At 37.0% G+C, this 72,089-nt stretch overlaps 2 protein-coding genes across 5 annotated transcripts; both read right to left on the bottom strand.

Annotated features, from left to right (window-relative positions):
• Positions 1 to 43,158: 43,158 nt before the first annotated feature.
• Positions 43,159 to 71,470, bottom strand: LOC107858441. Of its 4 annotated transcripts, XR_007051636.1 has the most exons (3): positions 70,311 to 71,461; positions 44,800 to 45,005; positions 43,431 to 43,624 (listed from the first exon to the last, which is right to left on the bottom strand). XR_007051636.1 is itself a non-coding variant. In XM_016703100.2 (2 exons), the coding sequence occupies exon 1, from the start codon at positions 71,282 to 71,284 to the stop codon at positions 70,313 to 70,315; it is 972 nt and encodes a 323-aa protein (XP_016558586.1). In that variant the 5' UTR covers positions 71,285 to 71,461; the 3' UTR covers positions 43,159 to 43,378; positions 70,311 to 70,312. The 4 variants fall into 4 exon arrangements, 3 of the variants coding, with proteins under 3 accessions (XP_016558586.1, XP_016558584.1, XP_016558585.1); XM_016703100.2 differs by lacking the exons at positions 43,431 to 43,624; positions 44,800 to 45,005 and adding an exon at positions 43,159 to 43,378; XM_016703098.2 differs by lacking the exon at positions 44,800 to 45,005 and having other exon boundaries at positions 70,311 to 71,470.
• Positions 49,764 to 50,354, bottom strand: LOC107857713. The gene has a single exon (XM_016702558.1). The coding sequence runs from the start codon at positions 50,352 to 50,354 to the stop codon at positions 49,764 to 49,766; it is 591 nt and encodes a 196-aa protein (XP_016558044.1).
• Positions 71,471 to 72,089: the final 619 nt, after the last annotated feature.

The following is a 72,089-nucleotide window of genomic DNA, read 5'->3' as shown; positions in this document are numbered from 1 at the left end:
TTTGGATAAGGATTCAGATTACTTCAAAACGAAGGTGTTAAGAAGCCCCTCTTGGAGTCCACAAATATGGATCCCAACTGAATTGATATGTTACGTGGGAAATTCTATGTGATAAATAAAAGTTAATTATTTTTATTAACTTAATATTAATTAAGTATTTAAATAATTATTTATCTGATTAATATTGACTAAGTGATAAAGGATTAGGGAAAAGAGCATATATGAAAAGAAAAATATAAATAAAATATTAGATAAGCTAGAAGATAGAAGATAGAAAGGACACAATTTATATAGCGAAAAGATTCACTTAAATAATAAATTTAAACTAACCCAAATAATTAAAACACTCAAAACAAAAAAAAAAGCTGACTCAAAAGATTTGGACAAAGGTTAGTTTTATCCTATTTGGATCGGCGTCCGACTGACTAACGGATTACAATGTCGTATGCCGTATATTCATATTCTGCTCGGGTCAACACTCATCATTTCCAACTATCTACCCACCTAGTTTGGTTATTAGGTTATTAAGCCTAGAAACGCACTAAAGAAAATGATAAAAGCTAACGTTTCCTAAGATGCCTACCTGTCCCAACTTAACATTCAAAAGTGATTGGGTGATCTATTTTAGATAAGAGTCTAGACATAAAGAAAACTTAGGTTGTCATACACTCGGGATTAGCGTCGGAAAAAAACAACCAAGACTTGATCAATAATACATTATGATTTCCTGAAAAGAATCTTGATTAATTAAAGTTAATTAGGTGATAGGCATGCTGAAAATGCTTATTCATTTTTATATGATTTTAAAATTATAATCATGATATCTAGGTAACAAATAATTGATTATAAATAACGATGAGTAAACAGACTGATAGTTTATTTCAAACTTGCTGTAGAAAATTGATTATAGTGTGCAAAAAATTGATTAAAGCGTGTATAAAATTATTTTAAAAGTATAAAAAATAATTCTAAAAGTGCATAAAATTATTTTAAAAGTACAAAAAAATATTTTTAAAATGCAAAAAATTATCTTTAAAATGCAAAAAATTATCTTTAAAATGCAAAAAATTATTTTAAAATGCAAAAAATTATTTTTAAAATGCAAAAAATTATTTTAAAATATAGAAAATTATTTAAAATATGAAACTTGATTTAGAAATGCTGGGAAAAAACTTATTATGCTAAATATTAGTTCTAGTGTTGAAAAATATATTTAAATGCTGAAAATCAATTTAGATATGCTGGAAAATATTTTAATATGATGAAGAAATGTTAAAACATTAACATGCTAAAATTAAAATAAATGATGACAATTAGCTATAACATGCCGAAAATTTTTGTTAAACATGTTGTAAATTAAGCGGATATGTTCGAATTTAGTTTAGTCTATTGAAAACTAATTAACAATTATAAACATGATTTCAATGTGATAAAATTTATTTAATTATCCTAGAATGTATTGCCTAAGTGATAAACGAATTTAACTAATATTTTAAAATTTATTAAATAATCCTATAGGTGTGGTATCTAAGTGATAATATATTCAAGTTACAAAATCCCCGCCCCCATAAGAAGCCCCATAATATTTTATGATACATAGTAACAAAGTTTGTACAACATATTATTACAGTCCAAAGATGAATGAAATAAAAATCAAGAAAAGGGCTAGGGGGGAGAATCCTTAAATAAATCCCCTAACAACTCTTCAAGTCCCTCAAAACACCTACATTTTGGTCCAACCTGTTAGACAAAAGACAAAGGCACCAAAGCCAACCCCAAAATTCAAAATGTACCTTTTAAAGCCCATAATAAATCGTTAGTGTTGTCGAGATCATAAGGATCTCAAGGATCCCAGGTGGTCTCATACCAAATAGGTTATGAGATGCGCAAAGGCTAGTTGAGATTCTCATATAATAACACTCTAGTAGGAAGACATTCAAATACAAATAGAGATGAAAAAATATATCACTTTTATATCATACTAACATAGGCAAGTTGTAATACCCCGAAGATACCCCATGAACGTCACATGGTGCTTAAGGGTACGAATAGCCCAGAGCTAACCCATGATATTTACTCAGCACTAAACTGCCATAAATATAAACTTAAAACATGAGCAAAAACTAAGAACATAGATGAATAATCTCAACCAATACACTGTAATTCAAAAACTTTTAGATCTATGAAAAAACTAAAAGAAACACATGGTTTGACTAGTCTTAACAAGCCTCTAACTAAACTAAAGAGCCACTGGGACAGACCCCAGCTGACTCAAACTAAAAATTAAATAACTGAAATAACCTACAATAAATATCTGGAACCATCATACACTTGGCCCTCAAATTATAGGGACTAACTTCTTGAATATAGGAAGTGATGCCCGCGGTCAATTGTGCTACTGGGAATAAACATCAGAACCTACATTATGAAATAATGTACACACACAGATATATATATATTATCAGTACTTCTAGAATGTACTGAGTATGAGGGGGTGAATGCAATGAGTAAATATGGAGTTAAACATATTCTCAAATCATACATACAAGTGTAAAAGGATTCACCTTGATAGTAAATAAAATTGAAAGCTAAAATAATATAAGCATAAATCTAAAACAACATCTGAATAAAGATTGTGAGTCATTACACATAGTTTCTAAAATCTTTACTTCTGCGGAAGATTCTTGTAACCGACAAAAATCATGCGAGGAAATAGAGTTCGATGAGTCAAGCCCTCGTTAAAATGGCATAGTGACTCATACCCTCATTGCAATGGACCAATATATCTTGACAGGGTCTAGAGGAAAACTGTATTGATCACCTTAACAAGTCTGATTGGACAAGCTAAATAATATAACTGAACTAACCTATGATGGCACATAAGTTCTAGGAAATATGATGTACTAAACCCACATTCCCCTCTTAGTGCTAGATACTACTATTGCTCGTACTATCTCTATTAAGTTTACCTCAAAATTGGCATATAAGCTAATAAGTCTGAAAACATAACATGCCATCATTTTTATCTCAAATTCTTGGTTTCTTATGCTAACTTCATAGATTGTCTTAAATCTCATATAAAACTAGAACTGTGATTATATCGCAATGCTTTTTAAAACTCAAACTAGTAAACTTGAACTTCTTGAAAGCTGAATACTCAATGCTCAAATTGAAATCTTTTATCAAGTAAATTATCTCATAATACCAATCATGTAAGTAAAAATATGAGTAAAGGTAAATTCTTATGCAAATTGAACTTTAAATACATGATAATGCCATATACCAAAAACATGAAAAATGGGTATGACCCCTAACTGAAACCTCATAAATTAAATTATAAAATCAAAGTTTTTCGTCATAAGTATAAAAGGTTATTAAAAACCCCTGGGTTTTGGCCCTTGTAAATTTCCTGCATTTTTATATTTTTGTTGATATACGACTCATCATACGAGTCGTGTGGTGAGGGTACAGGTCAGGTGACCCAAATCGTAATATATCCAGTGTTTGGTGGTATGTTTCTATTGTGGTTATGATTTAGTGGTATGGGTCATATGGTTGGAGACCAGTCATTGGGTTGATCCTTCACTTAATCTGTAACTTAGTAACTTGACTTGGCTTTGAGTATGAGTGGTTCATGATGAGCCATGAGGATAAGGTACGAATGGTATAGTGTAATCATACGTTATCAGTGTCAAACCCTCTTTTATTCTATCTTGGATATAACTTATGGGTATTAGTCATATGTTATGGGTATAAGTGGGGAAAGAGAAGTCGTATGGTGGAAAGTGTGTGAATATCCAACCTTTTGTTCTGGGTACCACTAAATGGTACCATTCATGTGTTGTGGGTATGAGTGAAGGGGTCCAATCATACCCACCTGCAAGAATGTTTACAGTTTACGTTAGGGGTATTCTGTACATTTCTCCACTTAACTTTTTTTAACCCCCCACCCCCCGACTTAAAACATGCTTGGGAATTCATTAATCTACTATTTCTAAATTAAATATTTTCAAATCTCTCTCAAGCTTTTGGTTCAAAAAGAGGCTAGAGTTTTTTCAAGGTGGTCAATTAAAGCTTTCAAGGTTAGTTTCTCTCCCTCTACCTGGTTATCTAAGGCATGTTACTCCTCTCCCATTCTTATTTCAAACTAAAAGGATGTTTTGCTTAATGTTTTTCATTTTATAATTGTGATATTATTTTGGGTTTTGAAATATGTGTTGGGGATTTTGGCTGTTCTTTGTTGGATAATATTTTCCCATATTTTTCTTATAGTTTTCATGTTATAATATTAGTTTGAACATATGGTTGCATAGGAATGGTTAATTGGTTCTGGGTTTTGGTTTTTGAAACTATATGCCTTTAAATTATTTGATAAAATGTCTATGAGAATGGTTTTGTCTCATAGTTGACTTTTATTGAAAACCTTGCATTGCATAATATGGTAATGGAACCCAAATTGGTTTAAATAATTTTAAATAGATTAGAAAGGACTTGGTAGCCATAGATTTGGTTTTTAAAACCTTATGGGGTACACGGGAATCCCCCAAGTAATTTTTATAATGGAGTCCATGGGGTAAATGGGAATCCCCTAAGTATTGGGTAATGACATTGCTTGAAAGCTATAGTCGGTATAATGATACCACTTCATAATGCCTTGGTAATTAAATCTTAGAATTGGTGGTTTGGTTATGTTCTAAAGGTTTTAATTGGGCAATAATGGCGGGGTATGATAGCTGACCGTGAAGGTGTGAGTTCGATGGACAGACACTGGAAACTCATATTTGCCGACATAAGGGTTGGTCATGGTTACCTTATACTTGTGGGGTACATGGGAATCCTCTAATTTATACTTTTATAAATGTATCATAGAAGGCTAAGGGTACACAAGAATCCCTGGCCCCTATAATATCTCCAGCTCATTCAGTTACATACATCGGGGCACGTTCAGGGGGTAACACTGGACCCATATAGCCTTGGGTGGATTTAGAACAGTCAAGCTACACATCCCAAGTTAAGATTTTAAATACATGCTAAACCTGATTCCCTTATCCGGCATGGAATATCTATATGTATGAATATAATTACACTTGGTTATTTACTTGGTTTTAAATATTGGCATTATTTTGTCTTTATTTTTTAGTACATGGTAGCATTTACCCACTAACCTATCTTTGGGCGTTGTATCCCCACGCAATGCAGGAACCAGCCGTACTACTCCTCCTGTTCAGTGATTAGATTCAAGGAAAGTTTTATGCCAGACTGAAGTGGTGAGCTTCCATACTCTAAAAGGATCTATTTCATGCTATGGATATCTTTCATACTTTTATTTCTTTCTTGAAGTTTGGTTTTTTCTATGCTCGAGGAAATCTCCTGACCAAATATTCTTTATTTTCGATTAGAGGTTTTGTTGTGACTACTTTGGGCATGGGCGATGTTGGTATTGGTGTTAGCCTTGGCATTGGTATTGTTATTGGGGCCAATAGCGATTGAATGTTTGGTCGGATTATTGGTTGGTTATGGTTATGGATTCTATTATTGTCTTTGAGTATTTATTATTCTATTTTATTATATGTTCAAAATTCATCCAGCATAGGTTGTAGGGCGATTATGATTGGGTATTGGGGGTGGTCTCCAGTCTCGATTGGAATTGAGGCACCTAAAATGACTAGGCCCCAGTTTGAGTTATGTCAGATTAGTATCATAGCCTAAGGTTCATGGTCACTTAGCAGTCCACAAAGTCATATCGAGTAGAGTCTCTTTTAAGGGTATGTAGCACACCAAACTCATAAGGAAGAAGCTACAAAGCACTTAGGAATATTTCTCTTTCTTGTATTCTATTCTTGTGTTGTGGAGTTGTAGTCTTGGATTTTTCTCTAATTCCCATTTGTTCGGTTTTTAGACCATGCCTCAATGATCTAAAGTTCACAGAAGATCCTTCGTCCTAACTGGGGATAATGTTGATGAGCTAAGATCTTCTTAGGGGATCCATACCCGGTCTAGGGGTCGAGTTCCTTATTGTCCTCCTAGAGTTCCACCGGTTTCCTCTAGTCCTTCTCAAACTTCTCAGGCTGAAGTGATGAATGCTGATTTTTGTTAGTCCATTTATATGTTTGCATAGTTGGTATCTACTCAATCTGAGCATGGCATTCCTATTATCCATCTTATGAGGCCATAAGGGTTGGCCAGTTCATGAGGTTTAACCCTCTGACCTTTATGGGTGATAAGGTTGAGGAGGATCCTCAAGGTTTTTAAGATGTGATGGAAAAGATCTTTTATGTTATGCATGCCACTAATATAAAGGGTAAGGAGTTTGTCGCCTATCAGCTGAAAGTTATGACGTACCAATGGTATGAGGAATGGGATCAGGCAAGGGGTGACTTTATTGAGTCATCTTTATAGGAAGATTTTTCTAATGTTTTTATAGACCGCTTCTTTCCTCAGGAGTTAAAAGAAGCAAAAGTGTAAGATTTTGTTAATCTAAAGTAGGGTAAGATGTCAGTAAAGGAATATGCCTTGAAGTTTCACTAGTTCTTATAATATGCTCTGGATTTGGTTTCTAGTATGAGGGAAAGGATGAGGAAGTTTGCTTTCAGTTCATCCCAAGATTTAATTTTAGAAAGTAAAGCTGCCTTATTGATCAAAGGCATGGATATATCCAGGCTGGTTGTGTACATACAATAGGTAGAGAAAGAGAAGAAGAAATAGGTTGAGATAGAGGAGAGGCAGTGAAAGAAGTTTAGATTCTCTAAGCAGGATGGTGGAAAGTGGCCCAAGAAGAAGTGGAGAAATTTTGGATCTTACTCGGTGGCTAGTGATCCCTACCCAAAGACATCGAGTGATAGGCGTTTCTACGGTGGAGACAACTTCAGGTCACAGGGTGCCCAATCTCAGGCTAGTGGGACTCATTCAGCTCCATCATATACTCCATAGAGGTTTTATGGTAAATTGCATTAGGGTTTCTATGATGAGGGAAGGGACAAGTGCTTAAACCACGATCAGCTAGGGCATATGCTTAGAAACTTTCCTATTGGTAAGGTTGCCTCTAGGGAAAACTAAGTTCCTATTGCCTATTCTTCATCTCCAGCACCAAAGGGTGTACCATCTAGCTCCAGGACTAGTTAAAACTATCTAGATGCTCTCATGACTCGACAAGAGTCTGAGGCATCGCCTGATGTCGTAACTGGTTCATTTAAACTCTTTTGTCGAGATATGTACTATTTATTTAATTCAAGGTATACTCTCTCTTATATGACCCTATTTATAGTTGTGTATTTTTGTTTTGGTTCAGAGTATATTTCAGACCCTTTTTTTATTTTTACCTTGGTAGGTGACTCTGTGATTGCTAGAAGAGTCTATAGGGGTGTGTGGTATCTATTGGTAGTATAAAAGCTTTGGTGGATCTATTTGAATTAGATATGGTGGATTTTGATGTCATATAGAGGATAGATTAGTTGCACTCATGCTATGCTTCTCTAGACTGTCAAATCCATAAGGTTGACATTAAATTCCCTAATGAGTCAGTTATTAAGTGTAAGGGTGGTTCCCTAGCTTCTAAGGGGAAGTTTATATCGTATATTAGAGCTTGAAGATTGATCTCTAAGGTAGTCTCTATCATCTAGTCTGGGTTAAAGACTCTACCTTGGAGGGTCCTTCTTTGCATTTTATCTCGGTGGTAAATGAATATCCTGAGGTCTTCCCAGATGACTTTCTTGGTGTTCCTCCCGATAGATAGATTAAGCTTAGGATTGATCTTGTTCTAGACAGTTGTCCAATTCTTATTTCTCCATATAAAATAGCTCCAGCTTAGTTGAAGAAGCTTAAGGAATAATTAAAGGATCTTTTAGTTAAGGGTGTAATTTGCCCTAGTATGTCCCCGAGTAGGTACACCAGTGTTATTCGTGAATAAAAAGGATGGTTCCCTTTGGATGTGTATTGATTACCGGCAGTTGAATAAGGTAATGGTAAAGAATAAGTATCCGCTTCTGAGGATAGATAATTTGTTTGATCAATTGTAGGGTGGTAAGTTTTTCTCCAAGATGGATCTTCGATCCGAGTACCATCAGTTAAAGATTAGGGAGGAGGATATCCCTAAGAATGTTTTTCGTACCTAGTATGGGCACTTTGAGTTTTTGGTTATGTGTTTTGTGTTGACCAATGCCCCGATGGCATTCATGAATTTGATGAATAGAGTCTTTTATCAGTTTCTGTATCTATTTTTCATTATATTTATAGATGATAACTTAGTGTACTCTTACAGTGAGGTAGATCATGCTGATCACCATCGTGTGGTGTTGCCGACCATAAAAAAGCAGCAGTTGTATGCCAAATTTTTGAAATATGAATTCTGGTTGAATGCTGTCACTTTTCTGGGCCATATTATTTCTAGTGAAGGGACCATGGTAGATCCGCAGAAGGTTGCAGTGGTTAAGAAGTTGCCTAGACCCACGACTCCAACTAATATTCAGAGCTTCTTAGGTATAGTTGGTTACTACATGAGGTTTGTGGAGAGTTTTTCTTCTATAGTTGTCCCGTTGTCTAAGTTGACTCAGAAGAAGGTGAGATTTTTATGGTCTGATGCTTGTGAGGGCATTTTTGAGAAGCTAAAGGATAAGCTAACTTCGGCTTTGATTTTGACTTTCCCTGAAGGCACTGATTGGTTTGTGGTCTACTATGATGCGTTCCATAGAGGGATTAGGTGCATTTTGATACAAAATGGTAAGGTGATAGCTTATGATTCCTGACAGTTGAAGGTGCATGAGAGAAACTATCCAACCCATGATTTGGACTATTAGTTGCGGTGTTTGCATTAAAAATTTGGCATCACTATTTTTATGGAGTGCGTGTTATATCTTTTTCAATTATAAGAGCCTGCAGTATGTGTTTACTCAGATAGATCTTAACCTCAAGAAAAGGAGATAGTTTGAGTTGCTCAAGGATTATGACATGAGTCTTTACTACCAAACCTTAGAATTCATCTCTTGGACTCTTAGAATGGTAATATGTTCATTCAGAAAGTGGCACAGTCATCTCTTGTGTTGAAATTAAGGGAAAGCAAGTGTTAGATCCTATGTTGATGAGGATCAAGCATGATGTTGGTGGGAAGAAGGTGATGGCCTTTGAGATTAGTGGTGATGGAACTTTCTGGTACTAAGAAAGGTTATGTGTCTCGATGTAAATGGTTTGCGAGAAATAATCTTGGCTGAGAAGCATGGTCACGCTATGTTGTTCATCCTGGTTTGACAAAAATATATCATGAACTCAAGGAAATATATTGGTGGAACAATATGAAGAGGGGTGTGGCTAATTTTATGGCCAAGTGCATGGTGTGTCAATGAGTGAAAGTTGAGTACGTGAGGCTCGAAGGATTGTATTAAGAAATTGAATTTTCATAGTGAAAGTAGGAAGTGATCATATGGATTTTGTTACGGATCTTCCTCGATCTCAAAATCAATTTGATTTAATTTATTTCATCATTTATAGGATGACAAAGTCGGCTCACTTTTTGACAGTGAGGACTAACTTCTCGACTGAGGATTATTCAAGGTTGTATCTCTATGAGATTGTTAAGTTGCATATGGTACCAGTTTCTATCATCTTAGATCATGGTATGCAATTTTCATCTTACTTTTGGCAGTCATTTTGGAAAGTTTTGGGAACGAAGGTGAGTCTTAGTACTACTTTTCACTAATAGTCAAATGGGCAAGCTTAAAGGACTATTCATATATTGGAGGATATGCTTATAACTTACGTGATTGATTACGGTGGTAGTTTAGTTGAGAGTTTGCCTCTTATAGAGTTTACTTACAATAATAGCTATCACTCTAGCATTGGGATGGCTCCGTTTGAAGCGTTGTATGATAGGAGATGTAGGTCTCCTACTGGGTGGTTCGAGCTTGGTAAGGTGGATATGTTTGGCACAAATTTGGTTCACCAAGCTATGGACAAGGTGAAGGTAATTTGGGATAGACTTAAGGCTACCTAAAGTTTCCAAAATTCCTATACGGATGTGAGGCTAAGGGAGCTAGAGTTTGAGGTTGGAGATAAGGTGTTCTTGAAGGTGTCTCCCATGAAGGGAGTGATGCAGTTTGGGAAGAAAGGAAAGCTCCATTCCCGGTATATTTGTCCGTACTTGTATTTTAGGAGGGTTAGAAATGTTGCTTATGAGTTGGAATTTGCTTCAAACATGAGCTCCATTCACCCGGTATTCCATATCTCTATGTTGAGGAAGTGTATGGGTGATCCATCTCAAATTGTGCATATGAAGGATATTGGCATTTTTTATTTTTGTCTTATGAAGAGGTCCCGATTGAAATCTTAGATCGGAAGGTTTGTTGGTGTGAATCAAGGATATGGTCTCGGTAAAGGTTCTATGGAGAAACCACAAGGTCGAAGAGGCTACATAGAAAGTGGAAAAATACGTGAAGTCAAAGTATTTGTTCCTATTTTATGCTCTAGAAATTCGTGTGGAAGGTATGTGTTTTTCATAGCATTTTTGTTTTCAAACTTTGTTAAAGGAAAGAATGACTTTCTTTGCATTTTTGTTTGCTAACTTAGTTAAAGGTCAGAGTCAAGGTGTTAGGGTATAAATCGTGATTGTACTACCTTTTTCCATCATTCGGGGGTTAATGATCCAAGTGGGGGAGAATTGAAAAACCTTAGGTTTTATCCCTTTGAAATTTCTTGAGTTTTTAACTTTCTGTTGATCATACGAATCACCATACAAGTTGTATGGTAAGGGTAAAGGTCAGGTGACCCAACTTGTAGGATGTCTAGTATTTGGTGGTCAATTTTCTGTTACAGTTATGATTTGGTGGTAAGGGTCGTATGGTTGGTAATGGGTCATTGGGTTGATCCTTTACTTAATCTAGAACTTAGTAACTTAACTTGGCCCTGATTATAAGTGTCTCACTATAAGCCATGAGGATAGGGTATGAGTGGTATAGTGGAATTGTACGTTGTCCAGTGTCCAACCCCTTTTATTCTATCTTGGATATGACTTATGGGTACTAATCGTATGTTATGGGTATGAGTGGGGCAAGGGGAGTCGTATGGTGGATAGTGTGTGAATGTCTAACCCTCTATTCTAGGTAAGACTGGATGGTACCACTCGTATGTTATGGTTATGAGTGGAGAGAACTAACCTTACCCACCTGAGGGGATTTTAATAATTTAAGGTGGGGGTATTTTGGACATTTTCCCTCTTAACTTTTTTTGACCCCACGACTTAAAGCACTCTTGGGACTTCATTAACCTACTATTCCCAAATCAAACACTCTCAAATCTCTCTCAAGCTATTGGTTCAAAAAACGGCTAGGATTTTCTCAAGGTGGTCAATTAAAGCTTTCAAGGGTGGTTTCTCTACATCTTCCTTGTTGTCTAAGGCATGTTACTCCTCCCTCATTGCTAGCTCAAACTAAAAGAATGTTTTACTTAATAGTTTTCATGGAATAATTGTGATATTGTTTTGGGTTTTGAAATGTGTTAGGGGTTTTGGTTGTTCTTTGTTGGATAATGTTTTCCCATATTTTTCTTAATGTTTTCATGTTATAATGATGGTTTGAACATGTGGTTTCATAGGAATGGTTAATTGGTTCTGGGTTTTGGTTTTTGAAACTATATGCCCTCAAATTAATTGATAAAATGCTTATGAGAATGGTTTTGTCACATAGTTTGACTTTTATTGAAAACCTTGCATTGCATAATATGGTAATGGAACCCAAATTGGTTTAAATTACTTTAAATGGATTAGAAAGGCCTTGGTGGCCATGGCTTTGGTTTTGAAAACCTTATGGGGTACAGGGAATCCACCAAGTGATTTTTATAATAGAGTCTACAGAGTACATGGGAATCCCCTAAGTGTTAGCTAATGACATTACCTGCAAGCTATAGTCGGTATGACAATACCACTTTATAATTCCTAGGTAATTAACTCTTGGAATTGGTAGTTTGGTCATGTGCTAAAGGATTTAATTGGGCAATAATGGCGAGGTGTGATAGTTGACCGTAAAGGTGTGAGTTCGATGGACGGACACTGGAAACTCATGTTTGCCGATATAGGGGTTCATCATGGTGACCTTATACTTGTGGGGTACAGAGGAATCCCCTATATTAGACTTGCATATATGTATCATGGACGGTGAAGGGTACACAGGAATCCCCAGCACCTATGATATCTCCAGTTTGTGCGGCTACACACAACGGGGCTCATTCAGTGGGTAACACTGACCCATATAGCCTGTGGGTGGTTTTAGAATGGTCAAGATACACAGCCCTGGTTAAGATTTTAAATACATGATAAACTCGGTTCCCTTTCCCGGCGTAGAATATATATATATATGTATGAATGTGATTGGACTTGGTTATTTACTTGGTTTTAAATGTTGGCATTATTTCATCCTTATTCTTGAGTACATACTAGCATTCACCCGCTAACCCATCTTTGGGAGTTGTATCCCCACGTGATACAGGAACCAGTGATACTACTCTTACTGCTTAGTGATTAGATTTGGGGATAGTCTTGTGCCAGACTGAAGTGGTGAGCTTCCATACTTCGGAAGGCTCCATTTCATTCTATGGATATCTTTTCATACTTTTGTTTATTTTTGGAACTTTGGTTTTGGCTAAGGTTGAGAGCATGTCCTGATTGGATGTTCATTATTTTCAGTTAGAGTCTTTGTATGTGACTACTTTGGGCATGGGCGGTGTCGGTATTAGTGTCATCCTTGGCATTAGTATTGGTATTGGGGCTGACACCAATTGGTATTTGGTTGGGTTGTTGGTTTGTTATGGTTTTGGATTCTGCTATTGTCTTTGAGTATTTATTGTTCTGTCTTGTTATATGTTTGGAATTCATCCGACATAAGTTGCATGGCAGTTATGGTTGGGTATTGGGGGTGGTCTCCGATCCCGATTAGACTTGAGGCACCGACACGATTAGACCCCAATTTGGGTCGTGTCAGTTATCCTTGTTCAAACACCACATACCTAGACTTAGCAAATTTCTTGAGGTAAACTCAAATTGGAACCTTGGAAGCTTGAATTCTGGTGAAAAGCTCATATTTTATTTTCTTGAGGGTTTTGGGAGAAGAGAGATCATTTAATTCTGAGTTATGAGTATAGGTTTTGTGTCTAATATGGTTTGGAAGATAGGTAAAAGACCAAAAATACCTCGAAGAAAATTGAAAAAAATAAATTTGGCATTTTTGCGCCCTTGAGCATGGCACGCCCTTATCGTACCACACCAAGGGCGTGACATGCCTTTATCGTGCATGGCATTCTCTTTACCTAAACCTTCTCTGGTTTTCGTGTAAGGGTGTGCCTCCTTACGTGGCACGTCCTTAATACGGACCCTTACTATTAAAGGGCCTTAAAATGTCCAAAAATGCATTCCAAAATTTCCAAAACACTTCCTAATGGTCCCGTTCTTAATGCTTATCATAATTCAACTCAGCAATCACCATTAAACATGAAGGAAGTACCAAAATGAATTCATTGAAATTTTGATGTCTATATTATTCCCCTCTTTGGATCATTCGTCTTTGATTGAAGGTCAAGAATAAATAACAACTATCGTATGGGCTAGCTAAGCTAAGATTTGAATCTTGTTTTACCCTAAGATTGAAATCTTTCAACTCAAGCATTTACTTATAACTGAAACAACTCCTTAAACAAGAATTGCCTAAGTTAAGTGTAAGGACACTTGTGAATGGAATAGACTTGGAAGAATTCCGTACCTTGTACTAACTCTGTGTTACAAGTGAATAGGTGAGGATACATCATGTCTGCCTCAGTTTCCCAAGTCTCTCCCTCAACTTTTTGATTTCTCCAAAGTTCACTAAAGCAACTTTTTTATTCCTTAACCTTCGAACTTGTCGTTCAAGGGTTTGAACTATAATTTCTTTATAGGATAAGCTATCTTCACCCTAATACTCTTTACGGGCACTACTAATGACGGATCTCCAATGCACTTCTTCAATATCGATACATGAAAAAATAGATGGACATCGGCTAACTCTAAAGAAAGGTCCAACTCATAAGCAACTTTTCCAATGAACCTCACAATTTCATAAGTACCATTATATCAGGGACTACGTTTTCCTTTTCTTCCAAATCTCATTAACCCTTTCATGGGTGATGCTTTAAACCCAATCACCCACTTCAAACTTTAGTTCTCTCCTCTTTATATCTACATATGATTTCTGCCAACTTTAAGCAATTTTCAACCTCTCACAAATCAACTGAACTTTCTCCATTACTTCAAGAGCGGAATCCAGCCCAACCAAAGCTACTTTACCAACTTCTAATCAACCTATAGGTAACCTACATCTACACTCGTACAGTGCTTCAAATGGATCCACATGAATACTAGCATGATAACTGTTGTCATAGGAAAACTCAATCAAGGGTAAACAATCATCCCAATTTCCTTTAAAGTCCATCACATAATCTCTCAATATATGCTCCAATGTTTGAATCGTACCCACAACCTGATCATCTATCTATGGATGAAAATGTAAACTAAGAATCACCTTTGTACCAAGGCCCTTCTAAAATAATTGCCAAAACTGAGAAGTGAATTGTGTACCTCATCTTGAAAAAATAGACAAGGAAATGCCATAGAGCCTTACTAACTCGCAAATATACATCTTAGCATAATCTTCCACTATATCTGATGTTTTAACAGGTAATAAATAGTCTGATTTAGTCATTCCAACCACTATGACCCTAATCAAATCATGATAATGTTTGGTGCAAGAAATTCTATTAAAGAAATTCATATTAATGACCTCCCATTTCCAGGTAGGAATGCCAATATCCTATAGTGTACCTCCTGTCCTTTGATTCTCAATCGTTACTTGCTAACAATTGGGACACTTTCCACAAACTATACTATGTCCCTCTTTATACTATTCCACTAATAAATTTTCTGCAGGTCGAGGTACCTCTTGGTAGAACCAGGATGAATCGAATACTTAAAACTATGGGCTTCTGCTAATATTCTTTTTCTCAACCCATCAATATTAGGAAAGCGAAGTACACCATCTCCTCCTTGGGAGAAAACCTCAACCCGCTACTACCGAACTGCATCCATTATCTGGCTAAGTATTGGATAACTATGTTGCCTTTATTTTACTTCCACCACTAAGGTTGATTTTGAACCAGTAATCCCCCATCATCCATATCAAGCAGACATACACCTAAATGGGTTTGTCTATGTACTTGGCTAGTTCCTGCTCTCTTTTTTTCACATGAGACACACTACTTATAGGCAGTCTACTTAATGTGTCTGCTACCACATTCGCCTTAATCGGATGGTAAAATACATTCATGTCATAGTCTTTTAATAGCTATAACCACCTTCTCTGACTAAGAATCAATTCCTTTTATGTAAATACATTATGTAGACTCTTATGATCATTGAAAATATCAACTGCACACCATATAAGTAGTGTTTCTAACCTAACCCTACATCAAAAGGCAACCTAACCCAACTCTGGAGGCGTCACAATAAACCACAAATTCATCTAACCCCTCTGGTAAGGACAATACAGGGCTAAGTTAATCTATCCTTCATATCTTGAAGGCTCTTCTCACATTTATCTAACCATATAAACTTCACCTTCTTTTGTGTCAACTTTGTCAATGGTTCAGATATTGAGGAAATACCCTCAACAAACCTCCTATAGTAACCGACTAAACCCATAAAGCATTGAATATCAGATGGAGTAATGAGCATAGGCTAGTGATTCACTGCATCAGTTTTTGGAGGGTTTACATGAATACTGACACCCGAAATCACTTTCCCTAAAAAGGCAATAGACTCCAACCAAAATTCACACTTACTAAACTTTGCATAAAGATGATGATCCTTAAGGTCTGCAACATTGTTCTCAAATGGTCTGCAGTCTCCTTCTCACTCCAAAAATATACAAGTATGTCATCTATGAATACAATGACAAACATGTTCAAGTACTGCTTGAAGACCCTGTTCATTAATACATAAAGGCTGCAGGAGCATTTTTTAGTCCAAAGGATATAATCACAAAATCAAAGTGATCATACCAAGTTCTAAAAGTAGTCTTTGGGATGTCACACTCCCTGACCTTTAAATAGTGATATCCTAACGTGAGATAGATCTTTGAAAACCAATGGGTGCCCTGAAGCTGATCAAATAAGTCAGTATTTATAGGGATGGATTACTTATTTTTTATGATAACCTTATTCAACAGTCTATAATCTATATGCATTCTAAGAGTACCATCCTTCTTGCGCATGAATAGAATTGGAGCACCTCACGAATAAATACTAGGACTAATGAACTCCTTATCTAAAAGTTCCTTGAGTTGCTCTTTCAACTCTTTAAGCTCAAATGGTTCCATACAATAAAGAGTAATGGATATAAAATGGATATCAAGAAGGGGATCAATCTTGAACTTTTTATTTATCGGCAGTTACCCTAGAAAGATCCTTTGGAAAGACCTATGAAAACTCAATAACTACACAGACTGACTAAATGGTTTGGGCTTCAGACTTAGTATCTTTAACTCAAACTAAGTGGTAGATACACCCTTTTGATATTAACTTCCTGGATTTAAGGTAAAAGATGAAACGATCTTTGGAAGATAGTGAACTACCCTCTCACTCGAGGACTGGCTCATTAGGAAATGCAAAAGTCACTACTCGGGTGTGACAATTGACTAATACATAGCATGAATAGAGCCAATCCATGCCCAAAATAATAGCAAAATCTATTATCTCTAGATTTATTAAATCTTCTAAAGTAACCCAATGAAGGATTATAATAGGGCACTTTCTGTATACTTGTCTAGCGATAACTGACTCACCCACTGGAGTAGAAAGTTAGAATGGTTAACAAAGACTCTTGAAACTTACACAAAAATTCACAGCAACAAGTGGGGTCACAAATGAGAGGTTTGACCTGGATCTAATAATATATAAACATCAATATGAAAGACCCAAAGAATAACAATAACTATATTTGGGGAGCTCTCTTGATCCTAGTGTGATAGTATAGCATAAAATTAGTTTTGATGCTAACCACCACTGGTACTAGATGATACGCTATGCTGTGGAGCTGGGCATCCTGACAGAGCTACCAAAGTAGTGGGTTGAGCCTGAGTGCTAAGATCCCTATTTTCCATCTTTGCGAAAGGGAAGTCCCTCAATCTGTGGGCTTTTTTCCACATCCATCCCACCCGTTCTTTTAGCCAAATACTCACCCCGATGATTTCTACCACATTTCTTGCTAGATGAATAAATAGATTCCTAGTAACGCTACACTAGTATTTAAAAGTCGGTGCTCTGCCCACTGCTCTTACTTAATTCTAGGTGCAGCGACAATATCTAAGGATGGAGTAGGTGATGACCAATGGACCTTGAACTATGAATGATTTCCCCCTCTTGATCTCTGTTGACTATACTCAAGTTGACCAGTCCTAGCCCTTTTATTCTCCCTTTCCTTTAATTTTTCAGCCTTAATCAATTGAGCATGGGTCATTAAATGGGCAATATCCATATCACCAATAAACATAGCTATCCTACGCTCTTTGACTACCAAATCAAATAAATCAGTGACAAATTTACGTGTATGAGCTCTAGAATCTGGCAACAGTGCTGGTGCAAACTTATCTACCTAAGTGAACTTAAGACAATATTACTTCATTGACATAGAGTCCTACCTCAAGTTCATAAACTATTCTACCTTATCCTCTCTTATCTCCCAAATAAAGAACCTATCTAGAAAAGTAGTCTGAAATACATCGCAACTTATAGGAGTTGCATCCTTACCCTTACCTTCCTTCCACATAGTAACCTAGTCGTAAGCAACATCCTTTAATTGATAAGAAGCCAACTCCATAATTTCCTCTTTAGTAACATACATAATCTGGGTAATCATCTTCACCTCATCAATAAAAAATCGAGGATGATCCACCTTCGATCCAAATAATTCAGGAGGGTTCATTCTCACAAAATCCCAAACTTTGGCTATAACTAAGTTAACATTCTGTTAAGGTGGGACTGTTATTGTCTAATTACCCTGAGCACTTACATTCACAGCCTGAGTTAACACTCAGAAAGAAACTCGAAACTCAGTATAAGAGACACTTTAATTTAGATGGTTTGTAGGTGGTGGTAAGGCTGGCCGATCCTCATTCTTACAGTTTAAGCTCCATGACAAGGCATTCTTTATCACTTGAAAGAAAAAATTAAAAAATATATAGATAATTTCAAAGCACAATAGAGATTATGAAAGAAGGGATGGCTCTTAATATATTTTATAGCCTCTTACTCATTAGTGTGGTGCATTTCATACCCATGATCAAGACTCTGCATAACGTGATTTGTCAGACTCCTTAGGATTATTTAAAACCTTAGGCTTTGATACCAAGTTTGTAGAACCGCGAAGATACCCCCTGGATCTTACATAGTGCTTAAGGAATGAATAGCCCCATGCTAACCCATGATATTTACTTAGCACTAAATTCTCATAAATGTAAACTTAACACATTAGCAAAAACTTATGAAATATAAAACTGAGTTCAAATAGATGAAAAATCTCAACTTGAACAATGTAACTCAATAACTTTAAAATCTATGAAAAAACTAAAAGAAACACATAGTCTGACTAGTCTTGACAAGCCTCTAACTAAACTGAAGAGCCACTGGGATAGACCCCTGTTGACCCGAACTAAAATCTGAATAACTACAATAAATATCTAGAACCATTATAAATGTGGACCTCTAACTATGAGGACTCACCAATTGACTGAATATAGGAAGAGGTTCCCAGTGTTGGTAGGTATAAACACTGATACCAATATTATGAAATATTGTAGCCACACAGACATATATATGGTCAGTACTTCAGGAATGTACTGAGTATATGGGGTAGAATGCAATGAGTAAAAATAGAGTTGAACATAATTTAAAATCCTGCATACTAAGTGTAAAAACACTCACCTTGATCATGAATAAAACTGAAAGCTTAAATACATAAGCAAAAATCTAAAACAACATCTGAATAATTCTTGTGAGTTATTAGATTTAGTTTCTAAAATTTTTACTTCTGCGGGAAATTCTTATAATCGATAGAGACCATGTCAACAATGTGGAGTTCGGTGACTCAATCCCTTATTGAAATGACCCGATGATATATACTTTTATTGCAACAACCCAATATACTTTGCCAGGGTATAGAGAAAAATTATGGTGATCACCTAAACATATTTGAATGGACATGATTAATCATATAGCTGAAATAACCTATAGTGGAACAAGGTTTCTGAGAAATAGGATGTGATAAACCCACATCCCCCTATTGGTGCTAGATGTTAATCCCAAAATCATACTATTGCTCGTGTTGTCTCAATAAATTTTATCTCAAAATAGACGTATAAGCTGATAAGTTTGAAAAAATAATATGCTACTGTTTCTATCTTAAATTATTGGTTTTTTTTGTGAACTTCATAGCTTCTTTGAAAATCATATAAAATCGAAACTGTGATTATACTACAATGTTTTTTAAAACTCAATCTAGTAAACTTAAACTTTTTGTAAACTGAATGCTCAATGCTCCAATTGAAATCTTATATCAACTCATGAGACTTCATGTCAAAATAATGAAATTCATCTCATAATAGCAATCATGTAAGTAAAAACATGAGTAAAGGTAAATTCTTGAGCAAATTGAACTTTAAATCACATGATAATACCATAATATCAAAAATATGAAATATTATGGACCCTAACAGAAATATCACAAATTCAATTGTAAAATTAAAGATTTTGGGAACAAGGATGAATGGTTATCCTTGTTCAAATACCACATACCTGGACTTAGCAAATTTATTGAGGAGAACTCGAATTAGAACCTTGCAAGCTAGAACTTTAGTGAAAAACTCTTTTGTTTTCTTGGGTTTTGGGAGAAGAGAGGTCATTTAATTATGAGTTATGGGGTATTTTTTTGTTTAATATAGTTGGAAGTCATTTAATAGGTATAATATGAAAAATCCCTCAAAGAAAACTAGAAAAAAAATTAGTGTTTAATGCCCTTGAGTATGGTATGCCCTTATTGACCAATCCAATGGCGTGGCACGCTCTTATTGCGGTACGACAAAAGCATGGCACACTCTTATCACGGACCTTCACAGGCGACACGACTAGAAATTGGGCCATGTCGTATAGGAACTTCAAGCCCACATGAATCGGAGGTTGCCTTGATAACCTAACCTAATCATCAATACAAATCACAAGGGTCGGATGAATCCCAACCATAAGATATGATAGCGAAAACATACTATAAGCAATAACTTAAACGTGTCTAAAACTTCATTAGATTGATCAAACTATCCATTACACCCAAGTCCACAGTCATCCACAATACCTCTATACAAACTAACGTTTAGAAATGTATATGCCAGGATAAGCCCCGACAATAGCCTAAATAAAACTATGTCTAAAGATAAGAGACTAAGAATGAATGTCCTCCGAAGTAAGAAAGCTCACCACTCCAAAGTCAATGCACGAACCACTTCGATCACCTAATCATTGCATAGGAATAGAAGATGATGCTTTGTCCCCTAAGTCGTGTAGGGACATAGCGTCCGGAGATGGTTAGCGGTTGGAGCGCTAGCATGTAACTTAAGGATAAGGATAAAATGGCATCATTATTGAATAATCAGTGAGTATATCATATTCGACCACATTCATAAACTTATCCATACATATAGGTATATCACATGCCAAGCAATAGATCAAGGCTTAACAACATTCTCAAGGCATTCAATCATGAGACAAAAAGTAAAGGAATCCGGCCTTCCATACTTAGATTCGAACAATTCTTATTAGGCATTGGACTTTAACCACATTCACATAAATTAGACAAAGGACTTCAACTATGTTCACACTCCTTAAGTAAGGGACTCTAACCACATACATATCCATTTAAGAAAGGGACTCTAACCACATGCTCACACATTAGGAAAGGGACTCTAACCTCATTCTGTATAATATAGGGTACTCTAACCCAAGCCATTTCATTCGACAGGGTACTTTATCTTCAAGAGATCTCATTGCACAAGGGACTTTAACCGTAAGTGATTTTATTAGGCAAGGGACTTTAACCACAAGACATTTCACTATGCAAGGGACTTTAACCTCAAGACATTACGACTATCATTAATCGACATAGAGACTCTAACCCTTTTTCCATACATCATCATCTATTCAATTGACACTTAAGGACTTTAACCCATTTAGCTAATTCAACATTATATATGACCACATGGTCCTCATTGGAGACTTTGTTTCTCAACCATTTCAATAGGCCAATGCCTTAATTCAATTCATCATACAATTCAATTTATGGTCATCAAGACCCTCACAAATTATTCAATTTCACTAGCAATCTTATCCCACATTCTTACCACACTTTAGTTTAACACACAATTCAAGTTCTTTTCATATCTAGGTAACCCCTCATTAGCCATAAACTAATAAGATAATCACCTTTACAATACATGTCTCATAATACCATTAAAAAATCATTTATCAACTATTCATGCTTATTGGTCCATTGCACTTGTTCAAAACATCATCAACATGTGACTGCACAATTCACTTATCCATTTTCACAAACACCTTGTGTGCATGCCTTTATCAAGGCTAATTTAAAAGTAGCAATCATTATCATTAGAGTTACTCAAGACCCACATGTTAAACCACAAACAACAAGCATCTACATGTGCAAACATCACCAATATAAAGCATCAACACAAGTCTAAACAAGGGTAAACATTATCTATCACAGGCATCAAAACCCTTATCATTTGATTTTAAAATCTCCATGTACACTTACTAATCCAAGTGTAAAATACATGGTTTTTGAGTTATTTATCAAGGGAGAGAGTTAATTGCCTTAGACAACATAATTCACCATGAATATTGACTTCACTTTGCACCTAGATGCACACCCTTGAAACCCTAGCCTCCAATTCTTCACAAATGAGTTAGAGAGAGTAGTTTGGATGTTTAGGATCCTACAAACACTTATATAGTAAGGGAAATTAGAGTTTTGGGTGGGGTAAATAACCATAAGGTCCTCAACTAAAAGCTGGAAAATGAGCCCGTCCTTGGGTATAACTTACTTAAGGGAACCGTACCCTAGGCTTCTCCTAGGTCATCAATAATAGTTAGGGTATGAATACCCACCATTGAGTCATATCCAAAGGTTACGACTCATGCATTAACTCGTGTACTTCACTCGTACCAAAAATAGTCCACTTTTTGATCAAGACACACAATATACGATTAGAAAGTGTACGACTCATACACTTAGGTATGATTGGAGGGTGTCTCACTCATAGCTAGGACAGTAGTAACCCTCATCATACTGCCTAGGGTATGAAAGGGGTGGGGAAGGAGGATACGACTCATATCCAAAGGGTAAAACCTATGCCCCTATTCGTACCTAGCCAAGTGACATCAAATGAGGAAATTTTCCTTATTGTTCAATGCCTAGCTGTTTTAATTCTCCCCCACTTGGATTATTTATCTGCGAATGATGGGTAAGAAAAGCATAAACACAAGTTAACACATTATCAGACGTCAAACCAACCTTTAAACAAGTTAGAACAAAGCATACAATAAGTATACAACACACGTCATGATCATCATCGATCGACTATTCATTTCATTGGCTTTGGGACTCAAACCCACTACCTATCAAAACACTTGCTCAATTCAAGGACTAGGGACTCAAACCCCTCATCTATTAAAGACATGAATCAACTCAAGGTAATAAGTACTTAAACCTATTACAACAAGGACTCATAATTTTAAGGCATTAGGGACTTGAAACCATAGTCTAACGAGACCTAAATCAATTCAAAGATTGGGGACTTTAACCCATTATCTAAACAAGGCATAACTCAATTCAAGACATTGGGGACTTTAACCCATTGTCTATCAAAGACATAAACAAGGTAACGAGATTAACACTTACCTCCATCATAAGTTTTCAAAACAAGAAACAAATGTGGATACTTGAACTTTATTTCCTCTTCTATCTCCCAAGTAGCTTCCTCGGACTTTCAGTTCCTCCATATAACCTTCACTGAAGCTAATTCTTTCGTTCGCAATCAGAGAACTTGCCGATCCAAAATCCTCACTAGGATTTCCTCATAGGACAAAGAGTCCGAGATGCCAACATACCCCAAGTAAACAACTAATGAAGGATCACCCACATATTTTTGCAACATAAAGATATAAAAAATTAGGTGAATAGCGTTTATGCTAGAAGGTAACTCCAACTTATAGGCAATATTTCCAACCCTCTTCGTAATCAAGTAGGGACCAACATACCAAGGACTAAGCTTCCCCTTTTTACCAAACCTCATCACTCTCTTCATGGGAGATACTTTCATGAATACCCAAACACCAACACTAAACTCCAAGTCCCCACACCTCATATATGCATAGGACTTTTGGCAACTTTGAGCGGTTTTGAATCTATCACAAACTATCTTCACCTTCTCTAAGGCTTGGTAAACTAAATCGGGGCCAAGTAACTTAACCCCACCAACCTCATACCACCCAATAGGAGATCAAAATATCCTACCATATAATGCCTCAAATGGGGCTATGCCAATACTAGAGTGGTAACTATTATTATAGGCAAACTCAATCAAAGGCAAGTGGTCATACCAACTACCACCATAATCAGTCACACAAGCCCGCAACATATCCTCCAATGTTTGGATGGTCCTCTCCACTTGCCCATCCATTTGTGGGTGGAAAGTAGTACTAAGGCACACTCTAGTACCCAAACCCTTTTAGAATGACTTCCAAAAGTGAGATGAAAATGGAGGAGCACGATCAGAGATGATCAATACTGGAGCACCGTGCAACTTTACGATCTCCGAAAGATACAACTTAGCATAATGTTCCACCGAATAATTAGTCCTCACGGGCAAAAAGTAAGCGGAATTGATCATTTTATCAACAATGACCCAAATAGAATCATATTAATTCCAAGATTGAGGAATATTGGTAATGAAATCCATATTAATTGTCTCCTACTTCTATTCGGGTAATGAAATCTCTTGATACGAGCACCCAGGCCTCATATGCTCAACTTTCACTTGTTGGCACACCATACACTTGGCCATATAACTAGCCACATCTCGTTTCATATTACCCCACCAATATAACTCATTAAGATCATGATACATATTGGTGGAACCGGGGTAAATAGCATAATGGGATCATGAGCCTCGGCCATGACCCTTTTCCTTAATCCATCAATGTTGGGAACAATATAGTCTACCTTAGTATCTCAAGATACAATCACCACCAATCACAAAGTTTGCAACTTTGTGTTGACTCTTATTATGCTTGATCTTCATCAAGTCGGGGTCCAATACATACTTTTCTTTATCTCAACAATAATAGATGACTGAGATACTGGGTGTACAAATACAACACCATCCTCGGAGTCCGCTAGTCAAACTCTAAGATTAGCCAAATGGTGAATGTCTTCACCAATTCCCTCTTATCCTAATCCACATGGGCCAAACTTTCCATGGACAATTTACAAAGAGCATCGGTGACTACATTAGCCTTACCGGTATGGTAATGAAGACTCATATCATAGTCTTTCAACAACTCAAGGTACCTCTTTTGCCTGAGGTTCAGCTCCTTTTTAGTAAACACATATTGAAGATTTTTATTATTAGAAAATATATCGACATGAACCTCATAGAGATAATGTCGCCAAATCTTTTATGCAAAAAATACGGCTAACAACTCTTAAGCCATGAGTAGGGTAGTTCTTTTTATGAACTTTCAATTGCCTTAAGGCATAGGCGACCACTCTACCATGTTGCATCAAACACAACCGAAACCAATATGAGAAGCATCACAATATACCACAAAACCATTATTACCTTCAGGCTAGGTCAAAATCAGAGCCGCAGTCAATTTATCTTTCAATTTCTCAAAACTACCCTCACATGTATCCAACCACAAGAACTTGACCTTTTTATAGGTCAACTTGGTCAATGGGGTGGCTATGGTCAAAAAAGTCTCCACAAACCTCTTATAGTAACTTTCTTGACCCAAGAAGCTCTGAATACCAGTTGGAGTCATAGGTCTAGGCCATTTCTTAATCGCCGTAACCTTTTGGGGATCTACCATAATCCTTTCATTAGAGATAACATGAACAGAGAAGGTCAGAGCTTTCAACCAAAACTCACACTTGGAAAACTTGGGATACAAATGATGATCCTTCAAAGTTTGCAACACGGACCAAGGTGATGGACATGATCCGCTTCACTCGTAGAAACACTAAGATGTCATCAATGAAGACAATGACAAACTTGTCCAACAAAGGATGAAAAACCCTATTCATTAAATCCATGAATACCTATGGGGTATTGGTCAACCCAAAAGACATCACTAGGAAATCATAGTGACCAAACTGGGTTTTAAAGGTAGTCTTAGGGATATCTGCATCCCTAGTATTAAGTTTATGATAACCCGATCTAAGATCAATCTTAGAGAAGCACTTCGCAACCTGAAGTTGATCAAAAAAATCATCTATCCTAGGAAGAGGATACTTACTCTTTATGGTCACTTTGTTTAACTATTGATAATTAATGCATATATGAAGGAAACCATCCTTCTTGCGTACGAACAACACAAGATCACCCAAAAGAGACATACTAGGATGGATAAAACCTTTATCTAAGAGGTTTTTTAAATGCTCCTTAAGCTCTTGTAGCTCTATCGAAACCATTCTATAAGGAGGGATAGAAATCGGATGAGTGTCCGAAATAAGATCAATCCCAAAATCAATTTATCTATCGGGAGGAACACTGAGCATATCATCTATAAATACCTCAGGAAACTTATTAACCATGGGAATAGATTTTGGAGTAAGCTATTCCTAGTTAGAATCTTTATCTCGAACCAAATTATACAAACACTCCTTTAAAGTCAACTTTTGGGCTTTAAGATAAGAAATTAACATTTTCTTAGGCACAAAGAAACCACATATCCATTTAATGACCGGCTCATTAGTGATCTGAACATGACCCTATGGGTTCAACAATATAAGAAAGCATGACACGAATATAACCAAACCATCCCCAGAATGATATCAAAATCGACCATGTCCAACTCTATCAAGTCTGCAAGAGTATCTCTACCACCAACAGATACCACATACCCCTTATAGAGCCTTGAAATAATCACAGAGTCTACTATCAGGGTAGAAATAGAAATAGGAATTGACAGACTCTCGAGACCACAATCAAGATGCACAGCCACATACAGGGTCATATAAGAAAGTGTAGACCTTGGATCAAGCAAACAATATACATTATGGGTTAAAAGTCTCAACATACCCATGAAAACATGGGAGATGCCTCAGAATCCTGGAGAATAGCAAGTGCATACAAACGGTTTCGGCCAGAAGCAAGCATAGCACCATTTGGTGCGGGAGTAAGTGGAGTAGCAATAGGGGCCCTGTTGACCCAAGAAGATGCTAGAGAGGGGCACTTACACTATATGTTCCCGATCTGACCACAACTAAAAAAATCTATTTCTCTCTTTCTCACACTGAACATAATAAGTCTGACCATAGAATCTGCAAGGAGGGAGAGGTGGAGCCGATTGGGCACCACTAGCTTGGAATTAGGCACCCTGTGCCCTGAACCTACCAGTAAACTATGATTGACGATCACCCAACAACTTTGGGTGAGGAGAGCGAACACTAGCCAAGGAGAAAGAACTCAAACTCCCCCACTTCTTCTGTGGCCACTTGCCACTATCTCTACCGCATTGCTCAAAAGGCCTAAATTTCTTTCCTTGCCTTTCACTAAACTCAACTTGCTTCTTTTTCTCTTCTTCTACGTGTTGAATATACACAATCAACCTAGAAATATCCATATTTTTAATCAACAAAGTTTCCTTGCTCTCAAGGACTAACTCATGAGACAATCCTAAGACAAACTTACGCATCCTACACCTCATGTTAGAAACTATTTTGAGAGCTTACCTTGACAATTGATAGAATTTCAAGGCATACTCTTGAACAGACATCCTTCCTTTCTTCAAGCTCATAAACTCTTTCACTTTTTCTTCCCTCAACTCTTAAGGAAATAAGTAGTCTAAGAAAGGCTCGAAGAAATCCTTCCACATAGCGGGACTATTATCAACGCCTTTAGACAACTCCCACCCTTTATACCATTATTACGCTATATCTTTCAATTGGTAGGAAGCAAAATCAATGGCCTCAACCTTTGAAGCATGCATAATTTGAAAGATCTTCTCCATTTCATTAATGAAGCCTTAAGGGTATTCCCCAACCTTTGTTCTCCATAAATATAGGAGGGTTCAACCTCATAAATTGGACAATCTTGTAGCCTCAGAAGAAATAGTAGCAGAAGCACCGCACTCTGATTGAGAAGCTACCAATTGATTCAAGAGGTTGATAGAGCACATGAGGACAGGTGGGATAGGATAGTCACTCTCATAGTCAGAGTTGGTGGGGACAGGTGGAACCCCATAAATATTGTTAGATGTCGTAGCCCTAGCCTGAGTCTGGACTCCAAAAGTTAGACAAGTTTCGTCTATAAGGCCCTCAATCGGGGAAGAAGTGTTTACCTGAACCTCATATCTCCTTAGAAGTATGATCTGAAAGATAGCAAATAAAAATCAGAGGAATCCAAGACCTTATACTCTATAGCTTGGGATTAAAACACAAGAAAGGAAAAACTTCTTAAAATGTCTCATAGCCCCTCTTTTATAAGTGTGGCGTGCTTTACACCCATAAAAGAGACTCTACTTGATGTGGTATTGTGGCACCCAATTGACCATGAACCTAAGATTTGATACAAACTTGATATGACCCAAAACTAAGCCATGTTCTATGGTCAACTCAAGCCCACATAACCGGAGGTCACCCCAATAAGGTAACCTAATCATCAATATAAATCATAAGGGTTGGAGAAATCCTAACCATAAGATAAGATAGTGTAAAATAGTATAAGTCATAAGTTAAACATGTTTAACACTTCATTAGATTCATCAAACTAGCAATTACACCCAAATCCACATCATCCACAATACCTCTATACAAACCAACGTTTAGAAATGTATATATCGGGACAAGCCCCTGACAATAGAATAAATAAAACTATGTCTAAAGATAAGAGACCAAGAATGAATGTCCTCCTAAGTAAGAAATCTCACCACTCCAAAGTCAATGCATGAACCACTTTGATAACCTAATCACTGTGTAGTAATAGAAGATAATGCTCCGAACCTTATGTCACATAGAAACATAGCGTCTAAAAATGGTTAGCGGGTGGAGTGCCAGCATATAACTCAAGGATAAGGATAAAATGGCATCATCATTCAACAACAAGTCAATATATCACATTCAACCACAATCATACACTTATCCATACATATAGGTATATCACATGCCAAGCAAGAGATCAAGGCTTAAAAACATTCTCAAAGCATTCAATCATGAGACATAAAGTGGAGGACTTCGACCTTCCACACTTAGATTCAAACAATTCTTATTAGGCATAGTACTTTAACCACATTCACATATTATTAGACAAAGGACTTCAACCATGTACACACTCCTTATGCAAGGGACTCTAACCACATACACATCTATTTAAGCAAAGGACTCTAACTATATGCCTACGCATTAGGCAAGGAATTCTAACCTCATGTCATATTAGATAGGGGACTCTAACCCAAGACATTTCATTTGGTGAGGCACTTTATCTTTAAGAGATCTCATTGCACAAGGGACTTTAACTACAAGTGATTTCATTTGGAAAGGGACTTTAACCTCAAGCAATTTCATTACGCAAGGAACTTCAAGCTCAAGCCATTACAACTATCATAAGTTGACATTAGGACTCTAACCCTTTGTCCATATATTATCACCTATTCAATTCACACATAAGGAATTTAACCCATATATCTAATTCAACACTATATATAACCACATGATCCTCATGGAAGCTTTTTTATCTGAACCATTTTAATAGGTCAATGCCTTAATTCAATTCATCACACAATTTAATTTATGGTCATCAAGACCCTCACAAACTATTCATATTTCACTAGCAATCTTATACCATATTCTTACCATACTTTAGTTCCACACACAATTCAAGTTCATTTTCATATCTAGGGACTTTAACCCCTCATTAGCCGTAAACTAATAAGATAATCACCTTTACAATACATGTCTCATAATACCTTTACAATATCATTTATCAACTATTCATACTTATTGGGCCATTGCCCTAGTTTAAAACATCATCAATATGTGACTAGACAATTCACTTAGACATTTTTACAAACATCTTGTGTGCATGCCTTTATCAAGGCCAATTTCAAAGTCGCAATCATTATCATTAGAGTTACTTAAGACCAACATGTTAAACCACAAACAACAAGCATATACATGTGTAAAACATCACCAATATCAAGTATCAACACAATTCTAAACAAGGGTAAATATTATCCATCACAGGGCATCAAAACCCTTATCATTTCATTTCAAAATCTCCTTGTACAATTACTAATCCAAATATAAAGTACATGGTTTTTGAGATATTTATAAAGGGAGAGAGTTACATGCCTTAGAAAACTTGATTCACCAAGAATCTTGACTTCACCTTGCTCCTAGATACACACCCTTAAAACCTTAACCTCCAGCTCTTCACAAATAAGTTAGAGAGAGTATTTTGGATATTTGATCCATCAAAAATGGATGTTTAGGAGGATACAAACACTTATATAGTGAGGGTAATTAGAGTTTTGGGTGTGGGAAATGGCCATAAGATCCTAAACTAAAAGCTATAAAATAAGCCCGTCCTTGGGTATAACTTACTTAAGGAAACCGTACCCTAGGCTACAAGTGGTACCCTAACTCATACCCTAGGCTAGTCCTAGGTCATCCATACTAGTTAGGGTATGACTACCCAACATTGAGTTGTATCCAAAGGTTATGACTCATGCATTAACTCGTGCACTTCACACGTACAAAAAATAGTCCACTTTTTTATCAAGACACACTCATACAGTTGAATTGTGTACGACTCATACACTTAGGTACGATTGTAGGGTGTCTCACTTGTAGCTAGGACAGTGAGTAACCCTCACCACACTACCTAGGGTATGAAAGGGGTGGGGAAGAAGGATACAACTCATATCCAAAGGGTAACACTTATTCCCCTAGTCGTACCTAGCCTAGTGACATCAAATGAGGAAATTTTCCTCATTGTTCAAATCCTAGGTGTTTCAACTAGTTTTCGTATGCTTCCCTCGGTGACACACCCTTAATATGAACCCTTACTATTTTAGGTCTCAAAATATCCCAAAATACATTCTAAAATTTTGAAATACTTCATAATGGTTCAATTATCAATCCTTATCATAATTTAACTAGAAATTTCCATTAAACACAAAGGAAGTATCAAAATAAATTCATAAAAATTTTGGGGTCTACCACAAATGGCATAGACATCTCTACATGTCACTAAGAAACTATATCAAAACATTGGGCAACAAACTGGTGACAAAGTTGTCTGGATTAAGGAAAAGGCAAGGAAACCAATCAAGGAAATATAAAAAGTACAAGAAAAATATTTAGGACAAACAATCAATATAGAATTAATTGGTCAAGAATTTATCATAATAACTAAAATACTACAACAGTACCAATATATTTATTTTTTGAAAAAAAAATAAAGCAAATCAACAATTGTCATATTCTATTAAGTAATAATCTATTTAAACCAAAGGAAAGAAAAAAAGTCAGTCAACAAGATGAGCATGTTACCGTATATGGTCACGTACGAAAGAGGCCAATCTGAATAAAATTGAGTGGAGAGGATCAACATGATTATAATCCTAACTCAAAACACTATATTTCAACAAAGTAATCCTAGCCTCAAATACTTTAAAAATTAGCCCCAAACTCAAAAAATTAGGGTTGATTAAAGTCCACAGAATTTGTAGCTTTTCATATATGTCAATCCAAAGATGAAAACAAACATAAGTTTAGAAGACTGAGAAAAAATTAACAACTATGATGCATGAATTTTGAATCTGAGAGTCGTCTAAGTCAACTAAACTCAAATTAATTAAACATGTAATGGGTTATGTAAAGTCATACCAGAGATGAATTTGTCATAAAAAAAATAAAAAGAAGAAATTTAAAATTAAATCCTTAACCCCCATGTAAATGATGAGTTCCTTTTGGGTCTTTAAATTCCAATTTGAGTCAAGAGTTGGTCACATCGATCATCACCTCTAATGAGGCAATAGTGATAGAAAATAAGGCAATAGAGAAGGTGGAGAGAGAGTGAGATAAACATAAGGAGTTTATTGGCTGGTGGAGGCATGATAGTGAGAGAGGTGCAATTGGTTTGAAGGGGGTTTGATATGATTAAAAGGAATGAAAAGGGACTTTGACCTCAGCCATTGATCACATGAGATCAACGACTGCGACCTAAAATTTAAATGGATTGGATTATGATTAAAATTGGGTCATAGAATTGATTTAAATAAAAATTGAATTGAATCTTTGTTTGGGGTTCAGATTAAAATCAATTTAGGCTAAAACTAACACAAAATTAGATACAAAAAATGGCTAGAGATTAAATAAATTGTGAAAATTGAGTTGAATTGGGCTTCATTTAATAAATATAATAATTCCTCAATAATAACGATGAAAAAATAATGAATCTTCAAAAAATCGTTATTCTTGAAACTATATTTTGTATATAAAATTAATTCTATATAAAATATTATATAAATTGACGGTAATAATTTGAAATAAATTATGTACAAATTTAAGCAATGCTACAATAATAATAATAGTAATAATAATAATAATATACTAGGTGGTTTTAAAATTGTGAGTATGCACATTTACAAAAATAATTTAATAAATATTAACAAAATAATGTAAAAATATTATATTTAAATTAATAATTTATATATACTACATAAAAGTACAAAATTAAATGATAAAATAAATTGTCAAAAAATCATGAATTAACGTCAGTATTTATTTGATACCATATATAAAGAAATATTAATATTCAAAACTAATACTCTTGATAAAATAACAGCCTGACAGGAATATCGGGAGGTCAAAATTGGGTGTTAATAAGCTATACTTGTTTTCTTGAAATGGATAGTGAAGAAAAGCTTTTGAAAAAATCAAAGCATAAAGGTACGATTGTTCCTTTTATATATCTGACATCTAATTGACCAAATATCATGTTTAGTTTGTGCAGGTGTGCTAGATATTAGTCAGCCCCAAAAGAGTCTCATCCTATAATTGTTAAAAGAATAATTTGATATCTTGTTGGTACTACCTCTTTGGGGTTACAATATCCAAGAGAAAGTGACATTAAACATGAAGGATTCTCATATGCAGAATATGCAGGAAACAAAGATGACAGAAAAAGCACTAGTAGATCCTATCAAATCTTGAGAAAATCTTTAATCTCCTAGAATAGAAAATATAGGGATATGTATCCTTATCCATCACTGAAGCTGAGTACATAGCCATTGGGTAATATTGTGCTTGACTTCTATGGTTGATTCATCAATTAAGTGACTATGAATTAAATTTAAAATTATTCCTATTTACTGTGATAATTCTAGTGTTATATGTCTTTCAAAAAATTATGTGTATCATTCTAGATGAAAATTGTAATAAACCTTTTCGTCATTATTGTTAAGTCTATAATGCCAAAATTTGAATTAAAATTATTTTTGGACTAGGAGTTAAAAATTTTAGGCTAGGATAGTCTTGGATAAAATCCAATCATGGTATGGTGTACGGTAAACCTGGAATTAATTAGTTAAATTTTAAGTAACTTAGGATAATTTTATGATACCTAAGACAATAACTAGTTCATATAAACTTTTGAAAGTGAATTCGGGTTAGTAGAACTCCCAATATTAAATTATACATAAAGGGTTAGTATGAGATGTTGAAATCTGAACATGTGTTGTAAAAATGACAAACTTGAGAAAAATTCTGAGTTTCTAGATCATCTACCCTCCTATGGAGGGAGGGAGGATGCTACCACAACAATACTATAGTAGGATTATTCTAACTATAGCAGAAGTTTCTTTGGTCAATGCCACCATAGCATGCAATTACAACTATAGAAATGCCACTATAGCGACATAGGGCTGCTATAGCGGGATAAGCTTTGATTAATGTAGAAAATTTCTAAATATGTTATGTTTTGTTCCATTTTCAACCAAGGGTCAGGAGAGAAAATTTTTGATGATTTTGACATATTTTCCATCAATTTCCTTCGTTGAGGTAAGTTAATCCATCCCATTAACTAGTTTTTTTTATTATTAATCCTTGAAATCATTAGTTTTTAAGTTTTGAAAAGGATTCAACTTGGCCTAGGTGATTTATCTTGTGCAATTAGGTGCATTGGGTGGATAACCCTTGGATTATGTTTAACAATTATTAATTTATAATTTTATGCTTAGTATTGAACAATATATTCATGAAATTAGTAGAATTAGGTGGAATGGTGAGAGAAAAATCCTAGAATTAGAGGAATGATCATGAATATGACATTGGATTATGGGATTGCATTATAAACCTTAAATGCATTAGGTCATTGTCTGAAATACATTTATGTTTTTTTCCTTAGACCACAACTAAGTAGAAATTGCATGAAAAGACATGACTTAATCTCGTTAAAGTGGTTCAAGCTTGGATTGAGGTAGGTGATGGTTAAATATAGTTGAAAATCTAACTTGGTTTATGCATGCATGTTAATTATTTCTTTGCTATTTGTTACAATACATGTTCAAAGAAAGTAATTTTTTGAATGATATCCTAAATGTTGATCACATATAATAAGGTTATACTTATTGATTGTACTAGTGTAGTTGCTATTTTCTCACTGTCGTTGTGATGTTATAATACCTATTGCTTATTATAGGATGTATTTGGATATTTTTACAGGATTGGTTGATATAAGATTGATAGGAACTAGACGTATGAGATTTTAGTACATGGACAAGAGCTCGTCACCTACAGGTTGGACGACCATAAGACCCTTTACATGTGTGTACAAGATATTGGTTAGTTTAATAATTTTTTAATTGAATTAGAGTTTATGATTATTATTATTGCTATTGTTGAATTAGATCCCTGAGTGGTTTGGGCTAAAACTATAATTGATTGGCATATCCCCTTGTTGTCTACTAAGTTATGTATTTAAGGCAAAGTGTAACTTATTATTGTTGAGTCATGGCTTTGTTGACTTGGTTAATATTGGTAGTTATGGTATTGACTTGGTTTCTGGTCTCTATAGACTTGCACTTGACTGAATTTTATGGTGGTGTTTGAAAAAGGCTAAGTTCTACATACTTGAGGTAAAGTTACTTGGTAGCTTTCATGGTTGTACTTGTTTATTAAGTTATGGTTACTTGTTCAAATTTGTTGATCATGGATTGGTCGATGACCCTATCAGTACATTGTGGGTTTTGGTATACCAATACTACTTGTGCTCTTCTTTTGTTGAGTAAAGAGAATTTTCTAGGGACTACATTAAGACCTCATCATTAGACTAGACCGCATACTAACTAAATGGTAAGCTACATTAGTTGGGCAGCCATGAGTCTTCCATTTAGTTCTTGTCCAATTGTTTCAGATATGGATAGTTTAATTTGGGGAGGAGGTTGAACCCATTTGTTAACATTTGTAGTGTTTTGATATAATGAATTTTGGATTTTTGAGGTTGTTTTAGACTTTTGTATGTTTATATATTTGGTGATATTGTTAGAACATTTTGAATTATTGGATTTTTTAATAAATTAATTTGCTTGGCTAAGTGTTCTCTTGAGTAGTTCAGGTTAGATGGTTCTCCCATTGGAGTGTTAGTGTGGGTTCCTCTCGCAATTGGTTTGAATGTGAAAAAGTTGGTATCAAAACCCTAGGTTCATTGATCTCATTGTACCAAAATAGGTCCAGTAGAGTCTTGTGGAATAGTATGGATATGTCTACACTTTTCCTCGAGAGTCTATATGACTTTAGGAAATTATCTCTTTCTTCTTTCTTTCACGCTATTACCTGATTCTATTTAGTATCTTTGATCCAAATTGTATCTGAACCCTTCATTATTTTGTCCAAAGATGGTGAACACCAGAGATAATAGAGCCAGAGGAATAGGCCCCGTACTAGTAGCTCCAGTTGTGGAACTAACTATTTGAGGTTGATGGAGGGGTAGGAAAAATGGGAGAGGTAGAGCAACACCCGCCAAGGGTGGATCTCAGGTGGTATCTGATCTATCCCGTTAGAGATTTAAGAAACCCCCACCCCAAATAAGTATGAGGACTTTGTGAATAAGGATGTTATGGAACAAGAGAAGACAGCACCAACTGGGAGTTCATCTCTTCCTCTAATGTATTCAAAGGTTATTCAGTAGGTGTTTGCTATTTGAATGGGTTCGCAAATCCTTGAGCTTCTCCTAGTATGCCAACTTAAGTTTCTATATTCTCAGTTGGCTTCTATTATTGCTCCTAGGATGGGTGAGGCCTTGGGGACTAAGATTTTCACTGTCTTAGTGTTAGGTCCTATCATGATTTGGACTAAACATGACATACTGACAAAGTTTTTGAAAAATAAAACAAAATAGGTATTCTGGAGTAGCATGATGTTGAGTTTTATGACCTTCCAACTGCAAGTTGATACAAATTAGTGGTGGAGGGCTTATGTGAATGTCGGTCTCCATCTTGACCCCTACTGACATTGGCCCAATTCCATACCTTATTTTTTGAGAAGTATGTACCCTATACTCTTTGTGATTGAAAGAAGGATGATTTTCTGGCCTTTGAATAGGCAAATATATCTGTTACAATATATAAGGCTAAGTTTCAGGCTTTGTCCCATTATGCTATTCAGTTACTTATTACAGAAGAGGAGAGAATTGATTGTTTGTGAAAGTTTTGAAAATTGAATTTCAAGTTTTGTTCATGCATATGACTTCTACTAGAAAGACCATCAATAATATTGTTTATTATGTTAAAAAGGTAAAAAGAGTCAAGCAGGTTAGTCAAACTAAGGTTTTAGCAAGGAAATCTAAAAATGCGGGTAAATTTGGTGGTTCTTACTCCAGGGGTCTTAACCATTAGCCTTATCCAACTTACGTTATTTATCTAGGTCTACTAGCTTCTACAGTGTGTTTGTTAGGGGCCACTCAATAGCCATCAATTGTGAGAATCTAAGAGTTTCATATTCATCAGCTAATAGGTCTTTCCTAGACTGGGATTGCTATGTTTGTGGTGCTATGAGGCACGTTAAGAGAGAGTGAGACTAGTTTCCAGGGATAGTAGCAAGCTAGAGCTTTGGTTTTGACTGGTAGAGGAGGTAGAGGTAATGGTAGAGGTCATCCATCGGGTGCGTGAGGTAATCATTAGAAAGCCATAGTAGAAATTGAGATAGTAGTAATGCAGGGAGATATGATACGTAAACTACTAAGGAGGTTTCCCAAATTGATGATAAAGCTTATTATTTTGCCTTCCCATGCAAGTCCAAGTTTGAGGCTTCTGATTCAGTCATTATGGATATTATTCTCATCTGTGAGTGAATGGCAACTATTTTGTTTTGATTCAGGTTTCACTTATTCATATTCATCTGTTAAATTTTCCTTGGATTGGACTTAGGTTTTGATATTCTTAACTCTCATGCATTTGTGTCTACTCTGATTGTAGGCTTTATGGTAATAACATAAGGTAATCATACTTGTTTTGTTATGTTTATGAGTTTCTACACTTAGGTTGATTTTATAATCTTGGATATGCTTGACTTTGACATCATCCTGAATAGACTTAGATATCTCCAAATCATGTTGTCCTATTATGACCATACAAATGCTTAGGATAGAAAAGCTAGAATGGAAAGGTATGTATAAGCTAGGACCTGTGAAAATTATATCTTTTATTTGGGATAAAAAAGTTAGTTGGGGGGAGTGTTTGACCTTTTTGGCACATCTTTAGGATGTTAGTGCAGAGTCCCTTTCTATTAAGTCGGTTCTCTTGGTGTCATATTTTTAGGAGGTATTTCCTACAGACTTGTTTGGTATGCCTTCTAACTCGTATATTGACTTTTGCAATGACAAATATTTATGCACTCACACAATTTCTATTCCTTCTTATGGAATGGATCCAGCTGAGTTAAGAGACCTTAAGACTTAGTTAAAGGAATTACTTAATAAGGGACCCATTTGTCCTAGTATTTCACCTTGAGTTTCTCTTGTGTTATTAGTTCAAAAAAAGGATAGTATCATAAGAATGTGAATTGACTATAGATAGTTGAATAAGATTATCATCAAGAATAAGTATCCTTTGACCTAGATAGATTATCTTTTTGACAAGTTGTAGAGTGCTTTAATTTTCTCCAATATAGATTTGAGGTCATGTTATCACCAACTAAAGATTCGTCCTGAGGATATACCCAAGACAGCTTTCATGATTCAGTATGAGCATTACGAGTTCTTAGTGGTGTACTTTGAATTGACCAATGTGCGGAAGTCTTCATGTTTTTGATGATATAGGCTCAGTAGCTTAGAAATTGTCCCTAATATTAAGAATGTCAGGGGTTCACACAGTGTTCCATGTGTCAATAATTGAAAAATATCATAGGGGTGGTGATTATATCATCAAGTGGGACATAGTGTTCTCTTATGAAGAGGAGATGGTTGTAATTCTTAAACAAAATATTTAAAAATTAAGGACAAAGGAGATTCATTCTATGAAGGTTTATTAGAAGCATCCTCCTATAAAAGAGGTTACTTGGGAAAAAGTCCAAAATACCCCTTTTTAACTCCTAAATAAAACTGGAAAAATAAATTAGGGTATCAATTTTTGGCCTTAGCGCGACGCGCCACTATCGCGCCAAGCCACTGGAAAATGCTAACTAGAAAAATGCTTGGTGGCGCAATGCGGAGGTATCGCATTGCCACCTTGGATAGGACCTAAAAACTCGGTGTGACGCGTCATTATCGCGGACCTTCACTATAATTAGACAATTGAGAATTTGGCTTTCTCTACGATTTGCCACTATCGTGGAGGGCAACTAGAAATTGACAATTAGGAATTAACAGTTCTCCGCGACGTTGTAAGGGTTCAAATGACGGTGTTTTGCGATTGAACTTAAAATGGCCATAACTTCTTACTTGGTTATCGGATTTAACCGAATCTTATATCATTGGAAATCTTATTCAATTTCCTACACCATGGAAAGTTCAAATCTAAAGAATTCCAAACAAAATAAACATTATTCATTCTAAGAGCTAATCTTTGATATTTTTTGGTACGAGTTTAAGCTAGGAAATCGCAGAGTATTACAAACCAAGATCCTAAAGAGGCAATTTTAGCCGATTTTAACTTATTCTTCATTATTTTCTTTGTTGATGTTAGTTAATTCATCCCATTAACTAGAGTTTATGAATATTGTTATTGCTATTGTTGAGTTGAATCCTTGAGTGGTCCACACTAAAATTATAAGTGATTGGCATATCCCCTTCTTGTCTACTTCCTTGTGTATTTGAGGCAAGGTGTATTTACTATTGTAGAGTCATGACTTTATTGCCTTGATTAATGCTGTTAGAATGACTTAATTTGTTGTCTATATGGACTTGCACTTGACTGGATTTTGTGGTGTTGTTTGAAAAATACTAAGTGTCATATACTTTGAGGTAAAATTATTTGATAGGTATTTATGGTTGTGCTTGTTTACTAAGTTATGATTATTTGTTCACATTTATAATCCTGAGATGGATGACTACCAGTGCATTGTCGTTTTTAGAGTACTGACTACTTGTGCTATTCTTTCTTTTGAGTGTAAAGTATTTTCAATAATTGCATCGAGACCTTAGCTTTAGAGCGGACCACATTCTGACTCAAGGGTGAGCTACATCTTTTAAACAACCATGAGATATATTTATATTTGTCATCATCAAAAAGAGGGAGATTGTTAAATTATGATTTTAATGATGATTTAGGTTTTAAATTGTAATTTTAATGATGATTTGGATTTTATGTAGGATAGAAAAAAATATCAAAAATAAAAACTCATTGAAGAACGAGACAACAACAGTAGCATTAAAAGATGTCAAGTACCAAGGAGCAAGGTATTTTATTCAACTAAGAAAGCAAGTTCTAAGTATGAAGACACAAATTTCAAAGAAGTTGCTTACAGATTGGAACATCGAATGAAGAATGAGACATAAATGTTCCAATAAATAAGTAGCTTTCATTAATGCGTAAAATCAATTTCAAGACTCAAATTCAAGCATTCAAGGAAGAGAACATTGAAGAGCGAATCTGCCACAAAAGTCAGGTGACTTTTCCTTATTCTTGGAAAAGCAATTCCCATTATCTTTTTCAAGGATCAAAATTTCTTGCATTGACATCTCTTCTTCAAGTCCTCTAATGGCCAGCTTCTACTAGTATATATAGAAGCCATGGAGAATAAGAAAAATATACAAAGAGTCTTAGTCATATATAGTCTTTGCTCTACTTTTCAACAGGCATTGTATTACCTAGTTTTTTGCTGTGTAACAAAAAAAAAGCGGAGAGAAAAAATTATTGAAGAGACATTGTATTAAAGAGAGAAAAGAAAAGAAAAGATTTTGAGAGTAGTAGTAGGAACTATATTCTCAAGTTGTACCAAATCCAAAAGTTTTAAAAAGACTTAGAAAAGAATATTCTTACAATCTAAGGGGACAGACGTAAGATCAACATTGAATCCCAACTAGTATAAAAGCGTTTGGTGTCATTTATATTACTACTCTTTACTTTCCGACATTTATTTTTACAATTCATTATGTATCAGTTGACTAATTCTTTAACAATCAACTAATAAAAAAGAAAAATAGTAGTTCACTAATTCACCCCCACCCCCCTCTTCTACTTTCAATATAGCATATTATGTCTTGTGCTCAGGCCATGCGTTATCCTGCACCCGAGCACAACATGAAATTTCTGCAATTTAATTATTAAAAACTTACCTTCTAGAGCTGTGAAATAGAAGAAAGGGAGCTCTCATTCTTTAATAAATATCTTACTCAAGAAAGCAAGTTGAAAAGCCACTTTCAAGAACGAATCCATTTGGATGATGATTAGTTCTTATGTGATTTTTTTTCAATAAGAACTTTTAATACAAAAAAGGAAATATCCAAGAGGATATGCTTTTAATTTAAATTTGTTATCGCTATTGATGTGACAGGATGTGTTAGAAGATATAAGTAGCAAACTTTCGATTTGGTTTTTGCTTTTAATACATAATGAAAAAACGTTTTTCTTTCTTAAAATGGAAACATCACAGCGTATACATGACTTATTGTTCTTATAAAAGAAGAAGATAAAATATGTGTTATGTTAGACTTTTTGTTTTTAGAAAGACAGTCTAGCTCGGTAAACTCAAATTTATTAGGTACACCTTAAATGTAGACCTCAATTATCATTTTGAGTTTTCATACTACAATTTAAAATTCATAAAATTAAAATTCTAATTCTGCATAGGAGCTAATAGTAGAGTGCCGACCTTTTACAAATCAAAGTTACTTACAAAGTTACTTCAATCGAGAACTTGGCATGAAAATAAATTAGACAAGGACAACTCAAACATTGCATTATTCCACGTCCGAATGATGGAACCTAAACTTATGATTTCTTTCTTAAATGTGAGAAAAGACATAAAGTCATTATTGAATTTGTTCAAGATTTGCAAAACGATACTTTATTTTACGGTTTTGTAAGTTGGACCCCTGTATATACTATATTGGTTTTGTAAGTTGGACACTTCTACTTACATATTTGTCGTCTTCATCTTTGAACCTATTAAAAAATAACATTTTGCACCTTTTGAACGTTGATCTTGCCTATATGGCATTAAAATGGTGACTAGGACAAAGAGAGTGTAGCCACTCGCCTGGAGATGCGAGTGGGGGTCAATTTTTGGCCAATTTTACATTAAAATAATCAAACAAAATAATATTAAAATTAAAAAAAATTAAAAAGGGTCTTTTTTTTCCCTCAATCTTTTTTAATTTAAAAATATTTTTAAAATTTTAAAAATAATTTAAAAATATTTTTAAAAATTATAAAAAAATAAAAATATTTTTTTCCCTCCCCAGCCCACCCCAGCCCGTTCCCACCCCCCACACCCCACCCAGCCCTATCCCACCCGAACCCCAACCCCCTCACCCTACCCCATCACCCATCCAGCTCTTCCCCACCCCAGCCTGTCCCCACACCCTACCCAACCCTATCCCACCCCACCTCAACCCCCACACCCCTTCTAACCCCACCCCACCCCACCCCAGCCCCTTCCAGCTCCCACACCCCACCCCAACACTCTTCCAACCCCTCCCCCCACCACCACCACCTTCACTTTTTATTTTTTATTTTAATTTTCCCTCATTTCAATTCTTTTCATTTTTTTGAATAAAAGTTTAAATTTAAAATCTTTTTTGGGGGGGATTAAAATTTAAATTTGAATTGAAAGTGAGTGATAGTGAATATTGAAAAAAAAAACAGTGAATTTCGCTTGAAAAAAAAATAAACTTTTTGTGATTTTTTTAATGATATTCAAATTTAAAAATCAAAAAATTATTATGTCTGTATATATAAATTTATAGTTAAAAATTTAAATTAGTTGGAGAAGAATTTTAGTTATTTGGAATGAATTTGATATTTAATTTGTGAGAAAAATAAAAACATGATTATTCAAATTTTTCTGCAATTATAAATTTTCTTATTTAATTAAATTAATTTTAAAATTTGTTATTTAACATTTTAAAAGTGACTTGAAATTTAATGTAATACTTTTTAAATTTTTTTCATTTTTTATTTTTTTTATTTTTTAATGAGATGACGCAGACGTGGCAGCTGGCGCGGGGAAAGTGTGTTTCACTCACCAAAAAGGGGTTTAAAATGTTGTTTTTTAGTAGGTTCAGGGTCCAGATGACAAACATGTAAGTAGAAGTATCCAACTTACAAAACCGACATAGTACAAGGGTCCAGAAGGTCATTTTGCCTTGATATTATTATGTCATTTTTTGGATCAAACTCAATTTTAAAAATAGATTTTGACCATACATCAATTACTCATTGACACATATTTTTTTAATTTAAAATAATATTTTTATTTGTCCTTATACTTTTTTTCTCTCTTCAATTCACCATCTTCCTTAAATTTCTACTTCAATCAACTCATAACCAATTTTTTGCAACCATATCGGTCTAAAATTCCTTCTTGATAAATTAGCAAAGCCGTATATTTACTCAAAATCTCTACTTGATAAATTAGCAAAAGTGTATGGATTTTATTCCTTTTGCGGTGTAAAAATTAAAACTTTATTTTTCATCCTTTATAAACTACAAAATAGGTTACCCCCATTTTCTTTTCTTTTTTTCAGAAAAAAATTGAGAAAAACAAAAGAGAAAAAAGGGACAAGGGGTTTTTAAAGTAGCTCATGAATCAGAGCATGAGAGAAACTAAGGTGGTCACTAATTTATTTATTTTTCAAAACTTCAGTTGCATTTCAATGGAGATTTGGAAAAGATGAAAGAGAAAATAAATTTAAAAAAAAATTTAAAAAATTATTGACACATGACAATTTTTGAATTGTTCTAACAATTAATTTCTCATTCACGCGTCTTATTTGTGTGGAAACAAACCTAGGCTGAAATTCAATCAAAATGATTCATTTATAATAGTTTTGTGTGGAAACAAACCTAGGCTGAAATTCAATCAAAATGATTCATTTATAATAGTTTTTACAACTTTTATGAGGTAATAAGTCAACTGCAAAATTAAAGTGTCTTTTTGCAAATCTCAAACCAGTTCAATGATGGCAGTTGTGACTTTGTGTCTTCTCTTTGAATATCCATGGTGAAATTGTTTTAGTTCTAAACTATTTTGCCATCTCGCTTACAAAATATACTTTTAAGTGTATACCTAAGTTTATATTTTATATGAATAAACATATATGATACATACACACTGATAATGTATATATGTACATACGGCGGCCTTGTTGATAAACTAGTTAACCAAACAGTATATATCCATAACTTGATGATTACAATGTAGAGAGTAGGCAATACAATAATGGATTTTCTTGCTAATAGAAATTAGAAATAATCTCACTCCATTTGGGTATAAATCAGCTTATAACCACTTCTGAATAGACTTGTAAATCACAGTATGAAGCTCTCGTTTCTTTTTCCTTTTGAATATTCATATACTATTTCTGGATGCCTATGTTGTGTCACATAAAGTAAGACTGAATTAGTAATGTAACCGGCCAGAGTTGAGTATTCAAATTAAATTAAACTGATCTTGACTAATCCAATCAAATAAGCATACAAATTTCTGCAACTTTTAGCACAAAAAGGAACAAGAAAACCAACTTCCACATCTAGGAAACAGTGTCCATAGTCTATCTTCATCTCTCCAGATTGAGCAAATGAGAGAAATATAGCACGGTTTGTTGGATAGCTCGACCTGTTATGACAATATATAAGAACAACAAGATTTTGCACGATTTCTGGAAATTCAAATGCATTTGCCGATGAACTCTACTGCAACAATCCCACAGAAGATCCAGGGCAAAATAAAATTAGACAGAAACCCTTAACAAATTGCAGAGAGCTTCCACTCATGGCCTCAAATAAAAGCCTTCTAAGAATCAATCATGCAAGAGGGTAATACATGAAGAAGCCATATAGGAGAGAAAGACTTGTGTTCATGAAACTTGAAATTGCACAAACAGAATTTTCAAACAGATTAATCGCTTCTCCCTTGGCTGCAGAACGGATAATGTTCAACAACATTGTCCCAACTTTGATTATATACCAAATCATCCATCAAATGGATGGTTCAAAATCCGGTCGTTTAAGCATTTTATTTGTGTAGATATCACAGGACTCTTCTGAATCTATTATAACTAGCTTACTCTTATATGCCAAGATTCCTTTTTCACAGCAACACCCTAGTATCTTTTTCCTTAATAAAGCTACTACCTTTTTTACCCAAAAAAAAAAAAAAAAGATATTTAATTCTTCACTCCACTCACAGAGGGAAGTAGCAGTGAAACATTCCTCACATCATTTCGTTCTCATGTAAGAGAGTCTTCGGCAGCAAGTTGCTACTAAGGTGTACAAAACAAAGGACATAAGGTGGCCACAGACTTGAAATTTTGTTATATTTGCCGTTACAAACTTACCTCAGCATATATCTCCTTTCTCATGCATGTTACCACAATCCAGCTGAATTAAATGCGTCGGGCTAATTACATGCAAGCTCCTCAAGGAGAAATAACAAAGTGGAATGTAACCACGTGCAAATCAGATCATAGAAAAGCAAAAATGCATGTTTTTCACTCTCCAACCAAAAACAAGTTCTCAAGAGAGAAAATAAGTGCTCCATGGACATATTAGACTTGTTATTGCATACTGCATGATCTTCAATGCCTCCACGACCAACCACACTATATAGTAGCATACTGTGTATGTTGAACTTGCCGAAAGAACTTCCATCGCAGTTTATCTTCCAAAATTATATTTTGATTATTACCTGATGTAACTAGAGAACCATTACATGCTCACAGCCAATTAGAACTGTGGAACCAAGTACACTAAACTGTTTCAAGCTACTTCACAAAATGGATATCCAGTTACCTTTTGAAGGAAATCCAATTGTAATATGATCATGCAATTCCAATTGTCAATATTGGACTAGTAGCTACTGAAGAAAATCTCCAATTGTACTACAATCATGTCATTCCAGTGCACTTTAATCTCTCAAAGTAAAATTTGAACTTTAGACTGATCCCGATTGCCACTGGATGCTCTTTCTCTATGTCGAAAGCCACTTGTCTTTGCATCTAAACAAAACAAATTTTATCAACACAAAATAGAACTAAGAATTATTGTATATGCAGAACACTTATTACAAATGTCTGCCGCTTGCTTAGGGGTGGGCATAGTTTAGGCCAGCCCAAAATGGATATTTAGTTTGAGTTTTTGGATTATGGATTGCACTTTGGATTTTATTTTTAAAATATATGAATTTTGAATTGGTTATCGGATTTTGTACCACGGATTTTGGATATCCGAAAATCCTAAATTTTTATATCCTATATTTAGCCGTACCTATATCAAATATCCCCAATACTAATAAATCCAATGTCCAAAGGTTCAGTATATTAGCACCTGCGGCCCTACCCATTATAATGTTTAGTCCAATATAAATTACATGCCATAGACGGCTGGTTGGCCTCAATCCTAGTTAACAGTAGAAAGTCATACATCCTAAGAAGCAAACTATTAGGTGAATAGAGATTGTTAATTGTTATGACCTTCCTTAAAGGATCAAAAGTCGATTCTGAAAATCCAAAAACATCTAAACTATTAATCAAAAACTAAAAATCCAATCGGATTCAAGCTTGTTTAGATTGGATTTTGATTTTAATTTCTTCAATCCGAAAACTGAAAAATCCAAACTGAAATTTTCATATCCAATGAGACCAGCCCAAACACCCACCCCTACCCTCGCTACTCCTGTAGGGCAGTTAAGAAATCAAGAAAGCTTCAACTTCATCTACAACTACCACGTTTGCCAAAAGGACATCACAAATAGATCATATTTTTTTCAATTTGGGCTTGTGCCATCTCTGAATTTCTTATACCTACACCCTGCATATACATACTGAGATACTGTTCTATAATCTCATCTTTACCAAGTGCCTTCCTGGATCAAAAGATATATTTAGAAGGAACATCGAATTGAGTTTCTTTTTTTTTTTGATAAGGTAGATATTTTATTGAAAGGTACCAAGATGGTACAGGGAAAGGAACAGAAACATCATAAAACAAAAAAACAGCCTCCTATTCTCTTTTTTCTAGCATATCCACTAAATCCATATAATGGTTCAAACTCTCTATTAAGCTCATTACTCCAGAAATACAAATTATGTAAATATCCATCCTTAATTCTAGCAATGTGTGTTCACTGTTGTTCCTCTCTAGCCAAATGGTCCATAAGATGCACAACGGAATAGTTCTCCATATCTGTTTATCTCTTTTGGTATCGCCTGTTCTTGCCATCCTTCCAATAAATCTCTCACTTTTTGAGGCATCACCCAATTAATACCACGAAGATTTAGGAATAACTCCCAACATTCTCTAGAAATTATACAATGGAGAAAAAGGTGCTCCAAGGGTTTCTTGGTCTTCTTGACACAAGTTACATAGGTTAAAACCTCTTTTCTGCAAGTTATTTTGAGTTAAGCATGCTTCCCAAGTTGTAACCCATCCAAAACATGCTACTTTAACAGGAGCTTTTGTCTTCCATATCATCTTCCAAGGCCAAGAATTATCCCATTGACCTGACTGTTTTATCAACACTCTATTAACAATTTTTAACTGTAAATGTCTTGTCTTTACTTGCCCACCAAATTAGGGTATCCACCTTGTTCTGATCAATATGAATCGATCCCAATTGTTGAAGCAACTGCAAAAATCTTCTATCTCCCGTCATTCAAATTTCTCCGGAAACTTGGCTGCCAACCAGTGTTAGAATGAAATTCAGCAATACTCCCATCCTTTTTAGAGGAGCAGTTGAACAAAGTAGGGAACTTATCCTTTAAACATGCATCACCAATCCACAAATCTGTCCAAAATTTAATTTTTTCTCCATTTCCCACCTCCAGTCTAGTAAATTGACTAGTCTGTTCCAAAGTTTTAAAAACAAATTGAAACATGGTACTAGTTTTGTCTCTCTTGGGGTTTGTGCAGCCTTTCATTTCCATCTCTTGATTTCAATCTCCGGCCACATCTCTCTCCGTTCATAATTCTCCGGCAACTTTCTTTCTCTTCCTCTTCCAGATTATCTTCCTCTATTCTCTAGACTCTCTCTCCCATTCCTATAGGCTTTCCTATCCTTAATCTCTTCTATCAGCCACTTCTTCTTCCTTGTTAACTAGTTTATTTACCAAGTAACTTAAGCCTAGCATATGGCGACGTGAAAGGTGAATACTAATCAATTAATGAGTTTCAATGGGTAGATCTTCTTTCTTTGTTGTTGGTGTTGTTCGACGGAATACAAAGAAGAAGAAGAAAACAGACGTTTGAAGATAAAATTCTTCTTATTTATTCATTCACATCTGAGAATATAAATAGACAAAAGACTCGTTTCTATTTCTAACTAGGAAATTAATAAAATCCTATTCTATCTTCGACTAGGATACTAATAAAATCCTATTCTATCTCAACTAAATAACTGAATTTCAGAAATAAATTACTAAACTAAAAAAAAAAATAACAGCAAATAACTCAATACTTCAACACTCCTCCTTGAAATATTTGCATGCTGGTAACACCAAGTTGTTCACGAAGAGTTTCAAATCTGAATTTGGGAAGAGCTTTGGTAAACATATCAGCAAGTTTCAATCCCTCCTTGGTCTCAGCAATTTCATTGAACATATCAATACATTTCTTCACAAGGTTCTTCCTAATCACCTTGAGAATGTTGTTCTTTTGTGAGACTATCTCACGAGAGATGTTGAGAGGCAAATCATCAGAGTCCACAACACTCTTCACAAATCCAAGGTACTCGGGCATAACCTCCTCACAGTTATCCATAATGAACACCCTCCAGACATATAACTTGACGTTGTTCATTTTTTTCCAAACTTCAGATTCTAACATAGCATCTTGCTTCAAGAAAACTGCATGCTCCTCATCTTCAGAAGCCTCGGCAAAAGTTGCAACAATATTTTTTGTACTGTGGAGGTATTCAGCCCTTGAATTTTTAGTCCAGAATTCTTTTCCTGACATCTTTCCAGAAACAAAGTTTAAATATGCTTGGCAAACCGCTGGTTTCTCAGCAAAAATCTGATGAATAACCTCTGGAGTCAAGTTAAATGTAACTTTGTTAGTCTGACCATCGAATAATGGTTTTACACCCATGTTATTTTTTAAAGCTACCCGCTGTTTTGGCTTCTTGTTTTCAGTCTGCTCAAGCAACCTCTTCCTAGCGGCCCAAAATTCAACCTCTGATAGAATACCTCCAATGACCAATTGCCTGTGGAGTTTCTGCAACTCACTGTTCTCCTGCAGTAACTTAGTCCGACACCCCATTTCTGTTGCACTGAGTTGCTCATCATGCGGAACATCAGGTTTTTCGGTTAGTCTGACCATCGAATAATGGTTTTACACTCATGTCATTTTTTAAAGCTACCCGCTGTTTTGGCTTCTTGTTTTCAGTCTGCTCAAGCAACCTCTTCCTAGCGGCCCAAAATTCAACCTCTGATAGAATACCTCCAATGACCAATTGCCTGTGGAGTTTCTGCAACTCACTGTTCTCCTACAGTAACTTAATCCGACACCCCATTTCTGTTGCACTGAGTTGCTCATCATACGGAACATCAGGTTTTTCGGAAGTAGCTTTCCCCACTTCCCCACAAGCTGCAATTATTGAGGCAACAAAGTCCCGACACTGGTCACGGTCAGGGAAGCTATCAAACTCGAAACGATAATTTCCACCCTGATCTTGTGTAAGCTTAAAGTAGAGCCTGCTTACTTGAACCCTCATTGTCTTTCTTGGTCTCGTCTTCATCATTACTGATTTCTTTCTCAGTAGTCTTCTCAGCCCAGAGGTAAATTGGATAGCTAGTGAATTCAGAGTGCTCCTTTACGAGATCCTTGATTCTCTGTTCTTCCAAGTACTCCAGCTGGTCTTCCTTGAGGAAGAGAGTTATCTTTGTTCCTCTGCCCAATTGCTCAACATTTATATCCCTCGTAACAGTGAATGAACCACCTACTTGTGATTTCCAGATATACTGTTCGTCATCGTTGTGCTTGGTGGTCAAAATAACCAGCTCACATTGACTACTTTGACAAACTTGCTCAGTATTTGAGTTCCAACTCAAAGGAAAACTTCTTTTTATCATTTCAACTGTAATCACTTCTTGGCCGCTAGATTCAGAAACAACACATTTTGTCTTTGAACAGTAACATATAATCTTGTTCTAGCATTTGACCAACACTCAATAGATTTTGGTCAAGATCAGGTACCAACAAAACATCTTGAATAAATTTAGTACCTTTGGGAGCTTTAATTGCCACAGTTCCTTTACCAACAATCTCCAACTTGGTTTTATCGGCCAACTTGACACTACCTTTGGCAGATTCCAACTCCGTAAAATATTCTCGTTTGCTGGTCATGTGTTGAGTGCAACCACTGTCCAGAAACCATGTGTTTTCATCATTCAATCTTGTTACTGCCATCGCCATAAACAAAAACTCCTCATATTCTTCAACTTCCGAACGTTGGCTTTTTAAGTTTGTTGGTTGTTCTCCTTCTTCACTCTGCAAAACCTTTCAATATGACCAAGCTTATTGCAATATCTACACTGGAGAGGTGGTTTCTTCCCCTTAAACTAACAATCATCCTTATTATGATTGGTTTTTCTGCAATACTTGCATGGAGGAAAGTTCTCTCTTCTTGACTCCATTGCGAGAATCGCCTTGATTATTTCTACTGGAATTAGTAGAAGTTTTTGGGATTTTACCTTCCTCTTGCATTTGCATTTTCCCTTTGAACTTGGCTTGAAGAGCATTTTCAGTAGCTTCTTCTAGCCTCAAGGATCTCTTTGCTCTTGAGCTTGAAGAGCATGTACAAGTTCTGAAGGTGACAGTTTTGTAAGATCCTTCGAATCTTCGAGTGAGGAGATCTTTGCTTCAAATCTTTCCGGCAAACTCACAAGCCCATGATTCTTGAATCTGTAAGCTCTTCTCCCATAAGTCTGATTTGGTTTACAACCAGAGAATTCTTCAATAGTTTCTGAATCCTTCATTCTGAGAATTTCAAACTCTCTTCTCAGATTTATCACTTTTATTTGCCGGATCTTGTCACTTCCATGAAATTCTTCTTTCAACTTGTCCCAAGCCTCCTTTGCATTCTCACTGGCCATAACTCTAGCGAAAATTACTTCCGAAAGTGCTGATTGTATGCAAGAGAGAGCTTTACAGTTTTTTGAAACCTCTTCTCTGTGATTCTTAATTTGCGCCATAGTTGGATTATTTGGCAAAGGATTTACCTCTCCTCCAACCTCTACCACATCCCAAAGATCATATGCTCGCAAGTATGTTCTCATCTTGAGATCCCAAATTGAATAATTCTCACCAGAAAAAATTAGGGGTGAAGGAATTGGGAAATTGTTGGAAGCCATAACAATATTGACTTTTACGCAGGGTTATTTTTGGTGCTCTCTCTCACAGATCCCTCAAGAAATTGGCTCTTGATACCAATTGTTGTTCTACAGAATACACAGAAGAAAACAGTAGTTTGAGGGTAAAAAATATTCTGCTTATTTATTCATTCACATCTGAGAATATAAATAGACAAAAAACACTTATTTTATTTCTAACTAGGAAATAATAAAATCCTATTCTATCTTCAACTAGGATACTAATAAAATCCTATTCTATCTCAACTAAATAACTGAATTTCATAAATAAAATTACTAAACTAAAAAAGAAAATAACAGCAAATAACTCAATACTTCAACAGTTAGCCATACAACTTTCGAGGTTCAGGAGATAAGTGATAATTGGTTTGAGTTCGTGGAGAGGAAGAGATACTATGTCAGCAGTTGACAGAACCAATCTTTTGGGTATTTGCAAATGATAAGTGATAATTGGTTCGAGTTCGTGGAGAGGAGGAGATACTATGTCAGCAGTTAACAGAACCAATCTTTTAGGTATTTGCAAATGCATGGAATTGGCATCGAAGGGACACAGGAAAATTTGTAGAAACTGAAGGTATCAAAGTCAGCTATATTCTTCCAATATTTTCCAAAATTTTAATATGATGGGAAGGTTCATTAAAATAGTTGCAGTCAAAGGGAGTAATAGGGTGATGATTTTCATTACTAAACAATCTGGGCTGGCGAGATTTTACAGGAAAGATTACAAAGTTTATATCAGAAAGCAAAAGTCAGATGAAGGAAACAAAAGTGAATATCAGAGGTGAGAGCTACGCTCAGGTAGCCCAAATTGAAGGATGGCCTAATGATGAAATCAGAATGGAGAAGGATGAAACGATAGAGCCAAACAAATTTCGTATTGATGCAAATTCTTCACAGAGTAGGGTGGACTTCCACCGAAGGTGTCTATTGGGTTCCTTTAGAGATGATACACTGAAACCACCTTCCCAGAAAGACATCCAAAATTAGGCCAATAAATCATGGAAGCTACACGCAGGAGTGAAGGTCAAGGAATTGAACAATGAATACTTTCTATTTGAATTTCCTTGAGAACTGAAATGGAAAGAGTAAAAATGGGAATATGGGCTTTCAGTAACAATGATTTGGTTTTGGAATGGCAGTCCCTATGTCTACACATGTTATAGGAAAAACTGTAAACCAACGCATATTTAGATTAAATAGTTGGGTTTCCCATCTTATCTCTGGTCAAAAAATCTATTCAAAGCAATTGGTGATCGCTATAGAGGTTTTGTTGATATAGATGATGACACTAGATACAGGCATCAACTAAGATGGGCAAGAATTTGCGTGAAGAATTCTGATTTTCACTTCCCAACAACAGTGGATTTAAGTGTTAATGATCTTAACTTTTCAGTACTGTTGTAGGTGGAGTAGGGGTGTGCATCGGTCGGTTCGGTTCGTTTTTATGTGCTATTGGTTCAGTTTTCGATTTTTAAATATGTAAAACCAATAACCAACCAATAAGATATTTTCTTTATCAGTTTTGGTTTATCAATTTTTGATCCTTAACGGTTCGATTTTCGGTTTAACCAATAAAAAAATACTTATAAAATAGAAATAGTAACAACTAACATAAAAAAACGAAATCTTAGTTAACGCCAAAATCCTACGCAATGCATTTTAGTTTACAAGAATCTTCAAACTTGAACTGAATGTTAGTTAGAAAAAAAATTAAATCCTAATTGTTGGAAGCTATAAATGCTTTAAGTTTTTCAATACGATAATAGTCGAGCTTTATATTATGCCTTTGTTGCCCTGAATAGGTTAATACTTTGTGACTCACTGAATTATGAATAAGTAGTGCATATAATATATATATGCATACACATATCTATCTATCTATAGAGAGAGAGAGAGAAAGAGAAATTTATATATATAGCATAAATAGGGATAAAACAATAATTTAGTTTATCCTTATTGGGTTATCGGTTTAACCGATAACCCAATAAGCTAAAACCGAAACCGAACCATTTACCCAATAAATCTTTTTATAAAACCAATAAAAAATCGTTAAACCAATAACATTTTTATTGGTTTGATTTATCGGTCGGTTAGGTTTTTGCACACCCCTAAAGTGGAGTCTGTAGCATGGGTGGATGATTCCGGCGGGAATCTAGTGGCAAGTAGCCGGAGAACACAACAAAACTCGAGAAACTGAATTAACGGTGAAGAACTGACGCCGCCAAGTCCCAATGGAGAAGAAGTTTCGGGATTGGTTAACAAAGAAACATGCATGATTAATAAACCAGATGGGGAGAAAAGCTTAAAAATTAATTCTAAGAAGGGACACCTGGTGGATAAAGGTAAAAATAAATTAGGGGATTGGGAAATTGGGCCATTAAGACATAACATAAGATTTGGGCTTGATTATAACTGTTCCAAACAGAACAGAGAACAAAATTTTGCAGGCCCAAGAAATAATCCAAATCTATTTACAGGCCCATCTAGATAGATCCATGTATTAAAAAATCTATACAACCCCACTTGCTGCAAAATCAATTCGACCCTCTTGTGGTTGAAATAAAGGCGAATCAAATTCAAAAGTTTTCTCGGATAGCGATTGATGGTGAGGAAAATCATGGTGAAACTGAAGATAGATCATGGGAATTGGGTGTCACTTATTTCACAGAGGAGGATCGTTATGACAATTTGGGAAAATTCCAACCAGAAGATAATACTTCTTCTTATAGAGAGAGCAACGGAGAGATTTCTGGAAGCTTATCTGATAGTGAATTGGACTGATAGGGCTCAAGTGATGATAAGACAAGAACAAGCTAGCATTGATGTAGCCCATAATATACTTATGCTTCCATGGCGTGAGAACATGCAAGAGAAATTAATTAAAATTGAAGCATCCAGATGGGTGAAGATGAACATGATCAGAATTAGCAAGCAATTGGGGATGAAGTCAGGGGAGACAGAAGATAAACTACTCAAATTGTTGTTACGTATTGATAGTGCTAAGCCCAAAGAATCTATATCCTCTCCATTACGGATTACTTCACCAAGAAAAAAATGTGAAAGGGTGAAAAAGATGCTGGAATTTGGGATAGGCTTCGGAAGTGAGCTAAGCAAGAGAGGTAGGAGCAGGGAAAAGGAGGCTTCGTCAATTGCATAATGAAGTTGAAGATTATTTGTTGGAATGTGCGGGGTATGAATGACAAAGAAAAAAGGAGGATAATAGATCTTTTAATTCGAAAATGGAATACTGACATCATGTGCTTAACAAAGACAAAAATGAATAAGATCGACTTACCTTGTATCAAACAGGTTGGTGGCTCTAGATGGATAGATTGGGTTGAATTGGAAGCTCGGGGAAGTAGTGGGGGAATATTGGTATATTGGGATAAAAGAAGATGGCAATATACGTATAAGGAAGTGGGACATCATTCTATTACTATAATCCTTGAGGGAGTGAGTTTGGGGCTACAGTATGTGAATACTTCACACAGGTATATGGGCCATGTTATAGAAAAGAAAAAAAAATTATGGAAAGAGCTGATAGATGTTCATGAAACTATAACCCAATTGTGGGCAATCGCGGGTGATTTTAATGTAATTAGAAAGAAAAAATTTATGAAAAGAGCTGACAGATGTACACGGAGCTATAACCCAACCATGGGCAATCGTGGGTGATTTTAATGTAATTAGAAAGACAAAAGTTATGGAAAGAGCTGACAGATGTTCACGAAACTATAACCCAGTCGTGGGCAATCGCGGGTAATTTTAATGTAATTAGATTTGAAGAAAAGAGAACAGGAAGGAAGTGCCATAAATACTAGAGCAATGAGAGAATTTTCAAGAGCAATACATGATCTTTCTTTGATGTATCCCTCTACATGGGGGGATCATTTACATAGTTCAGAGGCAGTAATATTCAGACGGCTTCCAGATTAGATGGATTCCTGATTTCAGAAAGGTGGGATGAGCACTTCAAGGCTATCAAACAAAGAGTACTTCCCAGAACAACATCTGATCATTGTCCCATCTTACAGGAATGTGGTAAATGGATTAGGGGCAAAGGATACTTCAAGTTTGAAAATATGTGGTTCGAACACCAAGGATTTGTCGATTTAATAGATAACTAGTAGAAGTCATATAATAGTCAAAGAGAACCAGATGTTGTCCTTGCTAAGAAACTGAGATTGTTAAAGGCGGACCTGAAAAAGTGGAACAAGGAAGTATTTGGCAATTTAGAATTGAGGTAAAATAGAGCATTAGAAAAATTGAAAAATATTGATCACATGCTAAGGAGTAACCAGAACGATGAGCAATTAGAGGTGGAAAGGAACAAAGTCATCAGGGAGTTAGAGGAAATAGCAAAATCTGAAGAAATAAGCTGGAGACAGAAATCTAGGTGTTTGTGGTTAGAACATGGAGATAAAAACACAAAAATTTCACAAGCATTGATAAATTAATGATGGAAGGGGAGCTTGTTAAAGATGATGAGTTGATTAATGACCATATTCAGGGATTTTATGAAGATATTTTTACTGAAACCGAAGTTTGGAGACCCAAGTTGTGAAGATGATAATTTGAAAAAACTGTCAGATGATGAAAAAGAGTGGTTGGAGATGCCATTTATACTTTTGAAGAAATGGAAACAGTAATCAGCTCTTTTGGTGGTGATAAAGAACCGGGCCCGGATGGTTTTAATCTTCACTTCTTTCAAAAGTGCTGGAAAACTGTAAAAGAGGATGCGTGGAATGTTGTGGATTCTTTTCAACAACAAGGCACCTTTGTTAGAAGCATTAATCTACCTTCATAGCCTTGATACCAAAAAAGAAGGGAGCTGTGGAAATAAAAGATTTCAGGCTTATCAGTCTCTTGGGAAGTGTATACAAGATATTGGCAAAGTTGTTGGCTGAACGATTGAAACTAGTTGTTGACAAGTTGATCTCTCATCATCAGAATGCCTTTATTAAAGGTAGACAAATAGCACATGCAGCTTAGGTGGCTAATGAAAGTGTGGACCATTTGTCGAAATTAAAGAAGAGAGGTGTAGTTTGCAAACTTGATCAAGCTTATAATCATGTAAATTGGGCTTGCTTGATCAACATTATGAAGTTGATGAATTTCGGGAACAAATGGCTTGACTGGATTAGATTTTGCATTTCTACGATCAGATTTTCAGTCTTAATAAATGGAAGTCCTCACGGTTATTTCAAATCTTAAAGAGGATTGAGACAAGGTAACCCTCTATCACCTTATTTGTTTGTTTTAGTAATGGAAATGTTGAGTAACATATTAAGAAGGCTGAACAATTGGGTTGGATTAAGGGATTGTGTATCAGCAGAAATAATGGTAACAATGTGATGTTGTCTCATATTTTATATGCGGACGACACACTCTTATTTTGTGAAGCAGAGAAAGAACAGTTTCTTCATCTTAGAGGAATCCTATTGAGTTTTGAAGCAGTTTCTTGATTGGAAGTAAATTTGGCAAAGAGCAGTATATTTAGTATAAATGTTGATGATTGTATAGAAGAATTAGCAGACATTTTGCGGTGCCAGGTGTAGTGAGAGAGAATGACCAAAATATTTGGCAAAGTGTTTTGGACAGATGTGCCAACAAATTGGCTCCCGGGAAGAAGCAACATTTGTCATTTGGAGGAAGAACTCACATTGAGTCAGTGTTTTAGATAGCTTGCCTTCCTATCTAATGTCACTATTTGTTATGTCCTATGCAGTTGAAAAGAAGATGAACTCTATGGGGAATAAGTTTTTATGGGAAGGAAATAGTTACAACAAAAATTTTCACTTAGTTAGATGGCAAGTGGTCACTAAAGGAAAGAAAGGGGGTGGATTGGAAATTAGAAACTTGAGATTGCATAATAAAAGAACGTTGTTTAAGTGACTTTGGAAATTTAGTAGGGATGAAGGAGTAGTTTGGATTAAAATAATTGAAGCAATTTGAGGTAGTAGGTGAGGCTGGTATCCCCCTTAAATATTTTATATACTAGACTAGATGGGGAGTTTGGAAAGGGATTTAAAAATTATGGGCCGAATTTCAGTAATTCACCAGATTTGGAGGTGGGGAATGGAGCAAATATTAGATTTTGGACTGATTTATGGATTGGCAATGAATGCTTGAAATAAAAATTTCCTCTTTTTTTCGGTTGTTACAATAACAAAGATGGAGTTGTAGCTGATTTTTATTCCGACACTAGATGGCAAATGAATTTTAGAAGAAATCTAAATGATCGGGAAATTAAAGATTTTTGTCAATTACTCCAGCTGGAAAATTCTCACATTGATCAGAGTAAGGGGGATTCTTTAGTATGGATAGATAGTAAAGATGGATCATTTTCGGTAAAAAAGTGTTACAGTCTTCTTATGACGCAATCAGGATTCTGGGATACTAGTTGGCCGCGGAAAGGGATCTGGAGAACTAAAGCTCCTTCAAAGGTAGCTTCTTTTGGTTGGATTGCAGCATGGGGAGCTTGCCTAACACAGGATAATTTACAGAAAAGGGGTTTTACACTAAGTAACAGATGTTACTTATGTGAAGAAGAGGTGGAGACTGAATCACCTTCTTATGCACTGCAGTGTTGGGAATTTTTCTTCAGTATATGTGGGATTTCGTGGATCATGCCTCAGAATGTGAAGGAATTATTGGAGAGTTGGCAACACCAGAGAATGCATAAAGCTTTGAAGCAAATATGGAGAACCATACCTTTGGGCATATTCTGGACTATTTGGTTAGAAAAAAACAACACTTGTTTTGAAGGGCAAAAGGTTCATATTTCTCGAGTTAAAAGCAAGTGTTTACATAATTTGTTTTGTTGGAGTAAAAGTAGTTTCATTGATAGTATAGATCAATATATGGACTTTTGGGAGTTGCTAGGGAGTTTTTGTAGTTGATTGTATGGATATACCCAACAGTCTTTTGTAACTTCTAATTTTGGTACCTTCTTGGTACTTGGCCAATAAACCTTTACCTTATCAAAAAGAAAAACAAAAAAGTCTTCTCAAAGTCTGCTTATGTTCTTTCATACTCCCCCATTGATAGTACTCCATCTATCCTTCCTTCCCATAAACAACATTTATAAGCTTTTTCCAAATTTCCTCACCTTCCAAGTTGTACCTCCACAACCATTTGAGAAGCAAACTTTTATTATGCAGCTTCAGATTTCTCACTCCTAAGGCAGCCCTCTTCTTGTCTTTAAGAACCACTTACATTCACCAAATGAAATTTTTTCTAGTCTACATTACCTTCCCATAAAAATTGACTTCTCAAAGAGTTCATTCTTTTCTCCACATTGACTGGCATCGAGAATAGGGACATTAGATGAGTAGGCATACCATCCAATACACTGTTAACAATAGTAAATCTGCCCCCAAAAGATAATTATTGTTTCTTCCACGGAGTACGTCTACTAACGCTTCTATCTAAGGCAACTCGCCAAGTACTTTGATTATTCCTTTTTGCCCCTAGTGGAAGTCCCAAATAAACCGTGGGAAACTTTTCCACCTTACATCCCAGAATGTCGGCTAGTTCTTCTATGCAACCATCTGCATTAATGCTGAAAATACCACACTTTGCCAGATTAACTTTCAAACCTGTAACTGCTTCAAAAATCAGCAAAATCCCTCAAAAATAAAGTACTTGTTCCTTTTCTGCTTCAAAGAAAAGAAGTGTGTCATCGGCATAAAGAATGTGCGACATCATAACCTTATCAATACAATTTCTTCCAAAGCTCATGCCTTTTATCCAACCCAATTTTTCGGCTTGCTTCACCATCACATTGAGTTTCCAATGCAGGAATAAGTGATAACATCTTCTATCTCCCTTAACATGTGGCATTGAAATATGCAACCCCCAGCTCTACAAGTTAAGTTGTTTAACAGCTTCACAACAACCACCCGACTAATAACCAACGGCCCAACAAAAGCAGGCAACCACATGGAGCTTTACTTTCCAAATTATATTCCACAGCCACTTGTTGGAACGAGCTGCTGTAGCATCTCTCTTACTTCTCCCCATATCTTCTTCTCCTTCAACTAGCATGTTAATGAGGACACACAAGTGGAAAACATATTAGCTAGCCAACATAGAATCACTGTCTGTTCAAACTAGAAAGTATTCAGGCACAGCACTATGACAGCTCAGAAGACATAATCAGAAACCGAAAAGCAGATTCTCTGTCTTTCCATCATAATGCTTCGAAGTTCGAAATGACAATATTTTCATATCTTTCCTGTTGATCATTCCTCAATCTACCGGTATCTGATCAAAAAAATTGCATTCTCTCCTATAGATAGCTAAATAAAATGATTTTCCAGTTCGGGGGAGAATTCACCATATTCATTGAGAATTGAATTGACCTTTCATTTATTACGAGCGGAGGATCTAACATAGAAATTACTGTCGATATTCTGACCCAAAAATTGCATATTCCATCCTCAGGGAGTGCTTCGTTCTAGGTTACTGACATTTCCTTTTCTGGACCTGGATGGCCCCCGCTTCACCAAGGAAAAGAAGAGGAAACAATCTTAATGCATGCTGCACTTGGCTCAGGATATATAACTCAGTTGGTAGACCTCCACTCTTGCAATGGGGATCCACGGTTCACTTAAGCCTTGTGGCAGAACCTACAAAAGGCTTTTGGTGGCAGAGTGAATCATAGCACAACCTTTTATCCTCAAACCTATGGCCAGTCAGAGAGGACCATCCAGACATTGGCGACATGGAGGCTATCTGGAGGTAACCCGAGAACATCACTCTATCGAAGTAGCTCAGATTCTCAACCCCCACCCACTTACTCCCGCAATACAACTGTACTCAATATAAATGTTCAATATTTTACAGTAGCTGCAACTTCCAATTGAAAATCACATCAGGAATTATTTTACAGTAGCTGCAACTTTCAATTGAAAATCACATCAGGAATTAGATGAACAAAAAATCCAAATGAGACCACAGTTACTGGGTCTAAGAATTCAACTAGGATTAGAGACTCTGCACGAAAGATTGATAACCAGAGAAAAAGGAGAAAAGAATAAAACATGGATAACCGCTTCAAATTAGTTCATGTAATGTAGTGAGTCTTCCAAGCAGAACTATTTCACTAGCTTTACTTGTAAAAAAAGTGCACACTAAATTAAACTGAAAAGTTCTGCACAACCAGATGTCAAGAAATACTCTGTTAGCAAATTCCGTTTAAAGAATTTTTAGCAAAACTGAATCCAAAACAGTTCAATCACACATTGAACACCATACCAAGCATCCAAACTCAACCCCTTTCCGAGTCTCTCCACCACCACCCAGCCCCCAAAAGAAACCCCCCCCCCCCCCCCCCCCCCCTTCCTTTTCTCCCCACCAATTTCCCAACAAAAGGAACACCAGTATTATTGAAACACTCCGAACTTTGGCCCTTACAAATTTCTTGAGTATTGAACCTTCTGATCATCATACGACTCACACAATAAGTTATATGGTGTGGTTAGGAGTCTAGGGACCCTAGTCGTATGTTGGTCAGTGTGTTATTGGCCAAGTTCTGTTCAAGGTACGAGAGACTCCATACGAGTCGGATGATCAAGTGACGAGAAGTATAGGGTCCAATCGTAAGTTGTCCAGTGTCTAGCCTTTGATGTTCTACCTAGGGTACGACTTGATGATGCTAGTCGTATGGTGATGACATGAGTTGGGCAAGGGAGTCGTATGTATGTTGGACAGAATGTGGTGTCCAACTTTCTAACCAAGTGACGATTTAAGGGTACCACTCGTATGATGTGGTTACGAGTTGGAGGGTCCACTCATACCCACCCACGAGTTTTCCACAACTTCTAAGCTGAGGGTAGTTTGGACATTTACCACCCCAAACCCTTAAGACCCCACGTCTTATAACACTTATTGGGCATTCATTCTACACTTTAGAAGATCAAAACTCTCTAAGAACTTCTCAAGGGGATTGGGCTAGGGTTTCTTCAAGGTGATCATCTAAAGGCTTAAAGATCAAAATCTCTCCATGAATCTTTGTAACTCAGGCATGTGACTCTTCCCCCATTGTTAGTTCACAAAAATCATGTGTTTTAAACATTGTTCATGATTCATTAATGGTGGTCTTGAAAACCATGGTTGAGAGTTTGAATGCATAATGTTGAGTATTGTTTTCTCATGTTTTAAACTATGATTATACATGTTTTGTCAATGGTTTTGCACATGTGGGTGCATGGGAATTGTGGTTTAATAAATGGGTCATGTTTAACCCTAGACTTGATAGTTTTTGGCGTTGAATAATGGTTTGCTAATGGTATGCCCTCAACCTGTTTGTGAAAATGTCAATGAGAAGAATCTTGTCACATATGAATTGTGTTTGAACTAAGGCATTGTCCCATAACCATTGATGACTGGTAAATGGTTTTATGAAGGCCTTGTTGGCCATAAATTGATTTGAATCGTAACCTTGGTGGTTTAATTAGCTAAATGGGTTCGAGTCCCTAAATGTTGAATTGAATTGACATGGGTTTGAGTCCCAAAGTTGAATGATAATGGTTATGACATGTTGTATGCTTGCAAGTGGGGTTGGTATGATCATACCAACGAGATGCCTTTGGTAAATAATTGAATAATTAGTTGTGTATATATGTAATGAACGTTTTTAAATTGGGCCTTACAGCGGAATGTGTAGCCAGGCCGTGAAAGTGGAGTTCAAAGGACTAACACTAGAAACCGCGCTAGCCGGTGCGGGTGTCTAAATGACCGGGAGGTTCGAGTTCCCCAAATGCATATATGAATGGGAGGTTCGAGTCCCCCATATTGTATACATTGGTTCTTAAGTCACCTTGACTATGACGGGAGGTTCGAGTCCCTCATAAAGGCATATACGGATATGGATATTCTCTGGTTCGAGCGGCTACACACACTGGGGCCTTCAAACTAGGGGAGAGCTGGGCCCATATAGCCCGTGGGTGCCTTGTTTTATGACGGTTATGCTACACAGCCCAGGTTAAGGTTTTCAAGGTTCATGCTAAGCCTGGTTCCCTATTCCGGCACTATATATATATACATGTGATTGCATATGATGATTAGATTTGGTTTTGAATACAACAACAAAAACAACAACAACAAACCCAGTGTATTCCCACTTAGTGGGGTCTGGGGGGGGGTAAGATGTACGCAGTCCATACCTCTACCTCTGATGAAGTAGAAAGGCTGTTTCCGAAAGACCCCCGGCTCAAGTCACGAGATATCACACAAACACATAGTACAGCACAGAAGCAGATGACATAACATAGATACGGCACCCATAAGGAATATAAAACAGAGTAAAGCAGGAATGCAGGAATATAAAGCAGAGGAAAGCACACAAATTCGTAATAACCATGGAACACGGAACACGAAACACTGAATACGGAATCATAACAGGAATACACCCCCACCAATTAATTCCCTACACTAGCGACCCGAACTGGCCCTAATCCTCTGCCGTAATTCGCATCTTCCAGACCTTCCTATCTAGGGTCATGTCCTCGGTGAGCTGTAACTGTTCCATGTCCTGCCTAATCACCTCACCCCAGTACTTCTTCGGTCTACCCCTTCCCCGTCTAAAACCATCCAACGCTAGCCTCTCACACCTACGGACCGGGGCATCCATGCCCCTCCTCTTCACGTGTCCGAACCATCTCAATCGTGCTTCCCGCATCTTACACTCCACTGAAGTCACACCAACCTTCTCCCGGATAGTCTCATTCCGAACTCTATCCCCTCGGGTCAGTCCACACATCCAGCGCAACATCCGCATTTCTGCCACCTTCATTTTTTGGATGTGGGAGTTCTTAACTGGCCAACACTCCGCTCCATACAGCAAGGCCGGACGGACTACCACCCTATAGAATTTGCCTTTAAGCTTGGGCAGCACCTTCTTATCACACAGCACCCCCGATGCGAGTTTCCACTTCATTCATCCCGCCCCAATACGGTGCGAGACATCCTCGTCAATCTCACCGTTACTCTGGATCACGGACCCGAGATACTTGAACTTATCCCTCTTCCCTACCTCCTGTGCTTCTAGCGTCACTCCTACCTCATTCTCCCGCCTCACGTCATTAAACTTACATTCCACATACTCTGTCTTGGTTCTGCTCACCCTAAACCCTTTAGACTCCAGAGTTTGCCTCCACAACTCTAATTTGTCATTCACACCCCCTCGAGTCTCATCTATCAGGACTACATCGTCTGCAAAAAGCATACACCACGGCACCTCCCCTTGGATACGCCGCGTCAACACATCCATTACTAACGCAAACAAAAAGGGACTAAGAGTAGATCCCTGATGCAATCTTGTCAGGACAGTGAAATGCTCTGAGTCTCCTCCCGCCGTCCTCACCTGGGTTTTCGCTCCCTCATACATATCCTTAATTACTCTGATATATGCCTGCGGTACTCCACTCACCTCCAAGCATCTCCAAAGCACTTCCCTGGGGACTTTGTCGTACGCCTTTTCCAGGTCGATGAACACCATGTGCAGATCCTTCTTCCTCTCCCTATACTGCTCCACCAACCTCCGTACCAGGTGGATTGCCTCCGTCGTCGAGCGGCCGGGCATAAATCCGAACTGGTTTTCCGAAATAGACACTATCCGTCTCAGCCTCACCTCGACCACTCTCTCCCATATCTTCATAGAGTGACTCAGTAACTTAATCCCCCTATAGTTATTGCAACACTGAATGTCCCCCTTATTCTTATAAAGGGGGATCATGGTACTCCACCTCCACGCCTCGGGCATCTTTGCCGTCCTGAAAATTTCATTGAACAATGCAGTCAACCACCTTACACCAGCCTCTCCAACGAACTTCCAAAACTCCACCGGTATCTCATCCGGCCCCGTCGCCCTACCCCTTCGCATCCTGCGGACTGCCTGTCTAACCTCGTCTACCTTAAAACGTCTACAATAGCTAAAATCCCGACACTCCCCTGAGTGCTCCAGTTCCCCTAACACAATAGCTCTGTCCCCCTCGTCATTCAAGAGCCTATGAAAATACGACTGCCATCTCTTCTTTATGTGACCGTCCTCCACCAACACTCTACCGTCCTCCCCCTTAATGCACCTCACCTGATCGAGGTCACGACCCTTCCTCTCCCTAGCCTTAGCGAGTCGGAACAACTTTTTCTCCCCTCCTTTCCCCTGTAACCCTGCATACAAGCTCTCAAAAGCGGCCGTCTTAGCTGCCGTGACCGCTGACTTCGCCTCCTTCCTCGCTAGCTTGTACTCTTTCCTGTTTACCCGCTTCTCTTCTTCGTCCTTGCTTTCCACCAACTTAGCATACGCCTCTTTCTTGGTCTCCACTTTCTTCCCCACCTCTTCATTCCACCACCAATCCCCCCGATGATGTCCGGCCCGGCCCCTAGAAACACCCAACACCTCCCTTGCATTCTCCCTGATGCACGTTGCCGCCCTGTCCCACATATTATCCATGTCCCCCCTACACTCCCACACCCCCATTCCCGCCAACGTCTCCCCTATCTCCCACGCATTCACTGGCGTCAAGCCGCCCCACTTAATTCTCGATCTACACTCCTTACTCCTCCTCTTTCTATTCTTCTTTATACCCAAATCCATAACCAAGAGCCTATGTTGGGTCGAAAGATTCTCACTCGGGATGACTTTACAGTCTTTACACAACGCCCTATCCCCTTTCCTAAGCAACAAAAAGTCAATCTGGGTCCTGGCTATCGCGCTCCGAAAAGTGATCAGGTGCTCGTCCTTCTTCGGGAAGCCCGAGTTCACCACCACCAGCCCAAACGCCCTCGCAAACTCCAATAGGGTCGCACCCTCTTCATTTCTCTCCCCAAAACCAAAACCACCATGCACATCCCCAAAGCCTCCCGGTAGCGCCCCGATGTGCCCGTTGAAATCCCCCGCTACAACAATCTTCTCCGAACTGGGCACGCCTCTCACCACCTCCTCCAAAGCCTCCCAGAACCGCATCTTCTCCTCCCCCTCCGATCCCACATGCGGCGCATAGGCACTACACACGTTCAGGGTAAACCCCCGAATGACCAACTTAATAGTCATCAACCTATCGTTGATCCTCTTCACCTCCACTACCTGACCTCTAAGCTCTTCATCTACCAAGATGCCAACTCCATTCCTACGCCTGTCGCTCCCAGAGTACCACAGCTTGTAACCGTCCACATCCCTATCCTTAGACCCTACCCACTTGGTCTCTTGGACACACGCAAGGTTGATCCTTCTCTTCCTAAGAATCTTCACCAGCTCTATGGACTTCCCCTGAAGGGTCCCTATATTCCAAGACCCAACCCTCAGCCTACCGTCGCTATCCACGCGCCCCCCACTGCCCCCCCCCTCGGCCAAACCTTGGCCTCCCACCCACTCCCGCTCTCTCCCCATCTCCCTGATATTATTTTATCCTTATCCCTGAGTTACGTGCTAGTGCTCCAACAACTAACTGTCTCCGGACGTTGTATCCCCACGCGATGCAGGCACCGAAACTTCTTTTCCTGCACAGTGATCAGTGATCAGGTGCTCGAGTGGTTCGTGAGTTGACATTGAAGTGATGAACTTTCATACTTCGAAAGGCTTTATTTCATGGTCTATTTATTCCATGTCGTAGACTTTGTTTAAACTCTGTTTTGGCTATTGTCAGGGGCATGTCCCGACATTTTATTTACTTTGGATTTGTAGAGGCTTTGTGGATTACTATGGACTTGAGTGTATTAGTTTAGTGTGTTGTTTAGGTGGATTGGTTTAGACATCTCATGAGTTGTCATTAGTCTTATTTTGCTCCATCTTGTTATAGAAGGGGAGCCTTGAAGTAACTGGTAAAGTTGCTACCATGTGACCACGAGGTCATGGGTTCCAAACCTTGAAAACAGCCTCTTGCAGAAATGCAAGGTAAGGCTGCGTATGATACACCCTTGTGGTAGGGCCCTTTCCCGAACACCATGCATAGCAGTAGCTTTCGTGCACCGGGCTGCCCTTTTGTTATATGTTCGTTATTCATCCGACACTTGAGGTTGTTGTGTTGACTAGGTTAGGTGAAGGGGATGATCTCCAGTCCACGTGAGACTTGAGAAACCCGTCACGGCCAGGCCCTAGTTCGGGTTGTGACAAAGTTGATATCAGAGCCTAGGTTCATGGTCAATTGAGTGTCCACAAAGCCTTGTCAAGTAGAGTGTCTTTTGGGTGTGTAACGCGCCATACTTATAAGAGAGATGCTATGAGACATTTAGGAATGTTTTCCTTTCTTGTTGTCTTAATTTCGAGCTATAGAGTCTAAGATCCTGGATTCTTCTGATCTCCATTTGCTCGTCTTTCACATCATGTCTCCAAGAAGATCTGATGTTCATGCAAACTCTTTTGTCCCGTCCTGGGACAATGTGGGCACAGCCCATCCAACTTCTAGGTCCAGACCCGGTCGAGGGTCGTTGCATCTGACTATCCTTGTAAGGTCCCACCTATCCCCACTGATCCTGCTCTTGAGGGTGACACTCATACTCAGTCGCCTCCCGAGAAGGTTACTAATGCTGAGTTCTGTGGCTCCATTATCCTATTGACTCAGTTGGTGACATCTCAGTCCCAACAGTCGAGTCTTGCTGCTGCTATGGGTTCGTCTGAGGCCACTAGAGTTGGCCAATTTATGAGGTTGCATATCAGGGTTCCAGTGGCGTACATCAAAGCTATTAAGGACATGTACAATGGACGGAAGACTCGGGTGAGGATGGTGGGAGGAGACTGAGCATTTTCCGGTTGAGACAGGGTTGCATCAGGAATCGACTCAGTCCGCTCTTATTTGCGTTGGTGATGGACGTGTTGACGAAGTATTCAGGGGGTGCCTTGGTGTATGTTATTTGCGGATGATGTAGTGTTAATTGATGAGACGCGTGGGGAGGGGGGTGGATGAGAAATTGGAGGTTTGGAGCCAAACCTTTGAATTTAAAGGGTTCAGAGGTTGAGCAGGTCCAACACGGAGTATATGGAATGCAAGTTTAGTGACTTGAGGCAAGAGAATAAAGTGGTGGTGAGGTTGGATTCCCAGGAGGTTTGTAAGAGGGATAGTTTTAAGTATCTTGGGCCTATGATCCAGGGAAACGACGAGATTGATGAGGATGTCTCAAAACGTATTGGAGCGGGTTGGATGAAGTGGAGGCTCGCCTCGGAAGTGTTGTGTGATAACAAGGTACCCCTTAAGCTTAAAGAAAAATTCTACAGAGTGACAGTCCGTCCGGCTCTGTTGTATGGAGCGGAGTGTTGGCCAGTCAAGAACTCCCACATTCAAAAATTGAAGTTGGCGGAAATGAGAATGTTGCATTGGATGTGTGGGCTTACTAGAGGGGATAGAGTTAGAAATGAGATTATCCGGAAGAAGGTGGGAGTGGCTTCGGTGGAGGAGAAGATGCGGGAAGGAAGACTGAGATGGTTTGGGCATGTGATGAGGATGAGCACGGATGCCCCAGTTCGTAGGTGTGAGAGGCTAGCCTTAGACGAATTCAGAACTAGAGGTAGACCGAAGAAATACTAGAGGGAGGTGATTAGACATGACATGGAGCAGCTTCAGCTTACTGAGGACATGATCCTAGATAAGAAGGTGTGGAGGTCCCGGATAAGGGTAGAAGGGTAGTGTGGATGTGTGAGTTGTAGCTAGTAGTTAGGAGAGCTCTTGCGTAGCCGGGTTAGTAATCCTAGGATTGTGTCTATAGGTAGGAGACTCTAGGGGCGGGGTGGGTGTCTTTGGGCTAGTGAGTGTATGTTACTACTAGGTGGGTGTCCTATTTCTGATTTCTTTGGGTGTCCTATTTCTTATTTCTTACTTCCTATTTCGTATTTCGTATTGCTCGTATTTCTTCTTATTTCGTATTTCTCTGAGCTCTATTTGTATTATTCCTCGTTCATTATTTATGTTATGTCATCCATCATGTTTCATGTTTCATTATGACCTCGTTTACTATTCTTTGTCCTGAGTCGGGGGTCTATCGGAAACAGCCTCTCTACTTCTTCGGATGTAGCGGTATGGACTATGTACATTTAACCCTCCCCAGGACCCCACTTTGTGGGAATACACTGGGTTTGTTGTTGTTGTTATTGATCCTCCAATGTTTACTATACAAAGGTTGAAGAGGATCCTCAAAGCTTCATTAATGAGATGGAGAAGATCTTCTGGGTTATGCATGCTTCGGAGGTTCAGGGTTTAAAGTTTGTTGCCTATCAATTGAAAGATATGGCGTACCAGTGGTACGGAGAGTGAGAATAGTCGAGAGGTGAGGATGTTGGTTCTGCCTTGTAGGATGATTTCTCTAGTGCGTTTATGGATCGTTTCTTAACTCAGAAGTTGAGGGAGGCGAAAACGGAAGAATTTGTTAACTTGAAACAAGGAAGGATGACAGTCAAGGAGTATGCTTTGAAATTCCACCAGTTGTCCCGGTATGCTCCTGAATTGGTATCTAATATGAGGACCCGTATGAGAAAGTTTGCTTTGGGGTTGTCTCGTGAGTTGATTCTTGAGATTGGTTGTGTATATGCAGCAGGTCGAAGAGGAGAAAAAGAAGTAGGCTGAGATTGGTGAGAGGCAGAGTAACAGACTGGGGCTAATAACAGAGTGGGAGGTGGTCTAAGAAGAAGAGTTGGGGGAGTCCTAACTCCAATTCGACGGCTAGTGCCCCCTACCTAAAGTCGTCTGGTGACCGACGTTTCCAAGGTGATGCTTCTAAGGCACAAAGTGCCTAATCTCAGGCCAGTGAGGCCCAATCAGCACCATCCTACCCTCTTTGCAGATTCTGTGGTCAGTATCATCAGGGTCAGTGTGAGAAGGGAAGGAACTGGTGTTTTATGTGTGGTCAGGTTGGACATATACAGCGGGATGTCCCTCTAGAGTTGCTTCCAGGAAAACAAGGTTCCTGTTGCCTCTTCATCATCTCCTGCACCAAAGGGTCCCACTTTTGACTCCGGCACTGGTAGGAACCGTCTTTATGCTCTCACTACTCATTAGAAGTCCGAGGCATCTCCGGATGTTGTCACTGGTATGTTGAAACTCTTTTCCCGTGATGTGTATTATTTACTTGATCCGGGGTCCGCTCTCTTTTATGTGACTCCAATCGCTAACCATCTTTGGACGCTGTATCCCCATGCAATGCAGGCACCGAAACTTCTTATTCTTTTCCGGCATAGTGATCAGGTGTTCGATTGGTTTGTGAGTTGACATTAAAGTGGTGAGCTTCCATACTTCGGATGGCTTCATTTCATGGTCTATATATTCCATGTCCTAGACTTTATTTACACTCTGTTTTGGATATTATCGGGGGCATGTCCCGACATTTTCTTTACTTCGAATTTATAGAGGCTTTATGGATTTCTGTGGATTTGGGTGTGTTGGTTTAGTATGTTGTTTTGGTAGATTGGTTTAGACATTTCATGAGTTATCATTAGTCTTATTTTGCTCCGTCTTGATATATGTTCGGAATTCATCTGACACTTGAGGTTGTTGTGCTAACTAGGTTAGGTGAAGGGGGTGATCTCCGGTCTAACCAGGCCCTGGTTCAGGTCGTGACAGTTATCAAAAGCGCACTTAAGCCCTGAAGCAAGGCTCAAAACATGTAGAGCGTTTCGCCTCGCTTTATGTGTGCTTCACTGTCGTCATCAGGTTTCTAAGGAATACTTTTCCTTGCCAATAAGTCTCTTTTAAAAAGGTGACACCAAAAAAATGATATTTCACTTTATTATAATTGTTTTTCCACTTCTTTGTTCATATGTTTGTCATTCATGTTTATAATTATTAGTCTTGAACTAAACATAAATATCTGTATTTATTCTCCCTTTGAGCCTTTTTTAATTGAAGCCCACACTTTTATTTGTGCTTTCTTTAAGCCCCAACAGATCTTAGTGCTTTTTTGCACTTTTCACTCATGATAACATAGAGAAACACACAATGAGATGTGAGCTTTTCTGTCCAATGAGGCGATCCCTTACCTTTTCTTTCATTTGCTTTTCAAGTAAACTGTCTCCAAGAAAGAAGTGGAGCAAGTTACACTATCATAGAACAATACCATTCCAATCCTTGCGAGAAAAAAGGAATCAGTTCTACGGCACTGCATGGCACTGCAGAGGCTTGGTGAGTCTGAAATAACTAAAGTACCAACTCAGTTATTACAGGTAGTCCAATCTGTAATGAACGGAGATAGGCTAAGTTTTATTATTTATAGTTTGACCGTTCTTAGTATTTATTGCTACAATTTTAGCCTCATTTTATAATCTATTTTCATTAGTATCCCTGTCAGGTTTGCTCATATATTTTGTAACATAGCATTGTAGAGCTTTCTTGAATGAAAATCAGAGTTTCATCCTTTATTCCCTTTTCTTTCTTGTTCTTAGTTCTTTGCTTTCAATATTAATGGCATTCCCACTGTGGGTTTCGCTACACAATCCTTTGTTATTCCTATATCTATTTAAATCACTCAGCTTAGTTAATAAATTAAATTTCAATCTCCAACGAAATTCTAAGGAGATACAAACACAGAAAAACAAAGAGAAAACTCGACACGTCGAGTATGACATAAGAGACAAAGTTAAGAGGACTTTATCTCAATTGATACAATGAACAATGGTATAGCTTTCTTTTATAAACAGTAGTGGTGCAGTCATATGCAGTATATGACAACTATCTATCTATGGTAGAGAACAATCACATAGCATAACACTTACAGATAGATATATTCTAACAGGTACTAAGAATAAAGACATGTGTTATAAACACCATTGGTGCATAATAATGGAATTTATCAAGGAAGCATAAAGAACAAAGAATACCATGATTTATTAAGTAAACAAACAAATTCAAGTGTCAACACACAACCACCTACTTCAAACTTAAATGTCTTTACAACTTCTAACATATAATGCAACAAAGTCGAATGAAACCATAGGAATTTAGCCTTTCTCACCATCATGGAGTCAAGGCACCGCCTTCTAAGTTCTCCATCTGAACGCTGCTTTTCAAAGGCACATACTCTCCAAGGTATCCACCAAGATGATCATACAGAGCAGTCTTGTCGATCCCCTGATGATGGTAACTCTTGCAAACATAGTAAAACACACTTTGCATCAAAAGCCCCACGAGATTTACAATCACCAATACTCCAACCAAGAACCCACCAATCATAATCCTTGAAATCACATCATAATTTTTACCTCCATGGACCACAACTGACCCAAAAAAGCCATTAATTACCCCACAAATAGACAAATATACAAAAACAAGGAAAAATGCCATTCCTGTCCTTCCTTTCAACAATTCATAGCTCTTCTTCATAGCTCCTATCCCATAAACAGGCTCAAGAACAGACACCACACTAGACAAAAGCCACAATGCACTGATGTAAACATGCACCACAAGGAAGAGTATAAAGACAACCAAAAAGGCCAAAAGGAACAAAACCACATTCTGAATATCAACTGCTACTATCAAAATCACAAGAAAGATCAAGAAAACAGTGTTATACACCAACATAGATAGAGAAACACATATAAAGGTAATAAAAAGCCTCTTGAAAACACTGGGAATCGCAGCTAAGGTAGAGGAAAAAGAGACAGGCTTTGAGGTGTAAATTGATGCAAGAGTGAAAACAACAGCAGCAGTTGAAAGCAAAGAGAAAGCAAACAAGAAAAGTAGGTAACAAAACTGGAAAACAATGAGCTTGGTCCATCGAGAGGCATGAGATGAATTTGGGTTTTCTTGAAGCTGAGTAATGATGGGGTGAGAGAACAACGAATGAGCCAAGATTGCAAAAGAAAGAGGAAATATTAATGTAAGGGTAATAAGGTAGAAAGCTTTTGGAAATCTTTTGGGTATGGAGATTGATTCATGGAAAATACCAGGTATGGTCAAGAATTGAAGCTCTTCCGGTGGCAGATCCATGCTCTTGTTTCTGTCTGATCTCAAGAGGATGGACGATTTCAAGATTCTGAAATAGCTATGATCTTGATTCTTGCTCCAATGCACCGCCACGTTTTATTCCCGAAAAAGCTGGAAAAGTCTACGCGTTAAAGCATTAGTTACAAAGAGTGCTGCAACACTTTTTCCGAAATTTCTCAGCCCCCACCCGCAGCCTTTTTATATTAGACTCTTCATATATTTCCAAGGAAAAAAGTGAATTATTGGATATTTATTAATATTTCAAGTAAATTATTAATTTTTTTTTAAAATTTATCTTTATAATTTAACAATCAATTAACTTTTGAAAATATATTATAAAGTTTATTATTTTTTTTTTAGGGTAAAAATAGAAAGTTGTATTAAATTTATGTTTTTAATATTTTTTTCTTAATCTGTATATCAAAATTCAACAACTTATTTATTATGAAACGAAGGGAGTACAAAGGAATGTACGAGAATTGACTATATCCGACATTATAACTGTAATCTTGTGTTCAATACCTGTTATTGTATTTACAAAAAAGACTCAAAAATACTCCTGAACTATTCAAAATAGCTCAAAAATGCCCTTCGTTAGATTTTTTGGCTCAAAAATACCCTCCGTTAAATATTTGGCTCAAAAATATTCCTCCCTCTAATGGAATTCGAAAAATGATCAAAAATATCCCTGAACTATCTGAAATTAGTCAAAAATACCCCTCTGTTAAATATTTAGCTCAAAAATACCCCTTCCTTAACGAAATTAAATTATTTTGATTATTTCGCTAATTTATATAAAGTTCACCAT

The sequence above is a fragment of the Capsicum annuum genome, chromosome 2 (assembly GCF_002878395.1).
Source record: "Capsicum annuum cultivar UCD-10X-F1 chromosome 2, UCD10Xv1.1, whole genome shotgun sequence".
Taxonomy (NCBI): Eukaryota; Viridiplantae; Streptophyta; class Magnoliopsida; order Solanales; family Solanaceae; genus Capsicum; species Capsicum annuum.
Note: the sequence above shows the minus strand (reverse complement) of the source record. Positions and strands in the feature narration are given on the sequence as shown.

Excerpts from the sequence above, each read along its gene's own strand:
- LOC107858441 (XM_016703098.2), bottom strand. The coding sequence starts at position 71,284 with ATGGATCTGCCACCGGAAGAGCTTCAATTCTTGACCATACCTGGTATT.
- LOC107857713 (XM_016702558.1), bottom strand. The coding sequence starts at position 50,354 with ATGGCTTCCAACAATTTCCCAATTCCTTCACCCCTAATTTTTTCTGGT.